Genomic DNA, 72,089 nt, shown 5'->3' with positions numbered 1-72,089 from the left:
TGTGAGCACCGGGTATGTGTACAGCTCGTGCAGTATCGGTGTAATAGCTGTTTTCTAGCGGTAGGTGTGGTGGTTGAGAGGTCGGGGGTATGTGTTCGTTCTGGCAGGATTTATCCAGATCGGATGTGGCTGCGTTAGGCCTGAGGAGAACGCCTCGCTGGGGGGTGCGTAACCAGCAGTGATTACTTAGAGTGATGTGGGGTGAGCGGCAAATGTTGATATTAGAACAGTTATACCGAATGGTGTCATAGTATCTCTGTGTTCTATTTGAGTGGTGATGTAAGGAGAGAGTAAGCGTGTTGGTGAGATATGATGGGTTACATGGGTACACTTCTATATTCAACTTTCCACGGGAGGCTCTTGGGCGTACTTCTTAATTCACAGAGAGGCTACAGGGCACACTTCTAAATTCAGCGGGTTGTTGGGCAAATTTCTAGAATCACAGAGAGGCTATTGGGCACACATCTAAATTCAACTTTCTAAATGTAGTTCTAAATTAAACTTTCCACAGACAGGCTATTGGGCACACTTTTAAATGCAATTCTATATTCAACTTATCACAGAGTGGGTACGCTTCTAAATTCACTTTCACAGAGAGGATATTCGGTATGCTTCTAAATTCACTTTCACAGAGAGGCTGTTGGGTACACTTCTAAATGCTGCTTCTAAATGCAATTCTAAATTAACTTTCACAGAGAGGCTGTTGGGTACACTTCTGATTCCCTTTTCACAGAGAGGCAATTGGGTACACTTCTAAATTCAACTTTTCACAGAGAGGCTGTTGGGTACACTTCTAAATTCACTTTCACAGAGAGGCTATTCGGTATGCTTCTAAATTCACTTTCACAGAGAGGCTGTTGGGTACACTTCTAAATGCTGCTTCTAAATGCACTTTCAATGCAACTTTCTAAATGTACTTCTAAATGCAACTTTCCACATAGAGGCTATTGGGCACACTTCTAAATGCAACTTCTAAATGTAATTCTAAATTAACTTTCACAGAGAGGCTGTTGGGTACACTTCTAATTCCCTTTTCACAGAGAGGCAATTGGGTATACTTCTAAATTTACTATTGACAGTTCTAACCAAGTGTGGGCATGCGAATATTCACAATTCAATCTAAGAGTGGACATGCTAACTTTCACAATTCCATCTAAGAGTGGACATGCTAACTTTCACAGTTCTAACCAAGTGTGGGCATGCGAATATTCACAATTCAATCTAAGAGTGGACATGCTAACTTTCAAAGTTTTAACTAAGTGTGGGCATGATAATATTCAGAATTCCATCTAAGAGTGGACATGCTAACTTTCACAATTCCATCTAAGAGTGGACATGCTAACTTTCACAGTTCTAACCAAGTGTGGGCATGCGAATATTCACAGTTCTAACCAAGTGTGGGCATGCGAATATTCACAATTCAATCTAAGAGTGGACATGCTAACTTTCACAATTCCATCTAAGAGTGGACATGCTAACTTTCACAGTTCTAACCAAGTGTGGGCATGCGAATATTCACAGTTCTAACCAAGTGTGGGCATGCGAATATTCACAATTCAATCTAAGAGTGGACATGCTAACTTTCACAATTCCATCTAAGAGTGGACATGCTAACTTTCACAGTTCTAACCAAGTGTGGGCATGCGAATATTCACAGTTCTAACCAAGTGTGGGCATGCGAATATTCACAATTCAATCTAAGAGTGGACATGCTAACTTTCAAAGTTTTAACTAAGTGTGGGCATGATAATATTCAGAATTTCATCTAAGAGTGGACATGCTAACTTTCACAATTCCATCTAAGAGTGGACATGCTAACTTTCACAGTTCTAACCAAGTGTGGGCATGCTAACTTTCACAGTTCTAACCAAGTGTGGGCATGCGAATATTCACAGTTCTAACCAAGTGTGGGCATGCGAATATTCACAATTCAATCTAAGAGTGGACATGCTAACTTTCACAATTCCATCTAAGAGTGGACATGCTAACTTTCACAGTTCTAACCAAGTGTGGGCATGCGAATATTCACAGTTCTAACCAAGTGTGGGCATGCGAATATTCACAATTCAATCTAAGAGTGGACATGCTAACTTTCAAAGTTTTAACTAAGTGTGGGCATGATAATATTCAGAATTCCATCTAAGAGTGGACATGCTAACTTTCACAATTCCATCTAAGAGTGGACATGCTAACTTTCACCATTCCATCTAAGAGTGGACATGCTAACTTTCACAGTTCTAACCAAGTGTGGGCATGCGAATATTCACAGTTCTAACCAAGTGTGGGCATGCGAATATTCACAGTTCTAACCAAGTGTGGGCATGCGAATATTCACAATTCAATCTAAGAGTGGACATGCTAACTTTCACAGTTCCATCCAAGAGTGGACATGCAAACATTATGGCAGTCTATGTTATTTGGATGTAAGATAGAGTGGCATGGGGTTTTAGGAGCGGAGTGATTGCTCCACTCCCCACCCACACCACACTCACGGTTTTTGGTGGTGTCTGTTAGTTGCTGGCTTCATTGGCTTCCCCTGCTGACACCTGCAGACACATCTTGGAGCCGCCTCTGTTGGAGCCGCCCTTGGCCTTGGGGCCCTTAGCCGCTGGGGCTGCCGGGCAGAGGGCTGCCCTGGGAGGACCTGTGATGAAGGGCTCACGGCCCAATGAGAGCGGGGGTGGGCGGGTTGGGGGGCGGGAGGGGAGCGGGAAACAGGAAGAGGGTGCGGGGTGGGAGAGGGACGCTCCAAGGGCCTGGGGGCCTAGTTGGCTCCATGAACGGAGGCATGCCCGGAGGGCTTCCTTACCTCGCGACGGCCGCCTGCACAGAAATGCAGGGGCCGCCGCGAGGAGGGTCCCTAGACCCTTCCAGCTCGGGCTCACGGCCCAATCAGAGCGGGGGTGGGCGGGTTGGGGGCGGGAGGGGAGCGGGAAACAGGAAGAGGGTGCGGGGTGGGAGAGGGATGCTCCAAGGGCCTGGGGGCCTAGTTGGCTCCATGAACGGAGGCATGCCCGGAGGGCTTCCTTACCTCGCGACGGCCGCCTGCACAGAAATGCAGGGGCCGCCGCGAGGAGGGTCCCTAGACCCTTCCAGCTCGGGCTCACGGCCCAATCAGAGCGGGGGTGGGCGGGTTGGGGGGCGGGAGGGGAGCGGGAAACAGGAAGAGGGTGCGGGGTGGGAGAGGGACGCTCCAAGGGCCTGGGGGCCTAGTTGGCTCCATGAACGGAGGCATGCCCGGAGGGCTTCCTTACCTCGCGCCGGCCGCCTGCACAGAAATGCAGGGGCCGCCGCGAGGAGGGTCGCTAGACCCTTCCAGCTCGGGCTCACGGCCCAATCAGAGCGGGGGTGGGCGGGTTGGGGGGCGGGAGGGGAGCGGGAAACAGGAAGAGGGTGCGGGGTGGGAGAGGGACGCTCCAAGGGCCTGGGGGCCTAGTTGGCTCCATGAACGGAGGCATGCCCGGAGGGCTTCCTTACCTCGCGACGGCCGCCTGCACAGAAATGCAGGGGCCGCCGCGAGGAGGGTCGCTAGACCCTTCCAGCTCGGGCTCACGGCCCAATCAGAGCGGGGGTGGGCGGGTTGGGGGGCGGGAGGGGAGCGGGAAACAGGAAGAGGGTGCGGGGTGGGAGAGGGACGCTCCCAGGGCCTGGGGGCCTAGTTGGCTCCATGAACGGAGGCATGCCCGGAGGGCTTCCTTACCTCGCGACGGCCGCCTGCACAGAAATGCAGGGGCCGCCGCGAGGAGGGTCGCTAGACCCTTCCAGCTCGGGCTCACGGCCCAATCAGAGCGGGGGTGGGCAGGTTGGGGGGCGGGAGGGGAGCAGGAAACAGGAAGAGGGTGCGGGGTGGGAGAGGGACGCTCCAAGGGCCTGGGGGCCTAGTTGGCTCCATGAACGGAGGCATGCCCGGAGGGCTTCCTTACCTCGCGACGGCCGCCTGCACAGAAATGCAGGGGCCGCCGCGAGGAGGGTCGCTAGACCCTTCCAGCTCGGACTCACGGCCCAATCAGAGCGGGGGTGGGCGGGTTGGGGTGCGGGAGGGGAGCGGGAAACAGGAAGAGGGTGCGGGGTGGGAGAGGGACGCTCCAAGGGCCTGGGGGCCTAGTTGGCTCCATGAACGGAGGCATGCCCGGAGGGCTTCCTTACCTCGCGACGGCCGCCTGCACAGAAATGCAGGGGCCGCCGCGAGGAGGGTCGCTAGACCCTTACAGCTCGGGCTCACGGCCCAATCAGAGTGGGGGTGGCCGGGTTGGGGGGCGGGAGGGGAGCGGGAAACAGGAAGAGGGTGCGGGGTGGGAGAGGGACGCTCCAAGGGCCTGGGGGCCTAGTTGGCTCCATGAACGGAGGCATGCCCGGAGGGCTTCCTTACCTCGCGACGGCCGCCTGCACAGAAATGCAGGGGCCGCCGCGAGGAGGGTCGCTAGACCCTTCCAGCTCGGGCTCACGGCCCAATCAGAGCGGGGGTGGGCGGGTTGGGGGGCGGGAGGGGAGCGGGAAACAGGAAGAGGGTGCGGGGTGGGAGAGGGACGCTCCAAGGGCCTGGGGGCCTAGTTGGCTCCATGAACGGAGGCATGCCCGGAGGGCTTCCTTACCTCGCGACGGCCGCCTGCACAGAAATGCAGGGGCCGCCGCGAGGAGGGTCGGTAGACCCTTCCAGCTCGGGCTCACGGCCCAATCAGAGCGGGGGTGGGCGGGTTGGGGGGCGGGAGGGGAGCGGGAAACAGGAAGAGGGTGCGGGGTGGGAGAGGGACGCTCCAAGGGCCTGGGGGCCTAGTTGGCTCCATGAACGGAGGCATGCCCGGAGGGCTTCCTTACCTCGCGACGGCAGCCTGCACAGAAATGCAGGGGCCGCCGCGAGGAGGGTCCCTAGACCCTTCCAGCTCGGGCTCACGGCCCAATCAGAGCGGGGGTGGGCGGGTTGGGGGGCGGGAGGGGAGCGGGAAACAGGAAGAGGGTGCCGGGTGGGAGAGGGACGCTCCAAGGGCCTGGGGGCCTAGTTGGCTCCATGAACGGAGGCATGCCCGGAGGGCTTCCTTACCTCGCGACGGCCGCCTGCACAGAAAGAATTAGGATGTTGATTGCCGTCCCTGTACCCTTTTGGAAACCAGTCTGGAAGATGTCTGTCGCAGGCGAACCTTTTGCCCATTTTTGAAAATGTGAGAGGAGCAAGGTCGCGAATATTTTTCCCAGGATGTCCAACAAGGCAATTGATCTGTAGTTGGACGGGCTTTCTCTGGACCCTTTCTTAAAAATTGGAACCAGTACCGCTTCTGTCCAAGATGCAGGGATCTGTTTTGCTTTGTGGCAGTGGTTAAAGATTTCACTTATCACTGCGGCCCATTCTTCCGAATGTTTTTTGATGTCTATGTTGGTCAGTCCATCGGGGCCTGGTGCTCGTGAAGATTTCAGTTTTGCTATTGTTCTTAAGATATCTCCCACACCTGTCAGAGGAATCCAGTGTTCACTAGACGGTTGAATTTTCCTATCTACTGATGTTGCAGGCGGCTGAAAAAGGGTGCTGAAGTACGACAGCCAGTTTTGTTCCGAAACCGCATTAGAGATGGGGGAGCTCTTTGCCCATTGGTCGATTTTAATAAGTTCCACCATTTTACACGTGGTTAATTTTCCTTTGCTGTCACTTTCAAAAGCGTTTTTTCCTGGTATCTTTATTCTGAGCATTTCCATGACCATAGTCCATTTCTACTACAAAGGAATCTGTTCAAAGCAAGGGTCCAATGAAACTGACATAAGCACAGAGAGATAGGGCTTCTTGTGGAGAGTTTAGCTGTGATATTTTGTTGCAACAGTCAAGCATTTTTCCGTACGGCTTGGTGTAAAGTTTCTTTATTATTTCACAGAGCTTGCCTGACACAGCCTGTCATTCAGTGATAAATGTCCCCTTTTGCTGGAGCACAACCTGAATATGGAAGGACATGGCTGGGTCTCACTGGAACAAACTGTGTACTGTTGAACGGTGGAAAAGAGTGTCATGGCGCAGTCATTCAAATACAAAATATTTCCTTTTTCAATGGGAAATTTTGAAGCTGGCAGCATAGCAGCGCTGCTTTTCAAATCTTTTCTTTGGTCCACACAAGGAAAACACTGGCAGCCATTCCTGGGGTGTTGCATGTTCTATCTTGCCCCATATGTGCTTGGCAAAGACAATGCAGCCATTATTTTGGTGACTGCAAAATGCAGTTTTTGTGCAATGACATGGTGCTCAACAAAGCCAGTGCGGCCATTCTATTGGTGCTGCTGAAAATGTAGTTTGGTGATGTAGGGGAGTTCTGCTGGGCGGATAAATGTACCCCCACAGTTTGTGGTCCATTCCCTGTCCTCTAGGCACTCCCTACCTCTAAGAGACTGGAAAGACCTCCCAGAATGATGGGGCCTGGACTCTTCTCTCCTGTGGCGCTGCAGGCTAAAAGGGTTATTTCCCTGGTACTCCCCTTTTCGCACCAGAGAGTCCTCATCCTCCTCTTCGCTCTTTCCAGGGATGGTGGGGATTATGGTTTTTAAGATGCTCGTATGAGGCCTAAACTCTGGTTCTTCTCTTTCTACAAAGCGGACCAAGTGGTCCCTTTGTAACTTCCTTTTCTGCATGTCCAACTCCCTGATCTTTTCATCATAGGAGCCCTCCTGGTCAGAAGTACACGCCAGTGTATTTTTGAATTCCAAGATCCCACTGATCTGGTCACCTTCCCTTCTGTTTGGTAACCCTGAACCCTCATCCATGTCAGATAAGGACCGGCCTTCTGGATCAGTTGGACTAGTCCTGGGCGATTCCACTGCATCATCTTTCGCTGTTCCTGAGAAGTGGTATGCATGAAGTCAGCTGCACTCTATATATATGAGGTGCTGATCTTGCTTGAGGTCCCTGGTAAAGAGGTCATCACTCTAATCAGACAATGCATTTCCATACCCTAACTGATCAAGGTACCTCAACGCCTGTTTATATTTGGCTATTTCACTTTCTACCCTCTCACATTTGTTTTTCTCAGTCTCTATCTCTTGCTGGTATGCAGAGGCCTGAGTTTTCAATACTGACAGCAGCTCTGGAGTGGCTTCTAGTAGTTTACTTTGTGCCCTTAATCAGTCTCTTTGTCCCTTGTTCTCTGCACCATATGACTCCCTTTCCTTCTGTGAGGCGTGCATCACCTGTGCATATTCAGAGCGTTCCTTTTTCTCAATTCTGGTCTGTGATGCGTGCACAATGTCAACCTCCGCTTGCCTCACATGTTCCTTTAATTTTGCATTTTCTAGCCTAATGTCACTCAGTTCCTGAGAACATGACTCACTTTTCTCTGCGTCCATCCTTATTTGATGCACTTCCTGAACCAACTTAGCGTGTTATTTCTTTCCCTCAACTGCTCTCAACTGCTCTCTCTGCTGTTTTAAGGTGTTCAGATCTAGGCTAATGTGATCAAACTCATCTTCAGAGTTAACCTCTTTGATAATTAACTGGCTGTTTTCAGCCTTCAGTTGCTTTACCTGGGATTGAAATGTGAAAATGCCCTATAAGCAAGCTTCATTATGAAATACCTGCTCATTTAATCTGGGTTGACTTGCGCTCAGATTTCCAACACATTCTTTAAACTCACCTTGCAGTGCAGAAAACGGAGTCTCGCGCTCTGCATTTGCCTGCTGTTGTGATGTTAACTCATCCATTAGCTGTTGAATAATATTTTCTATTTTTAACTCTGAATTTTTGCTCGCTTGCACTTTTGCTTCTAATTGTTTCCGCTCTTTCTGGGCTTCATTCAAAAGCCTGGCCTCGTTTTGCATAGTTGCCGCACCCTTCTGGTGTATATCTTCCATGATTCATCCGTGTTCCTCTAAAACCATCAAGGACCACATTGACACCCTTGCTCCGGCCCTTGCTGATTTTTGCAACCACTCCTTTGCCTCGGGATCCTTCCCCTCCCCTCTGAAGCACTCCTTTGTGCATCCTCTCCTCAAGAAACCCACAGCTGATCCTTCTTGTCCAGCTAACTATCGCCCAATTTCCATTACTCCCTTTCTGGGCAAACTCCTGGAAAAGTTGGCCATCTCCCAGCTTAACCTTCATTTCAATTCTGTTGGATGTTTCCATGACCACCAGTCTGGCTTCAAAGCTGCCAGAAGCAAAGAAACTGCTCTCTTGAACATCTGTGAAGATCTGCTCTCCAACCTTGACTCTAACATTCCCTCTGTCCTCGTCCTCCTCAATCTCTCTTTGGCCTTCGACACAGTCAACCATACCATCCTGCTCAACCGTCTCCATGAAAACCTGGGTAACCCAGGTCCAACATGGATCCTTCCTTTCATCTATCTTCCTCTCTACCTGTGGTGTTCCCCAGGGGTCTAACCTCTCGCCCTGGCTTTTCAACCAATACCTGGCAACTCTCGCCCACTGCATTGCCACTTTCTGCTCAAATTTCCAGTGCTACGTTGACACTCAACTCATTTTCAGGCTGCCCTCTGCCACCTCCTCTCCCTCTCTCATCTCTGATTGCCTAACTGCCATTCAAGATTGGTGTGCCGCCAATGATCTTTGTCTGAATGCCAGCAAGATGGAGATACTCCTCATTGGCACACCTTCACCAGCCTTTCTCCTCACTCTCTGGCCCGCCTCCCTTGGCCCTCCTCCTACCCCCACCTCCGAGGCTAAGAACCTCAGGGTCATCTTTGACTCCAACCTTTCCTTCTCCACCCACATCTCTGAGGTCTCTAAAAAGTCAAATTTCCTACTGCACCTCCTCAGAGGTACTCTGCCTTTCCTCTCCTTCCCCCAGAAGCTCAAGGTATCGCAAGCTCTGGTTCTCTCTAGCTTGGACTATTGTAACAGCCTCTTTCTAAATCTACTTGCCTCTACTCTCTGCCCTCTGCAACTAACCCAGAACAGGACTGCGAGACTTGTCCTTGGCCTCAAGCCCTGGGATCGTATCTCTCCAGCTCTGAAATATCTCCATTGGCTCCCAGTGGATGCAAGGATTACATTTAAAACCCTCTGCATTGTCCACAAGGCTTTCTGGAGCCTGGGTCCACAATACCTTCAGCTATCCCTCCGCAAATACCTCCCCTCTCAAGCTCTTTGCTCCTCTACCTCTAACTCCCTCAGGGTCTGAAGTTTTTCAAAGAAACGAGCTGGGGGAGCTCTATCTTCGGCTGGGGCCTCCCTCTGGAACAGCCTCCAAGCAACTCTAAAACTTGAGGAGAACCATCTACGGTTCCGGAAGCACCTCAAGACCTTCCTCTTTTCTTCTGCATTCGCTCCCCCTCTCCCCTGCTGATCTGTTCTCTCTTGGCACTGTGCACCTGGCCACCCTCTGTCCTCCGGGCCCAGGTACCTGCTCACCCTGTCACCCTCCCGCACTGCCTCCGGGCCACCCCTTGCACTGGGGTCTGTATCTGTACCCATACAGCCCCCCTTTTTCTTCCTGCACTTATCAGACCTACCCTGTCTGCTGTCTTAAACCTAGCACTTGCAAATTGCTGGCTGCACTACTGTTTGTTGCCATTATTATTTATTTATTTTAAAATGTGTTTATTGGCACTTATAGTTATGAACATTTTACAATATTACTGGTCAGGTACTTTTCTTATAGTATCCGACATATTTACTGCAATTATGCCTTGTTTTCAAAGTAAAATGACAACGTTCATGCAACAACTTAACAAATTAACATTAACTGTCTCCTTGCAAGTGGCGGGTGATGGTTGACAGGTTTTTGCCTTTATTATTTATGCATAGTTATTTATCTGTTTCTCCTCTGCTTCGCACTTTCCACTTCTCCCCCTTCCATGCACTTTTCCCCTCCCCCTCTCCCATGCACTTGCGTGTTCTCAATGTCACCGGGCCTAGTAAGATCGCTGTTTTGTTCTCCCCTGTTCCCCTCCCTTGCCTTGTCGCGCTCTGAAACACTTGTGTACGAGCGCGATAGAAATAAAATATCAATATCAATGATCAGCATATGGAAATACATGTATGCTGTGAGCTGAACCGTTTTCATTTGTCATCTTTGCTGCTTTGTGTCATGTAAAAGTCTGTCAGGGCTTGATGTAACAGCCCCCATCCTGCCACATGTCAACATATGCAGTCATTCTGGCTGGCCACATTTCATGTTCTTGTTCTAGCCATTTGCCTTTAATAAATAATTTGGATGTGAGATGTTTCCTGGCCAAATTCATTTCTATGGTGCTCATTTTGAAGTGTGTTCTACAACCTTCTCTATGCAAGGACAAAAATCTCAACCCTGTTCCTGCTTAGTTTCCACTCACAATGACAACTTAAGATCAACACTGTTTTATCTATATACCACCGTGCAACCCAGTGTACAAGTCTGAATGGCACCTTTGAAACACTTGTGTATAGGCGCGTTACAAATGCCATATCATATCATACCTTAACAATGCAACCACAACTTTCTATCCACTGCAATGCAATTTCACCCAAATCAATAGTCTTCGGCTTCTGCAAAGTGACAAGTGAAGACCCTCAAACAATGCCCGACTCAAGCCCCCAATTTGTCACGGTATATTGGAGAGTCACTCTCAACTCACGGAGTTCCCCCCCCCCAAGAAAGGTGGTGCACAGCAGAGCGCTTTGCAGATTCAACTTTAGTGAGGCCTCCAACCTGTCTCGTACCCCTGGCAAATACCCTCTTTACCACCAATGAGCTAGGAACCGGGCCAGTGTATAGTAAGTATATATATTTATTTAAGTTTTTAACAAAAATAACAGAACCGTCACAACAACATCAGCCACCAACGCTGTGGGACTACTCAATACCACAATTTCACCAATTAACTGACAGATATTTCTAATGGACCGTCAGTTCCTACAATACTCATGTAAACCTTTGAAGTTTGCAGTCACAATTTACATCAGATTTCTTGCATTGAATCCATAAAAGATGTAATACACACATGGTTTCTTAATTAGTCACAATACTCTTTTCCCCCAGCAACCCCCACCCTCCAGGCATCAAATAGATATGACCTTTTTGGTTTGAAGGCAAGGTACAGGGAGTGGAAATACAGTGGGAACATTGTTTTGGACTTATTACTAGAAAGACAATGTTAGGTAAAGGAACTCAAATGGGAAAATCATTGTGTTTCACATATGAAAATGAGATGCAGAGCTTTGGGATTCTGGTTTGAAATTAATAGGAAAATGCTTTTTACACTCTCTACATTCACTTGAAAGATGGCATTTTAGGGTTACTTCTTTTGGGATTCAGGACCCCCCCCCCTTCTGTACAGAAGTCAGGGGTTTTAGAAAAAACAGACAACCAAGTCTTTAGGGTCTATAACGGCTCTAACACACTGGGCATGAATTTTGTTAGTTTCAAACTCTAACAACACTCATCCCGTGATTTATCTATATCGGAATTAATTTATTTAACTTTAATTAAATGTGCTAAGGGTGTACACAGTTTCACCCCCCCCCCCAGCCCACAATTTAATGGAAATAATTGAGGCAGGCAGTTCCCAACACAGTTTAATTTAAATGGATAGGGTGGTTTTCTATGGGGAATTCATTTGAGTTATATTTAATAAAATGTGTGAAGGGCCTACCCAGTTTCACCCCTACACACTAATGGAAAGATATTAAGGCAGGTAGCTCTTCACACAATTGATAGCTTTGGGATCTCTACTTACATGGGAGATCTCTGCTCTTAGCTCAGGTAGGCAGCCAGATTTGTGTTGCCCTCTTTTGGTAGGCAGCTCATATCAGGCCTCTCTCACAGCAAGGTCCCTCAAAATAGGCCTCTCTCAGATAGGGCTCCCAGATTTCCAGGCAAGATTTACCCTGATGGTCTTGGTAGCTCTCCTTGCCTCTCTACGAGTTGTTCCTCGCTAGACTCCAGAATCAGATCAGACTCCAGAAGCAGAAATCGGAATCCAAGAACCATCCCTCTCAGACTGAAAACTGATATTATATTGGGCTGATGACGCTTACACATTATAATAATTCCCACGATATGGATTGGCTAGCTCTCTCTTCCCCTCCCACCATATGCCCACTGCATGCTGATAGGACAAGGATTTGGGAGGTGTGTATGATGTAGGCTGAGGGAAGGGAAAGATTTCTTATCCCAAAATGACAGGTGGGTTTACCTTTTCATTGTGCTGAAAAATCTCACAACATGGCAGATACCCTAATTTTTTAGATAAATGCATGAACATATATATATTTGAGTTCTATATATTTTTTTCCTAACCCCTAGATCCTAATTCTATTTCGGCAAGCTCTCCTGGGAAGGAGCTATTCTTTTTTGCGATTTGCTTCTGAGCCCAAAAAGCCATTAAGGGGACACTTCCCAATTCAAACATTAATTTCACGATCTATCAATTCCAGTCCCTCAGATCTTATGAGAAGGACAGAATAACAATGTTTCCCAACAGGCTTTTTATCCCCTTTAATATGAATCTGGGCTGAGCATACTGGGATGCACAATTCTCTTTTTATTAAAGAAAAGGTGGTCCAATGTTAAACAGATGGCAATGCATCACATGTGAGATAGCTCCATATCTAGCCCCCACCTTTTTTTTAGGTTTCTTTTCTCAATCGCCACCTGCTCAGCTCATGTTTATTCTACTCTCCCCTCCTTGGCTTCAAAAGACCCTGTTGGCAGCTAATGGACAGTTAATGGGGAGGTTTGACCTTAAGGGTCATTTCTGCTGGCCATGTTATCTGTATCACACAATTCAGATCTCTCTTCCATCATTACTTTGTATTGTTAACTGAACTCCAGGCCTGTTTCCTTGGTGGCCCAGCCCAAATTTCTGAGGGTCACAGTTCCAGATACACAGACATTTCAGTTCAGTGGGTAAAACAGCAGCCAGTTACATGCATAATTCTGCATTTTAAATTGACAAGATGTGTTTACACATGACATTTTGCATTGCATCTGGGCCTGCTGGCAAGAAATAAACTCTTTCTTTAATACCTTATTAGAACTGGTACTAATTTCACTTTTGGTATTATTCACAAAGATAGGCCGTAGTTACATAAGAAACCAGTGTTCAGATTTACACAAAATGAAATAGGCCTTTCCCTTTAAAGGTTGTCATTTTATGTGATGAAATTAAGTCTCTTTGTCCATGATAAACGCAATCTGTGACTCGGCTTTATTTCTGAAATGTAAGGCCCCATTCTTTCTTTTCATCTTCCAAATGCGCAGTATTTTAATGTATCTTTTCTTTCCATGTGCACTGCTGCAATTTTGAATCTACTGAAATGTGCCTTTTCCCAGATTACACAAAGTCAGTATCTGCAGTACCACATGTCTTTTTGGACTTTGGACTCCATTGGACACCGTTTGCAATATTACAGTTCTGCGCTACACTCTCCTTCAGCTCGGTGCCTGTCCATTTTGACAAAGTTGAGGGAGGCCCATTCTCCCTCATGCACTTAGCCTCATGTTGGCAAATAAGTGTTTTGTACTGACCTGCATCTTCCAATGGGTGTTACATAAGCCAGCTTCACTCTCATAGTAGGCCCTCACCTTTTTTTTAGGTTTCTTTTCTCAATTGCCACCTGACCAGGCATGTGCTCGGCTCATGTTTATTCTACTCTCCCCTCCTTGGCTTCAAAAGAACCTGTTCAAGGCTAATGGACAGTTAATGGGGAGGTTTGACCTCAAGGGTAATTTCTGGGACATGTTAGCTGTATCACACAATTCAGATCTCTCTTCCATCATTCATTTGTATTTGGCCTGTTTCCTTGGTGGGCCCAGCCCAAAGGTCTAGGGTCACAGTTTCAGATACACAGACCTTTCAGTTCAGTGGGGAAAACAGCAGCCAGTTACATGCATAATTCTGAACAAATTGCATTTCAATTGACGAGATATGTTTACACATGACATTTTGTATTGCATCTGGGCCTGCTGGCAAAAAATAAACTCCTTCTTTAATACCCTATTAGAACATGTACTAATTTCACTTTTGGTATTAATCACACAAATAGGCCGTAATTACCTAGAAAAACAGTGTTCAGGTTTACACAAAACTAAATAGGCCTTTCCTTTTAAAGGTTGTCATTTTATGTGATGTAATTAAGTCTCTTTATCCTTGATAAACGCAACCTGTCACTCAGCTTTATTTCTTAAACATAAGTCCCCATTCCATCTTTTCATCTTCCAAATGCGCAGTATTTCAATGCATCTTTTCTTTCCATGTGCACTGCTGCAGTTTTGGATCTGTTGAATTGTGCCTTTTCCCAGTTTACACGAAGTCAGCCACATGCAGCACCACATGTCTTTTTGGACTCTACTGGACACCGTTTGCAATATTACAGTTCTGCGTCACACTCTCCTTCAGCTCAGTGCCTGTCCATTTTGACAAAGTTGAGAGAGGCCCATTCTCGCTCATTCACTAGGCCTCATGTTGGAAAATAAGTGTTTTTTACCGGCCTGCATCTTCCAATGGGTGTTACATAAGCCTTCTTTGCTCTCAGAGTAGGGGCCCAGCATGGCCTCTCAATCTCAGTCACTCGGGGGCTGTATTTTCACCCCACAGTTAGAGCGTGTCAGAAGATAGTAAGGATAGTAGCAAGGAGTGCAGAAGTGGGGTGTGAGGAGAAGAGTTCAGGAGAGAAGTGGGGGGATGAGAATAGTAGTGTATTCAAAAGTTGAGAAGAGACTGAGTTGGAGTAATAAGAGGGGCATAGGGAGAGGTGAGAAGACAGGAGTAGTGTAGAGATGGGGGGAGTAATAAGAGGGGCATAGGGAGAGGTGAGAAGACAGGAGTAGTGTAGAGATGGGGAGTAATAAGAGGGGCACAGGGAGAGGTGAGAAGACAGGAGTAGTGTAGAGATAGGGGAGTAATAAGAGGGGCACAGGGAGAGGTGAGAAGACAGGAGTAGTGTAGAGATGGGGGAGTAATAAGAGGGGCACAAGGAGAGGTGAGAAGACAGGAGTAGTGGAGAGATGAGGGAGTAATAAGAGGGGCATAGGGAGAGGTGAGAAGACAGGAGTACTGGAGAGATGGGGGAGTAATAAAAGGGGCACAGGGAGAGGTGAGAAGACAGGAGGAGTGTAGAGATGGGGAGTAATAAGAAGGGCATAGGGAGAGGTGAGAAGACAGGAGTAGTGGAGAGATGGAGGAGTAATAGTAGTACAGAGACAATAATAGTAGTGTGGTGATGGGGATGAGCAGAAGTAGTGAGGAGAAGGGAAGTGGAAGAATAGTGCAGAAAGAGAAGTAGCAGTAGAGTGAAGACGGAATGTAATAGAAGTGTGGAGAGGGAAAGTAGTAGTAGAGTGGAGAGTAGTAATATACTGGAGAGTGGCAGAGTAGAGAGGGGAAGTATTAGTAGCGTGTAGAGGGAAAGTAGTAGTAGAGTGGAGAGCAGTAAAACCAATCATGAACGTTTCTTTTATTCTTAAGATCATGGACAAATTGGCATGCATGCAGCTACAGAGACACATTGAAGATCATCACATCTTGGGATCATGTCAATCTGGCTTCAGAGCTCAGCATGGGATGGAAACTACTATGCTGGACCTCAAATCCACCTTGGCCAGCATAGTAGATAGGGTCATCCTGCCCTGCTGATACTCCTATATCTCTCTACAGCTTTCGGTCTAGTGGACCACTCTCTCCTAGTGGCAAGGCTCAGGGATTTGGTACATTGCTCTGAGCAAGCGACACAATGGTTCTCTTCATTCCTTGGGCCTAGTCTGTTCGGGTAGCAGTGGGCGTAGCTAGCTCTTCCCCTGTTCTTCAAACATGTGGTGTCCCCCTAGGGATCATGTATTTCGCCTACCCTGTTCAACGTCTACATTAAGGCCCTGCTCAACTTACTGGACACTCTGGGTGTACAGTATACGAATTATGCTGAGGATACCCAGGTCATCCTCGAGCTGAGCGGAAATTATGGACAGGACTCCTGATTGTAGCATCCAGTCATTGCCTTAAAAAACAGAACCCTGCCTTTGACAACGTTTGTATTGCTGGCAATATCATCGTGTCCAAGAAAGTTAAAACACTAGGGGTAATAGTTGACACTGAACTGACCATGAGACCACATGTCTCTCATATTCGATACTCTTGTGGCTTAATCTCCAAGTTGCTTAACTGCATTCACCCATTTCTCTCAGTAAAGAAGTGCGCTCTGCTAACTACAGCATTAATTAATTCCAGATTGGACTACTGTAGCAGCCTGCTGGCTGGAACCGCACTCTCACTACAGGTTGCACAGAACAGCGCAATTCGTGCCATTCAAGGCATGTCCAAAGGCTCCCATGTGTTTGATGCACGTAGGACATCGCACTGGTTACCAGTAAAACACAGGATCACTCACAAGATGCTTACGCTGTCATTTAAATGCCAGTCCAGTGCTAGCACCAAATGTCTAAAGTACCGTTTCAAGGTTCTCACCTCAGGGAGACAACTTCGGTCGCCTGCCTACCTTACTCTTGCTCAACCCAGATACATACTGGCGCATTTCGGGAGGACATCTTTTGATACCCACGATCCCTTACTTTGGAACGCGCTTCCTGGGCCTATACGCTTGGTTAACAATCTTGCACTGTTTAAAATCCAAGCCAAACATCACCTGTTCAATCTTAACCCAGGATAAGTATGGGGCTTTCCAAATTGTATCTCCCGGCTACTGATTCCTTGTCTGTCTTTGTCTCGTCTTCTTCTTGTGCCCTGAGGCCCATGGGCATGTGGCGCGTTATAAACATTCAAATGAATAAATAAATAGACTGGAGAAGGGAGAGTGGAGAGGGGAACTAGTAGTAGAGGGGAGAGTAGGTGGCGGGAAAAGGGCTCAGCTGTTTCAAGCCAGCGGCTGTCTCACCAGCCTGGAGCACATGACGCCTTGGGGTGTACCGCCCATGTACTTACGCTCCCCTGATCACCCTTGGCGGATGGAAGGGATTGGCTGTTCGGCATTTTGGACAAGTCAGTCAGGCCCTGCTGACCGTTGCCATTGTGTCCTCTGCTGCTCCGTTGTACTTTTAGTTTCTGCTGGTGACAAGTAAGGAAAGGAACAAGTTACTTACCTGTAACTGTTGTTCTCCAGCATGGGTCTGGCATGGATTCACATGCTCATGAATATTCCCCGTCGTCAGGCTGGGAATCGTCGGTAAAGAAAAAATCAGTATCAGTTTCGTTTCTGAACTGTCTTTCTTAGTAGTAACCAATCACTGGTCTCTGGGTCATACTGCCCCCAGCCAATGACTGCCCTCTCCCTAAGCCCCTCCCCTGGCAGCCATCCTCAGATTTGGTAATACGTAAAGTGGCAGTTTGACCAAGTGAAGAGCCGCATGTGAATCCATGCCAGACCCATGCTGGAGAACAACAGTTACAGGTAAGTAACTTGTTCCTTCTCCAGCATGGGGTCTGGCATGGATTCACATGCTCATGAATATAAGAATACATAGCAGTACACACATGCGCAACCACGGGAGGTGGCAAAAGGCTCAATATTACATAAACTCAACATTAAGCAACTCTTACCTCCTCACCAGGCCCACCTTCAGGTGAACAGGTTGCGCAGCACTGCTTGGCCGACTCTGCACGCAGTAGAATCTCGTGAAGGTGTGCGTCGACCTCCACGTAGCAGCCCTGCAGATGCAGGGGCACACCAGACAAGAACGCCGTAGTAGCAGCGATCGCTCTGGTCGAATGGGCTCTCGGACGGCCGGGCAATGGTCAGTTGGCCAACCGATGACAGTGCATGATGCAGCCGGAGAGCCATCTGGAAATGGAAGCCTTCGAGAGAGCCTTCCTTTGGTTCACAGGTCCAAAGTTCCCAAACAGCTGTGACATCTTCCGAAAACTCTTCGTTCGGTCCACGTAGAACTTAAGCGCTCTAGCTACATCGAGCGAGTGCAAAGTCCTCTCGGCCGGCGAAGAAGGCGACGGAAAGAAAACTGGCAAAACCAAGGGCTCGTTAAGATGGAAGTCCGACGGCACCTTGGGCATGAAAGAGGGGTGCGTCCTCAGCACCACCCTCATATCGTGAAAAGTCAAGTATGGAGGCTTGCAGGATAGGGCCTGAATCTCTCCCACACGTCGTGCAGAGGTGATGGCCACAAGGAACGCTGTCTTCCATGACAGGAACTTCAACGGAGCTGAATGCAAAGGCTCGATGGTGGCCCCATGAGCCTGGTCAGCACCACGTTGAGCTCCCACGCTGGGGCTGGAGCCTTCACCGGCGGGAAAATTCAGAACAGTCCCTTCATAAATTCCTTCACCAGTCGATGAAACCACAAGGACGGCCGTCCTGCAGTTCTGGTGTATCGGGAGATCGCTGCCAGATGTATCTTGATGGAAGCGTGAGCTAGTCCAGCTTTGGCAAGGGACAGTAGGTATGGTAGCACTTGAGGTGCCGTAATCCGTAGAGGGATGATCGTCTGTGCACGGCACCAGACAGAGAACCTCTTCCACTTATGTCCGTAGCACCTGAGAGTTGAGGACACCCTGGCCTTTGCAAGAACCTCTCTGCAGTCAGCCGGGATATCATACCCTTCAAACTCTAGTGCTGCAGGAGCCAGGCCTGCAAGTTCAGCAACTCCGGGTCATGATGAAGAATGGCGCCTCCCTCTCTGGAGAGAAGATCTGCGTCTGTCGACAGCTTGACTGGTGGGGACGCTGAGAGGTCCAGAAGGTCCGGGAACCAGATCTGTCTTGGCCACGCCGGTGCGACGAGGATCATCCTGCACTGGGACCTCTTGAGCTGGCTGATGAGTCGAAGCAGCAGCGGCAACGGAGGAAACCCATACAGGAACAGGCCATCCCAGGGGAATGAGAAAGCATCGCCCATGCTCCTCGGCTGGGGGAACCTGCTGGCGAACCTCTGGCACTTGGAGTTCGTCGCTGTCGCGAACAGGTCGATCTGGGGTTCGCCCCATCGTTGGAAGAGCCGATCCACTTGATCTTGGCGTAGTTCCCACTCGTGGCACGAGCGCAGCTCCCTGCTGTGTGAGTCGGCGATGGTGTTTTTTATTCCTGCCAGATGGAAGGGAACCAGAAAAATCCCCTGGGCGACAGCCCAGTGCCACAGATCCTGGGCCTCCTTGGATAGGGCTGGGGATCTGGTGCCTCCCTGCTTCCGGATGTAGAACATCGTGGTGGTGTTGTCGTTGAAGATCCTCACGACCTTGCCCTTGAGGGACGGGAGGAACGACTTGAGCGTCAAGAACACGGCGCAGAGCTCCAAGATATTGATGTGGAGAGACCTCTCCTCCGGGAGCCAAAGGCCTCTTGCGTGGAGATCTCTGGTGTGTGCACCCCATCCCTCCAGGGAGGCGTCCGTCATCACCGTCTCCTGATGTGCTGGGGTCTGGAAGTCCGTGCCCGCCGTGAGGTGTGCACGGGTGCCCCACCACTGGATCGCCCGACGGAAAACCTCATTGAGCGGGATCCTGTCTTCGAAGCTGCCCACCGCTTGCATCCAGCGGGCGTCGAGGAACTCCTGTAGAGGACGCATCCGTAGCCTGCACAGGTGCACTAGATAGATGCATGAGGACATCATACCGAGGAGAGACTTGATGGATCTCACCCTGGCCACGTCCGTGGCTAGCAGGCGCTGCATCTTGCCTAAGATGGCCTTTGTCCTTTCCTCCGATGGAGACGCCAATCGTTTCACTGTATCGAGCTTCGCTCCCAGAAACAGTGCCACCTGCGATGGAACCAAATGGGATTTCGGGTAGTTGATGGAGAACCCCAGCTCCGTGAGTAAGCGGACGGTCTCTGCCGTGTGCTCGACGGCGAGTTCTCTTATCCTTGCATGGAGGAGCCAGTCGTCCAGGTAGGGGTAGACGTGGATCCCCTGCAGGCGCAGCCGCGCCGCTACTGGTGCTAGGCACTTGGTGAACACCCTGGGTGCCGACTTCAATCCGAATGGCAGGGCTCTGAATTAGTAGTGGCTTCCTTTGACTACGAATCTGAGGAACTTTCGGTGTCCTTTTAGAATGGGGATGTGGAAGTAAGCATCCTCCAAGTCCAACGACGATAGGAGGTCGCCCTCCTCCAGCTGTCCCAGCATATGCTGGAGAGTGACCATCCTGAACTTCTGTGCCTTGATGTATTTGTTCAACCGACGTAGGTCCAGGATGGGGCGCCAACCGCCTGTCTTCTTTCTGACGAGGATGTATCTTGAGTATACTCCAGAGCCGCGGAGCCTCTTGGGGACGGGCTCGATGGCACCTTTCTTGAGCATCGCCTTTACCTCCAACAGCAGTTGAGGGACGTGATTTTCCTTCGTGGTCACGGGAGGAGTGCAGGGACACTTCTTTTGGAATTCGAGAGTGTGCCCGTGGGCCAGGGCATCCAGCACCCAACGGTCGGTGGAGATGGACTCCCACACGCTGATGAACTTCGCCAGCCGGCCTCCCACTGGGGTGCTTCAGTGGCGGCCCGACGCTACGGCCGGTTCAATCTTGCTTGGAGGCGGCCTTGCCTCCTTGGCGACGACGCCGAGATCCTCCTTGCTTGCCGTGACCCCTGTAAGCCTCCTGGGACGAGGATCAGGCCGCCTGGCGGTCCATAGAGGAGCCTCCGCCTGATCCCTTGGAGGCCCCCTGTCTGCCTCCGACGCTCCGAAAGGGCCGTCGTTGCTGAAGGACTCCCAGGGCTTGGGCCGTCTCTGTGTCGGCCTTGATGGCCTGCAGCGACTCCTCCACCGTTTTCCCACACAGGTTGTTGCCGTCGAACGGCATGTCCAAAACCCTGATCTGCACGTCCTGATGGAAATCTGTCGCCTTGAGCCAGCCACGTCGTCGAAGGCAAACACCGTTGCCTAAATGGCGAAAACCGGTGTCGGCAATGTCCGTTGCCACCGTTATGGCGTGGTCCAATGACACCTCACCTTCCTGCAGAATATCCAGGGCCTCTGCCCTCTTGTCCTCTGGTAGGAAGTCCAGTAGGGGAGCTATCTCGTACCACAGCTCCCTGTCATAAGGGGCCACAATCGCTAAGGCGTTGGCCGCCTTAATTGTCGTCACCGCCGATGAGATGACCCGTCGCCCCATGGCGCACAATTTCTAACCCTCGCAGTCAGGTGGGGAAGTAGAGGTTGAGGCTGTTGCCCCCGCCGCCTTCTTTTTGGCCGCCGCTGAGAAGACTGAATCCGGCGTAGGTTGAGCCCTGAGGCACAAATGGGCGGCGTTGGGGACCTGGTACTTCTTCTCGTACCTGTCCCTCTTGGCAGGCGTTGTGGACGGGTTCTTCAGGATCGCAAGTCGCTCGTCCCAGATATCGTCGAGGTAACGGTACCGCGAGGACCGTCTTTCTCTTGGCCTCTCGCCGTTGATAGAGGAAACCCTCCTTCTTCTGTTCCTCGGGGCAGAGCTGGAAGAGTTTGGATGCCCTGGCGATCATGGCGTGAAAGGAGCCAATTTCGTCGGGCGGGGAAGGCCGAGGGAGTGGTGATGGAAGGTCCATCCCATCGTCACCACAGTCGCCATCCGTCCCCGTCGTCGTATCCGTCGCCGTGTCATCCTTGGGGTCCAGTGAGGGGGATGAGGGCTCCACGGGTCATGGGGGCATGAAGGGCAGGGAGGGATGAACTCTCCTCCGCTTGTTCGGCGGGCTTCCCGACGGGCCCGGTTCTGGATCGTCCGCCGGGGTTCGTGGTAATCTCGTCCTTATCTCCGTGCATAAGGTTTGGATTGCCATCAAAATGGCCGCCGAGTTGTCCTGAGGCTCGGGCAATGGCTGCGACGAGAGGGAAGGCTGCTCCTCCACTGGGGCCTCGTCGGCGCCACTGTCGCTTTCTTCGACCACCTCTTCGGGATCCCTCCCGTGGGATCGTACCTTCTCGAACCTCTCGTTGAGGTTCTTCACGGTTTCCACCAGCTCCTCCTCAGAGGCTGAATCCATGTCCGTAATGGCCACCGGCCCCCCCCCATCTTTTTCCACCGGGATCTTCACGGGGGTCTTGTCGATGGGCTGGAAAGAAGATTCCCTCCGCGCTGGCCGGGAAACTCTGGCCCCGAGGTCACCTCCACTGGTGCAGCCTCCACAGGCTTCGCCAGGGTCACTGCGACTCCCTCGATAGAGGCCTTAGCCGGGTGAATCAAGGCCTTCACCACCTTGGGCGCGCTTGAGGCCTTCACCTTGGGGGGAGGGTCACTGCCTCGCTCCCCCTTGGCTGAATCCTTCGAGATCGACCAGGGCCTCTCCAGAAGCTTACCCGGGTTTTCGGATTTCCTCTTCCCTGAACCAGAGCGTTGGCTCGTGGTTGATGGTGCCCGGGGAAGGCGCGCCCTGCCTGGCAGCCGAAGAGCTCGACCGTTCAGCGTTCCTGGTGCCCGCGGACTCGCGGTGCTTAGCCTTCTGTTGGGCCACCGTCACCGGGGCACCCTCACAGGACTTAGAAGACCGCTCAGACCTTTTCTTCTTCTCACCTGCTGGTCCCTTCTCCAGCCAACTGGTGAGGCGGGTACGACGATCCCTCATGGTCCGCTCCGATAGGTTCTTGCAGAACGCACAGTCATTCTCCACGTGCGTCTTGTCCTCATGAAGGCAGTAGAGACATCTTGAATGCTCGTCCTCCTTGAAAACATTCTGTAACCCGCATCCAGGGCAGTTCCTGAACAGCTTGGATCCGGGCGTCGAGCTTCCCTTGTCCTGGGCCATGTCCATGGTAGGCTTCAGATCTGCTGTAATACTCCAAGAACCGTAAATCGACGAAAACTTCACCCTTGAGGGGTGTAGAAAATTCCAAAACGGGTCCCCGTTGATCGGAAGTAGGACGGTGGAGCTTGAGGCTCGATTTAACCGAAAAATGAGAAAATCTCTTTGAAAAAAGCGCGAAAACGCAGTAAAAGCTCGAGAGCTATAGCACGAGGACTCCCAACACTTGAACGTGCGGTAAAAATCTGAGGATGGCTGCCAGGGGAGGGGCTTAGGGAGAGGGCAGTCATTGGCTGGGGGCAGTATGACCCAGAGACCAGTGATTGGTTAATACTAAGAAAAACAGTTCAGAAACAAAACGGATACTGATTTTTTCTTTACCGAGGATTCCCAGCCTGACGATGGGAAATATTCATAAGCATGTGAATCCATGCCAGACCCCATGCTGGAGAACATAAGGATTGCTGGCTAATTGAAACTTTTTGTGTTGCTTTACATGTGTTTCTTCTCGTGAGCAGTTTATTGGATAAAACTGTAAATCCTGCATGGTAACATTGCAGGTGTCACACGGGAGGCGACATACCACACGCGTGCTGACTTGGCACAGCATGCTTAGCTTTGTACAAATGTAGCATAGTGCAGATCAGGGCCACAAGGACTGTGTGTCCTGCGAATGAGGCAGCGTCTGATGAGTGGCTCAACAGTGACTTTGTGTCGGTGAGGAACCCGGCACTGGTGTACTGTATGTTTATATAATGGCCGTTGGGCAACTCGTTTGTCATTCGTTTTTCTGAAGGTACCAGCTGCACATTGGGGTTTCTGCTGCTGACAGTAGCTGTGTTGTGCCAGGACTGTGCTAGGTCCGCCTGGCAGCGAGGAGAGGGTGACTGACTGTGGGTGCCCTAAGCAGACCGTGGTGCCTCGCTCTATGGCCCTCATTCCGAGTTTGGAGGCAGCCATGGCGCTATTAGCGCCATGGCTGCCTCCAAAATCGGTCCGACTCCAGTCTGGTAAAGGGAGTAATTACTGGTCCAGTCCGACGTCGGCGGGACCGGTAATTCCCCATTCACCAGAGCCATTCCCCATTCCAATTTGAGCCCCCATAGGGCTCAATGGGAAGGCGTCAATAACGGTACCGCAAATTGCGGTACCGTTATTGACCCCGGTATCCCTTTACGGGTCCCATTCATAACGCCTGGTAAAACCAGACGTTAAGGGAGGGGCCCACAAAGGGACCTCGGAATAGGGCGCAAAGGGATTACCGGCACCGGTGTCATTACCGGTGCCCGGTATCCCTTTGCGCCCACCTTGTAATGAGGGCCTTTGTGTGTGTCTAGGAGTAGCCATTCTTTTGTTTTGTTTAACGGTATTGTTTGCTTTTAGATTTTGGAGTTTTTGGAAACTTATATCAGTCTTAATGTTCTTTCCTGGCAGATTTTAAAGTGAAATGTGTTTTAGAATGTCTTAACTGTGCATTTTAAATGTAATATTCGTTTCACTACTGTCTACTACTATTATCCAATCTCATTTTAAACCTTTTTTTTAATATAAGTTGCTGAGTAAGATCAACAAGAAGGGGTAACAAGGTAGAGTGTAATTAAAGAAGGCAGTCTATATATATTGTGTATATTACAATACCCCCAGTGCCAAAATAGTGTTTAACCCCTTTATTAATAAGGCTCATTATGCGAAAAAGGAAGGCAGCTCACTCCCCTCAGGGGTGTAGGGTTCCCTTGTCAGAAATAGCGGGGCAGATGCTTATGGGCTATGAGGTCCTCAAAGCACCTGCACAGCTGGAGGGGAAGACTTATAATATCCCTGTGGAGATCACTAGGCAAGTAGCACTTGACTCATTCCAAGCATACCCGCTTACATCTCTGCATCCATGATGCACCCAAACACCTCCAGCAGAGCCTGCAGGGCTACAATGCCACCAAGCCTAAATCACATAGGACACAATGCAAGCACAACTCCTTACATCTCTGCACCCATGATGCAGCCAGACACCTCTAGCCAAGCCTGCAGGGCTATGATGCCACCCAGCCTGAATCACATAGGACACAATGCAAGCACACACCCTTACATCTCTGTACCCATGATGCACCCAAACACCTCCAGCCGAGCCCTGCCCCAAGACCCTAGATTTCCAAGGTACCAGCCAACCCCAGACGACCAACCATAAAACTGTTAAGACCCCCAATCGATCAGAAAAGATCAGAAAGCAGAGCCAAACTGCCTCACCATTAGGTCATGTGATTTGTGCTGCGGGGTCTGGGAGGGTCGAAACAACACATCTAAAACGAGATTGGGGAGACTTGGAGGGGCACCGACACGTCTGGGAGCGAGCTGGAGTTTGTAGATTGTGGTGACCTCGAGAGTATCCTCCAAGTCCACTTCTGCAGTACTAGGCGCACTGCAGGTTAGAGATACAGAATATATTGTTTTTTATCCCTAAATTGGCAATTATTTTTTTTTATTTGTATATGGTTTATACAAAAACCGTTAAAAACATTGATTATAACCATGATGTTGTTAAATACAATTGAATGAATGACTTCTGACATTTGGTATCCTAAAAACACACGTTAAAAAATATAGGTCACAGTCGCTTCCAGTACTGTGTGCAAAATAGCAAATGTGCAAAAATGTGATGATAATACATAAAAGTGTACTTTCAAACATTGAGACCTGTGTGTTAAATAGTTTAAGCAACTAAACTTTATAACACAAAGTGGCGCACCCGTGTAAAGCCCCGTTAAGTCCCGCTTTGCCGCGGACGCTTCTCCAGTACTACTGCGACTGACAAAGGATTTGCTGCTATATTCACTACAAGATCCAGCAGGCTTTGCTGCATCAAGGGCTGGGTGGAGCTATATAAGCTCAGGATCGCGCGCACCGCGCGCGCGCACCCGTGTAAAGCCCCGTTAAGTCCCGCTTTGCCGCGGACGCTTCTCCAGTACTACTGCGACTGACAAAGGATTTGCTGCTATATTCACTACAAGATCCAGCAGGTGAATGGAAGAGTGAACTGTGCACTACTTGGAGATAATATAGCCTTAAAACAGACTATATAACATACTTTCTCTCATTTAGGCTTTGCTGCATCAAGGGCTGGGTGGAGCTATATAAGCTCAGGATCGCGCGCACCGCGCGCGCGCACCCGTGTAAAGCCCCGTTAAGTCCCGCTTTGCCGCGGACGCTTCTCCAGTACTACTGCGACTGACAAAGGATTTGCTGCTATATTCACTACAAGATCCAGCAGGTGAATGGAAGAGTGAACTGTGCACTACTTGGAGATAATATAGCCTTAAAACAGACTATATAACATACTTTCTCTCATTTAGGCTTTGCTGCATCAAGGGCTGGGTGGAGCTATATAAGCTCAGGATCGCGCGCACCGCGCGCGCGCACCCGTGTAAAGCCCCGTTAAGTCCCGCTTTGCCGCTTCGCCGCGGCAACGCGGCTAGTGCTGGTTATTTTAGCGGGTGTTTTGTTTACAGTTGGACGCTAGGGAAGCACACTGTAGTTAGGTGCTATAAAAACTCTGTGGAGTCCGGAAAAAGGCATCCTAGTGTCAAGATGTTTACACTCCGTACTGGCATGCCTTGCACTGAACGAGTTCATGCCTTGATGGAGTCTACTTCAAGAGACAGCCCAGCGTTGTCTACAAACACGGTACGACCTTCTGCCAAAAGTGCATCGTGGGACAAGCGAATAAAGAAGAGAAGCTCACGACTGGATTTCGCCATGGGCGACTTAAGGAACTTTGGGTTCAACAGTTGTCGGACATTACGCTCTGTAGCCAGAATGCCTGAACTTAACAATTTAAGTGTATCGAATATAGAAGCACAGCCCCTTTGTAATGACGTGGGGGCGTGCTCTGCTCAGCAATCTGTGGTGAACTCACAAGTGACACAGGTCACAGTTGATGACAAGGAAGTGGAAAAACAGCCATGTAATATTTCATTGTCTGATTCAATGATACTCCAAAATGCTCGTTCAGGGGTTGTTAGCTCAGCTCCCCTTCCGATAGGAAGCCAGGATGTTGGTGCTGCTAAAGATGTTGTAATTATTGAGCTGGAATCAGCGGACTCTTGCTTTGTGGCTAAGGACGACACCTTCGATCTTTCCAAATCGCCAGCATTGTTTAATACTGGAGACATTACAGATTCCGAAAGTTCGATCTCATTTATCCCGCCAACTCCCAGGAGACCGAATGGAAATAGTTCGATTATAAGTCCGGCTCTCGTATTAAAAAAAGCTGACCCTCTAACACTTGAAAAAATGAACATGGCTTTGATGGCTCTAGCTAGACTGTTTGAAACTTTAGACTCCAAAATCAATGTAATACAAGATAATGTTGGCGATTTCCAGAGATCTCAAAAGGTATTCAGTTTGTCCTTGGCCCGAAAGCAAGAGGCTGATGCTGACCAGGCAGCCCTTTTTTCTAAACAGTTGGATATGATGTTATTATCCTGCCAAAACATTGATAACCAGCTGAATGGCAAACTGAATCCAGTCACAGTTGGGGGAAATATACAAAGTGTTAACACTGTTGTGCCCTTTGTTGAGGGCATTATAAGAGAGGTGACAGATAGGGAGACAATGAATATACCAACGAGGCCACCATCTGACCCAAGAATTGAAATAATTAAATCTGTTCACGGTGGGAAGGAAGGAAAGTCTGTGAAGTCCGTAGAGATGACATTGGTGAATCCCATACCCGATCAGTTGATACTGAGGGAAAAGGAGGCAGGGGTTCCCATGGTTGATGAGTCAAAAGTCAGAGAAACACAGCAGTTAAAAGGGGCGTACACGATATTTGCAAAAAAATCCAAGGGCCCCTCCAATCAATCAATGTTAAACCCAAAGAAGTCAAAAAATCAGAAGTCCAAAACAACGGCTGGGAGTGGGTCCACGAAACAATTTTTTAAATCCCTATCTAAACCAGATAGAAGCTCAATGTTAGCTTCTAGTGCTATCACAAAAAAATACCAAAATCTATCCCAGGAAAGACAAAGAATGTTGAACAAGGGTAAGGATCCCAACATCAGGACTCTCCCTTATGCTCCCTTAGATGAGTTGGTGCATGTTGCGCAAGAGTTGGGGGGCGGATCTACTAATGTTACGGCCCCAACCCGAGCGCCACCTGTACCGAAAAATAACCGAGTGAAAGCTAATTCAATGCCCAATGTCACAGTCAATACGCAGGACCTTAGGAAAGCTGTGGATGAGTATATGAATCAATTCCATCCTAAACCACATGTGACTCACCCTCTGTCTCAGACTTTTAATCCATCACTGGAGAAACCTGAATTAGAGGATGATGAAAACACTAATGGTGAGAGGACCCTCCCAACTCAGGAAGTAAAGTCCTCTAAGAATGATCTACCAATAAATAAAACAATTTTAGATGCGCAAGACACCCTACAAAATAATATTCTATGTACAATCAAAGACTGTCTAGTTGCCCTGACCACGGAACAAAAAAGCTTTAAATCTTCCTTGAAGACAATGGGGAGTGGCCACTCTGGTGTGGGAAATCCATCTCATGAAGAATGCATCTCTAAGAATGTAACGTTTAAATCCCCATTGGAGGAGACCCAATGCTATAAGACTAGAGATTCACTTAGTAAACAGAATTATTTTGATGTTAAGCTACCACACAAGAGTAAAAAGCCTACCCAATTATTTTCCCTGTTCCTTAGTTGTCGGGGGGGTTCCTTTCCAACATACATAATGAACAGAGGAAGCATCATGCAAATATTTGCAGATATTCCAAATTTGGAAGATATTTCCTCTGGTGATCTAGTACAAGTGGAGTTCCCCGATGATAATGATCCAACGGTGTCTTGTATGTGGTTAAGTTCTCGCATCATTTACAATATCATTTGGTCCGCTAGATCTGAATTCTTTGATTTGGGTTTTGACCTAATTCCTACTACTAAGGAATCCCAGCCGGTGGAAGCTATCACTAAACCAACTAGTCAGGCAATTAGTGGTGAGCATACCTCAAGCAGGGGATGCAGCTGTGGGAAAGCATAACTAGGAATTGATGACCCTGATGCTCGGGGTCAGAAATTGGTAGTCACGAGCTGGAATACGAGGGGATACAAACATCTGTTAAATAATGCTAAGTGTGATCTCAAAGATTGTGATCTAGCCCTTTTGCAAGAAACCTGGTTGACTGCCCCCCTATCGTGGAACAATCATTATGTCCATTTAGTTCCAGCAATTAAGGGACAGAAAGGTAGACCAATGTCTGGGTTGGTGACTATCTCCAATATGTCCACGATAACCAATATCTCTGAGGGGCCCAACCCAAACTCCTATTTGCAATGTTCAGTAATTATGTTCCAAAAGCTGAAATTTTTAGTTATAAACATATATTGGAACCCAATTGCAATTTCATCCTCTACTCTCCTTAATGATTTGAATACATTAATGGAAAACCATATAACTATCCCGGACATGGCGCATGTAATATTAGCCGGGGATTTGAATATGCATTTGTTGACATCATCTAAGAAAAGGAGTTTGGATCGGGTTTCGCCGTGGAGAACCTTTATTAACACGTGGGATCTAATTATGTTGAATGGGGCAGTGGAAACTGATAATCCTCCATCATACACGTGGTCGTGTGGCGCACAAAATGCTACAATTGACTATATGTATGTTGATAGAAGGCTATTTGAGAAAATCTCCGAGTTTAGGGTAGTTCCCACCATAGCGAGTGACCATTGGATCTTGAGAGCCGAGTTTGTGATCCAAACCAAGGATGAACTTCGCTCCAGTCCAAATCAATTGAGTGGTCTCATTATTAACGCCCAACGAAACAGACTTTACTGGTCAAGCGATGCACTACAAACATTTGCACGCAGTCTAACGAGTGACCAACAGCAATTGGTAAGGGGTATGGATGTTGCTGATTATCATGATAAAATGCATCTCTTTGCCCCTACTTCAACCACAGAAACTAATAAGAGCAGGCAGCAGCATATCCATATGTTCGATTTGGCCATTAGAGATCGAAAGAGGCAATATCGTAAACAGAAAAGACAGATTTCTAACTTACCGGTACAGTATCGTGAATTGTCTTTACGCAAATTAAAGACCAAATATAGAAATTGGATTCGAGGTCACAAAGCTAATATGTTCCAACATGATGGGGAAAAATGGTTACAGATGGTCCGAACCAAAAATACATCACAAATTTGGAAAATGATAAATAACGGAGCAGGAGCTCCGCAGCTAACGGCACAACTTAATGGCGTGTCGGAAAAAAGTTGGATCGCCTACTTCACTAGCATTTACGCTCTTCCGGCGAATAGTACCTCAAAGTTGAATCTAGAAATATTGAATTCAGCCTTTCAGATTAATTTTGACCGTGAAGATGTTCTGTTCTATATCAACAAAGCTAGCTCTTCTCGAGCTCCTGGTCCTGACGGTTTATCAAATAATGTCCTAAAACAGAATCCGGAGCTATGGGCATCTATTCTCTATACCATCTTCCAGGTCCTGCAAATAAAACAGGCAGTCCCTCTGTCGTGGTGCAAGGCCATCACAGTGCCAATTTATAAGAAAGGCGACCGAACAAACCCGGCCAGTTACCGTCCGATTTCTCTTCTTGACGCTCCTGGCAAGATCTTCAGCAGAATTGTTTTAAGAGATCTTGACAATTGGGCCTCAAAAGAGAATCGACGAGATCCATTTCAAACTGGTTTTGTGCGAGGTCTTGGCACAAGCATCAATATAACGACCCTCAATGCAATTAAAGAGTTATACGCCACAAGGAATCAACCAATATATCTTGCGTATGTTGACTTTCGAGTGGCCTTTGACTCGGTAGATCGGAACCTATTGTTGGAGAAGCTGCTGAAATTTGGCTGTCCACTCTCACTTGTGCATTTGATACATTTGCTTCACTCGAACACTTCAATGAAAGTTAAATTGAATTTAGAAGGGCTGCTATCAGATGAAATACCAACTAAACGCGGCCTAAAACAAGGCTGTATCTTAGCCTCTACATTGTTTAATTTGTTTATATTTGATCTTGGCAATGAATTCAACAATGTTGTGAAGGACGCCCCGAAACTTGGCAACCAGGTAATTGCTTGGCTCCTGTATGCAGATGATCTAGTTCTTATCTCCAAAACACCGAGAGGCCTGCAAAATATGCTTGATAAACTTGACCAGTACGTTGCCAAAAACAACCTGATCTTAAATTTGGAGAAAACACAGGTGATGGAACTGGGGAGACTTGGACTTAGATCAAAGAAACAGTATTGTTGGCTTTTGAACAAACAGAGGTTAAAAATAGTCAATGAATACAAATACTTGGGAGTCATATTTAGTAACTCCACCACTAATATACCCCAAAGAGTTGGCTTAGAGAGTAAATTGTCAACTCTGATCTCGCAAGCGAGAGTCTTACAATATAAGTATGGTAAGTTCTCTTGCAAACATATTCTTACCTTTTATCAACAAAAAGTAATCCCCATTGTTACCTATGGTTCAGAAGCCTGGTCACCTCCACAGGCTGGTTACTGGAACAAAATTGAGGCTAGGCTTTGGAAGAAAGTTCTGAATCTTCCAAACTCTTGCCCAAACGCACTCCTTCGTTTTGAGTTGGGAATTCTCTCCGTGAACATACAAGTGTCCTGGAAGAGATGCTGCCTATTCCGGAAATGTGTGATGGGCTTATCCAGCAATAGTGTGCTAAGAATCCTGGCAGACTATTTATTGCAGTCAGAACATTTATTCCCAGTAAATTGGAGAGCTGCTGTTTTGTCGGATCTAACAGAAGCTAATATCACATTAGATCTACTACTATCCAATCCTACTAAAGCTAAAACCAAATTGTATCATTTAGATTGGCACATAACGCAACAGAACTGTATGAAGCTAAAAGATTTTGATAGAGCTATGTTTGGGCATAAAAAACTCCAGGGAACTGCCGATTACCTATTAAAATGTCCTTCCCATAAATTGAGAAATCAAATATTGCGATTTCGTTTGAATCTATGGCCAACGAAACAAGTCTTGCTAAGAAGGGGTATCATCAAGAGAGACTGTCTTTTTTGTCGATTCTGCAATGATGCAAAAGTCGAAGAAACATTGAAACATCTATTGATAGAATGTGCTGCATTACATTCACAGAGAAAGGATTTGGTTGACAAACTAACAAGGCATCATTGCATAAGACGATCTAATGATGAGCTATGGTGTGAGCTGTTCGCAACCTCGAAGATAACAATAAGAATAGCCACTATCCATTTCCTAAACAAAATATTATGTCCCATACTCAAGTAAGTAACTAATCTGCCCATTGGAAGAAATGGAAGAAATGCGATAGTATTTGGCTCTTTATTATATCTTGATTGTGGCATAGTTGTATCTGATTTTAACATGTAATTTTTAACATGTGATGTTTTTTTTTTCTCTTTCTTTTAACAATGTATGTATCTTGTTTTAAAACCTCGTTTTGAAAGGTTGATTTATTCAGCCATCCAAAATAAAAAAAAAAAAAAAAAAATAAAAAATAACACAAAGTCCTACAATTCTAATTACGAACATTCTAATATTACACATTCTAGGACATGTTAATAACATATCTATGGTCACACTACCGCAGTGCTTTACTAATGTAAACAACTTTGTGTGCAGGTCATTTAAACATACTGCTAAGCGTTCTCCAGTAGCAAAAGTTAATTATTTATTATGTACAAGAGACGTGTAAGTGATAGGACCAAAGAAACATTTTCTCCCCACTTACATCGAAGCCAAAGAGAATTCCTTGAGAGACTGGTTTCGCCATTGATGTATTTTCCAAGGGCAAGCACTCTTGCCAATTTAAAATGGGGACATGCAATGAAAAGATGTTTTCAAGTTTCACATTGATTCCTGCAGATACAAAATCTACAGGTAAAATCTGATTTTACAACATTTTCCGATCTCCAATGTTTAGTTCTTTGATTAGTGTGAAATTGGTTCTGTTTGAATCTGATGTACAAGGCGCAAGCCTTTTCACAAGGAAACCAAAGAAGATAAGAGCATCGCGGACTTCTCATTTTAATAAAACAAGTGTATTCCTTGTACAAACTATAATTATTGAGAACTTCAATAGTGCACGCCCAATCAAAACCATAGTTTCTTTGTAACAAAGCTCGGACGGGTAATGAGATCTTGCTTATCCACATCTAAATTGGTAAAAAAAAGATTACATTTTTTCACAAAACAATCATAGAGTCTGGACGACAATCAGCGAGCATCTCCGGTAAATCGACATAAGAGTTTGATGGTGGATTAATAATCTTTGACTAATTGTTCATCATTCTGCATTGATATTTCGAAGAAAGTGAACTGAGACCAAGTTCATGTCTCAAAATGGGGTTGGGAAGTGAATTGGCCAATCCCAGAGTTTTCTTCCAGATGCAGCCCTGAAGTAGACCTAAGAATTTGCTTAAGTCTACCAGACACATGTCAAGACCATACAAAAGGATTGGCTCCACCTTTAGAGTATAGTTTATTTATTTGGGAATTGTATCGCGCACATAACCCAGAGGCATCTAGGCGCTAAATCTTAAGAAAATGGTTACATGAGAGAAGCTTAGGATTTGCAGTTACAGTTGGACATGTTGCAGACTTACAGAGAGCAGCTTAGGATTTACAGTTACCGTTGGACATGATGCAGACTTACAGATTGTAGATATACAGATATTTAGAACAGAGTGCAAGTACAGATATTCAAAAGCAGGCAAGGCAAGTATGACTGAATTTATGCCCACAGTGATAGGTGTGTGGATGAGCGTACTATTTTCAGAGTGAAGAAGGGTGGTGGTTAGGAGAGAACAGTAACTTGTTCCGAGAACAGTCAGATCTAGGTCTCCAGAATCAATGTTGGGAATCTAGGTTGAAGAGTCTAGTTTTCAAGCATTTTCGGAAGGACCAGAGGGATGGGTCATTTCTCAGTTGCGGTGGCAAGGTGTTCCAGTTTGACGAGAAACCTTCTGTCTTTTATATCTAGGTGTGGCAATGAGGTTAGCATATGAAGTTCGGGTAGTTCTGTTAGACTGAATTTTGACTATTTGATTATTTAGGTAGGCTGGTGCATTGCTGGCGAGACTTTTGTGGGTGATGGTGAGGATTTTAAATTTTATCCTGTCTTGGACAAGTAGCCAGCGAATATGTCGTCTGGTAGACGAGATATGCTCATTCTTGGGTATATTCATTGCAGCCCTAATAGCGTTATTTTATACTATTTGGAGTTTTTTTTATGGTTCTGGTGATAATACCTGCAAATAGGGAGTTGCAGTAATCTATCCTTTAGAGGATTATTGCCCTTGCTAATGTGATGCCATTGTCCGACAATAGGAAAGGTCTGCTAAGTCTGATAAGTTTAGAGGTGTAGGCTGCTGACGAAACAATGGCGTTAATCTGCCTAGTAAGTGTGAGAGACGAGTCTATGTAGACCCCCCCAAAGTTTTTATTTCATTGGTGGCATTGATAGTATTGCCATCAATAATGAAGGAATTGTAATGTTTGGGGAAATTATTTACCTTGGTTTTGTTTCCTATTACAATCAACTCTGTCTTGTCATCATTGAGGCATAATCCATTCTGCGCCATCCAGGCCTGAATGGCAAGATAGATTTTGTTGATGTTCTCCGAGTCTGTGTCATAGCAGCCTGTGATAGGTGTGAGTATTTGCATATCGTCCGCATAATTGGTATATGTAATGCACATTTTTTAGTTTGTCGAATAATAATTTTGTAAAGGCATTATACAATGTTGGTGAAACGCAAGAGCCTTGCGGTATGTCACATGTTACTGGGGCTGCTGTGGCTGCTGATGAGGTGGAGAAAACTCATTGTACGTTTGGACAAAAAGGGTTCAATCCATTTGACGGCTTCAGGTGAGAAGTGTACAGCAGTTTTGAGATGGTTGCATACAATTTTATGATTGACCAGATCAAAAGCTGCAGAGAGCTCTAGTAGGAGAGGGATACAAAGATCTCCTCTATCCTTAAATTGGTCCATTTGTATCTTTAGATCCAATAGGGCCGTCTCTGTTCCGTGTCCAGGTCTAAACCCAGATTGTCTCAGTCCTAGAAGTTTGTTTGTAATCTATTGCAGGCATAACAGAAAATGTACGATATTTTCTGAAAATGATTTTCACCTTTGAGATTAGTGGTCTTAGTTTTTGATTGAGAGAATTCCTCCATTTGGTTATTGATGAGATGTATATATCTAAAGAAGGTAGATACATTTGCAGAATGGTCTTGGCCCCATTACTCACGGTGCAGCCGTTGGGCTAGGTCTTGTAGAAGTGTGGTCCCAAAGGGAAATCTGAGAAAAATACAAAATTAATCAGAATTAATCAAAAGGAGAGTGTACACATGCAAGAAGGAGCACAGCTTTATTGTTCAAATCATCCGGGCTACGCTATTTATGCGACAAACTCTCTCATTAGCATAATCTACATTAGTTACATTTTTGGGGCGGTTCTAATACATGATTGAATGGTAGTCACTGATACCCTAAGAATCCTGTACATTGTGCATTCTGAGGTGGATAGAAACCATAACACCCCTTCATGACACTAAACATCCCACCCCTCAATGACATCAGCATGTGCTGAATGGCAGAACACTCTGAATTAGGATTTTCTGGCACAGTTCACTATACAGGTGGATAAGCTGGTGAAAGCTAATTGAACCCTTGTGCCTGGAGACAGCGAGAGCGTTCCACCAACCCGGACCAATGATGTGCTGTGCAGACATTATCAAGGCTACAAACATTGTTGCACCCATGGAACATGAATCCTGTCCTTGCTCCCTCTTCTCTCGCCTCTCTGCACTTGCCTTGTCCTCACCTCCCTTCTCACGCCTGGTGCCCTTTTGCCTATAAAAAACTTGCAAGACACCGTCGCTGGTCAGTAATTCCTGCTATATTATTAATTCTACCATAGAAACTTTGCCTGGGTCTGCATGCGCACAGCACCTTGGCCTTCGAATTATCTTCTGGGGGCGCTCCAGCTGGATTGCGTTACCATGAGAAAAATCCTCCCTTTCAACATGAATTAAATCTGCTTGGCATCCTCTGCCATCCTGACCTTCACTAATGTGGATTTCTGCTCATCTGCGGAAATAAAATACAGGTAAAATGGAGCCTGCAGCCATTAAATGCTGGCTGAAAATGTATCTTCTACCATGGCCTAACACAAAGATGGTCACCCTATTGCTCACATATTGCTCATAAAAAGACCTACAGCTTTACCTAGCAAAGCCCAATCTATATAATAACAAAAGGCCCCATCTCTCTGCCCTCCTACCTACCCCTACATGGGTGCTACAACACTTGTCTTGTGACAACAATTCTCTCGCGCTTATGTTTTTCTGTGCAGCACCATTACATTACATTTGTTAAGCGCACTATTGACCATTAGGCATAAAGGCGCTGACAAACAAAAAGACATAACACAAAAGAGGGCAGGCTTAGAGATGAAAGATCATAAGACTCCTCAGCAGGTTATTCCACTAGCCCCTATTTGGAAACATCCTTATGTTCCCAAGATCAGACAAATAAATATGTCTTCAGTTCCTTCTTGAACGATGCAAGAGAGGAGTGACTCCTCAAACTTGAAGGAAGGTTGTTCCAGAGCGAGGGGGCCCTCACCTCAAATGCTCCCTTTTCCGCCTTTGTTGTTTTACATCTTGGCTGTATAATTTGATTAGAGAAATCAGATCTCAGAGAACGTACATTACTCTTAGAAATTATATACTGCTGTAAATACTCAGGCATTACTTGAAGCCGGCATTTGAAAACAATAACCAGTACTCTAAAATGAATCCTGGCTTCAATAGGTAGCCAGTGTAGAGAGCGTCTGGCCACCGTTACATGGCTATGCCTTGGAAGTCTAAGAACCACTCTAACCGCCCAATTCTGGGCTACCTGCAGTCTATGCAGCTCTCTTTGATTAATGCCCAGCAGGAGGCTGCAACAATAGTCCAATTTGGCACCTATAATTTCCCTGGCTATGGTCTCCGCACATTCCTGCGAAATCATGGGCCTCAGATGAGCCAAAAGTCTGATATAATAGACTACCCCTGCCACCACTGATGAAACATGGGCTTTCATGCTTAATGTCGAGTCCAAGATCACTCCTAAAATGTTTGTCTTAGATAAAGGAGTAATAATGTCCTCCCCCACCAGCTCCCTGAAGTGGTACACAACTCTGTGTGTTCTGCCAAAGCTGTGATGTCACCAACCGCAGGCCCCCCGCGTCACAGCACTACATTTGTAATTGAGCATTACCCTCAGAGTTAGTACATGCGCCAGCTCCCCCAACCCCTTCGGGGACGTTCGATCTGCAGCTCTTCAGTCTATAAAGCTTAATTATTGGACAGATAAGCAGACATGAACCATCGGGAAGGGTGGGTCAGCCATTAATGGATAAAAGGTGTTCAGGTCGTCAGAAGATTCATATACCAGAGAGAAAACAGCCACACTTTCTGTTCTTTTCTGAACTTAAATGTCATCCTTGAGCTTCCGGATCTGTAAGGGTAGTAAATCCCAGCGTTTGGCGGTCTGTATTGAGAAAGAATCACCACAGTGCTGCGCATTTGACAATTGTGGCATTTCCATCTCTAGTAGGGTTTTGAGAGAAGGCGTGTAGTTATCTAGGAATGGAGTTGCAAAATGGACCTAAAATCTGCACTGGTAATATCAAGAGTGAACATAGATGAGTGTCACATATGGCCTCAATAATGCGCCAACTGCCAAAGACAGTTCAAGGGCTTAAATTGATTTTCTTGAAAGCGGCTCTAAGGGACGTGGCCCTCTCTCTCATCTAGAGATAGCAAGGCCCTCCCTAACTCAGGCATCCCTATTCCTCATGTTGGTATCTACTGATTGGTAACCTCTACTATCTAGGTTCTAACTGCCTGATCGTGAGGGCTAAAGGCAAATCCCTCAACTATTTAACTCCCTCAGGGATTCCAAGGTCTGACCTACTCTACTTCTGGGTTAGTTCTAAGGGTTGTGGAGGTGCCTTCCAGACACTCTGTCTTCTTCCTTTTGTGCCCCAAAATTCCTCTCCCTGTATCTGTCGCTTTCCCTTCCTCCACCTACTCTACTCTCCTCTCTCCAACTCCACCCACCTTCTTTCTCCTCTCTCCCTATGACTTCCCCCCATGTCCCTCCAATGTCTCTTTCTCTACCTCTACAATCTACTTCCACCCTCCAATATTACTCTATCCTATGCTGAGATCCCCGTCGGCGGCGGGGCTGTCAGCGCAGCGCTCCTGTGATGAGAGAGAGCGCTGCACTGATAGCTCTGCCACTGGCAATAATCTCAGAACGGCACTTCCTCTCATCTCTCATCTCTGAGAGACCCGCATCCCGCCCTGCACCGTTAAGTCTGTCTGGGACATGCCTGACAGCTACAGCCAAGGCATGGTAAATCCCCTGCCATCCACCCCTCCTCCTTACCTTATAAAGGTTGGGGGCGAACACAGCACTATTACTCTTGCCTCATCACTCCATTCTACTACTACTCTCCCCTCTGCTACTACTCTCCCCTCTCCACTAGTAATCCACCTCACCTCCTACTCATTCACACTCCTTTCATTCCCTCAGTCACTTTCCACTGCCTTTCCATTCCTTACTCTTTCACCACTGCTTTCACTGGACCAGCTCTCACACACGCACAACAGAGTACCACCCTCTCTTTCACAACCCAATACCTCACCTTTTCTGAAAATCACCTCCCCACACTTGCCCACTCTCCTTCTTCCTTCTGGGCTCTTTGTCTTCCACTTCCTCCTCTGACCTAACCCGAACAACCCACACATTCCTGGTTCCTGTCCCTGGCTTTAACCGCCCATCTACTTCTCCCAATGGTTCTCTCCCACTGGTCCCTTGGGTCAATCTTGCCTGCTCTTCCCCATCCAGCAGTTATTACAGATAGGAGAACAGATGACAGGGCCTAAACCACGTACCTTTAGGCCTGATGGGTCCACTGAGCTGGGGCCAATGGTGCCCCCCCCCCCGTTCAGTAATGTTCCAGTTCGTGTTAAGCAGCTGCGTCATGGCTTCTCTTTTTTTTTAAACTAATTTATTTAAATTTCAAATAATAACAATAATAATAACAATTTCTACAAGTAAAGTAAAACCAAAACATAATTTTTTTTAAATTTTGTTTTTGGTTGTAAAACTAATTACACCTTTACAAATTGGTAACAAAACATATGATACTGCAAAGAATAAGAACACTACATTACACATTGCAGTTTTACAACTGCCTAAGAATAAAAACAGTTTTCATACCACGATATGTTACTACAATAAAACAGCTTTCCCCTATTCACTTTGGGGTTACATTACTCACAAATATAACAAATATCAGTATTAAACATTTTCATTCATAGTCATGAGACAAAATTCATTTCAAATGAAAATAATAAATAAAAACCAAAAGTACACAATCCATCAGGTAAAACAAACCATTACCTAAGACTGGGTCTTTACACCTTTATGTCAGTTAACCCATAGAAGGGCTACCAGAAGTCAAGACAGAGTTATGAAAGAGTTACCAAAAAGAAAAACAGACTTCCCATAATACAACCCACATCAACACATACCCTGGCGTTATCCTCTAGTGAAAGCAAGCATCTTAGATTAACACTTCTAGTTATTTTTCACATGAATATACGTCCATCTGCTCCAATTATAGAATTTAATACACCAGACATACTAGCATAGATATAGGGCACACAGAGAAATTGCACCTAAGCCATAGTGTCTATGAACTCAAAGTTGCTTTCCTTTAAAGCAGCCTCAATAAACCCCACAAGTCGCACCGTGGCAAATATTATCGAATTGCTATTACCCCACATGCAACGTGTCCAAACCAGGTACCGTGCAAGGTTCGAGGCAGATCCTATATCCGTGCCTAAACTACCACCAAAACATTCTTAAATTCTTATATTGAAAAGACCCAAACTCCCTCTCCCCCTTTCCAAACATCAAACTAGAATTTAAAGTCCAAACCTAAAAGCTTGAGGAAAAGGTTTGAGAGGAAGAGAGAAAACAATAAAAGGATATTATACATATAAACTGCATATCAACCTTCGAGATCACAATAATAAATATATATACATTTCAACAAGTAAATAGAAGAACAAGTTACTCTCTTACCTGGTTACGTTCTTTCGATGGGATGGTCCGACGACATATTCCATATCTATGACAGTAATCACCACAGCTGTGCTGCTTCGGAAAATCTTTCGGCGTCTGTGTCCTGCGTCGATGCCGTCGATGCGCCGTCCTCGAGGGCCTCCGTCGAGCCGACTTCACCGGATGTTATAAGTAGGACGCACGACGCCCGTAGCCTCAGTTGTAGTTTTTTCCCAGAACGTGTGGCACCAATCTACTGCCAATATGACCAGAGAAAGCCTTGCGGAAACGTAAGCTGCAATCGCATAAGAAATTCTGTAGCGGGGAAGGCAGGGAGGGAGCAATATGGAATACGTCGTCGGACCATCCCATCGAAGAACGTTTCCAGGTAAGAGAGTAACTTGTTCTTCGAGGGGATTGGGTCCTCCGACGTATTCCATATCTATGACAGACTCCCAAAGCAGTACCAACGTAAGGAGGTGGGAAAAGAATTTAGAATATACACATTTAGAATGCCCAATCAAATTGCAGAGTAAAGGACCGCCTTGCCAAAGGCCAGATCCTGCCCATGGATAGAATCAAGGGAGTAGTGACGTACAAAAGTATGGACCGAAGCCCAAGTGGCTGCATCACAGATGTTACGAATAGGAACACCCCTCTGCAGGGCAGTAGAGGCAGCCATACCCCTAGTCGAATGGGCACGTAAGCCTACAGGAGGATCCTTACCCACCAGGCGGTAACATTCAGAAATTGCCAAGAAAATCCATCTAGACAAACTCTGCTTAGTCACAGCTTGTCCCAAACGCCTTCCAGCCTAACCAATAAAGAGCTGATCGTCCACTCTGACCCAGGACATGCGTGAAATGTAGAAACTTAAACCTCTCCTAGGATCTAACCTAAGGAGCCTCTCCTCGTCCTTACCAGGATGCGGAGGAGGATAAAATGCCGGAAGAACAACCTTCTGGCTCAAATGAAATTCCGACACCACCTTCGGAAGAAAGGAAGGACGAACTTGAAGGACAACCCTGTCCTTATGAAACACAGTGAAGGGTGGCTTAACTGAAAGTGCCTGTAACTAACTCACTCTGCGAGCGGAAGTGACCGCAAAAAAAAATACAGTTTTAAGGGTTAACAGTATCAAAGGACAAGAATGCAAAGGCTCAAATGGAGCACCCATTAGAAACTTAAGAACAAGGTTTAAATCCCAACCGGGCACCTGGAAAGGTGACAGAGGGAACACATTAGTGAGCCCTTTCAGAAACTGAGAAATTAAAGGAATTTTAAAATAAGAACACTCCTCAGACGAGCGCTTAAATATGGACAGCACCGCCAGGTAACCTTTAATGGTACCCACTTGCAAGCCCCTGTGGGCTAAAGAAAGCAAAAAAGACAGAACTACAGGAATGTCACATGAAAAAGGATCCACATTCTTAACCCTGCACCAGTCGCAGAACACTCTCCAATGGCAATGGTACAGGGACTTTGTTGCCGGCCATCTGGCCAAAAGCAACACCTCCATCACGTCTTCAGGGAGGTCCCAATCCTTATACCTCAACCTTTCAGAAGCCAAGCGTGAAGGTGGAGGGATCCGACCTCTGGATTGAGAACCTGACCCCCCTCCCATGAGAGCAGATCGTCTCGGTGGGGAAGACGACGTGGAGGGCAGATGGACAAGTCGAGAAGGTCCGGGTACCACACCCTCCTGGCCCAAGCCAGAGCAATGATGATCATCCGGGAACCGAACCTCCGTAACATCCGCAGCAGCTGTGGGAAGACGGGGACTGGAGGAAATGCATACAGCAGTGGGAAGGACCACTCCACCACAAACGCGTCTCCTAAGGCTCCTCTTGGAGGAAATTCCCACAAGCAGAACCTTAAGCACTTCCGGTTGACACTCGAGGCGAAGAGATCCACTTGAGGGGTCCCCCAAAGGGCGAAGATCTCTAGGAGAATCTCATGAGCCAACTCCCACTCGTGAGAGATGGCACTCTGCCTGCTCAGAGCATCCGCCGTCGCGTTTTCATCTCCGGCCAGATGAACTGCCGAGATCAAAATTCCCTGCTGGATGGCCCAGAACCAGAGCTGCATCGCCTCCTTGCACAGAGGAAGTGACCCTGCCCCCCCCCTTTTTGTTGAGGTAGTGCATGGCCACTGTGTTGTCCGTCAGGATCAGGACATTCTTTCCTCACACAGTCGGCAGAAAAGCTTTCAGGGCAAGCCTAACGGCCCTCAGCTCCAACAGATTGATATGGAGTCTGGACTCCGACGGAGACCAACGACCGCTGACTGTCAGCTCGTTGACATGAGCACCCCATCCCGTGAGGGATGCGTCCGTCACGATCGTCACCTCTGGCCAGGGCAGCCAAAATGGAGCCCCCCTCATCAGATTGCCTTCGTCGCCCCACCACAGAAGGTCCTGAGCGACCGAGGGCGGCACCTGAACGGGGTCCGACATCCTGCCGGAGGACTGTGACCACTGCATCTTGAGAGCCCACTGCAAAAATCTCATCCGCAGCCGGGCCTCTGGCAACCAGAAGAATGCAGGATGCCATGAGGCCGAGCAGCCTCAAGAACTCGAACGCCGGGAGACTCTGGGCACGTCGAAACTTGTGTACCATCTGCTGAATGTGAAGAGCCCTCACCTGGGGCGGAAAACACTGCCGCAGGGGATTGTCGAGCAGTGCTCCGATGTACTGGAGCGGCTGAGTTGGCGTCAAGTGAGACTTCTTTAAGTTGAGGGAGAAGCCCAGCTTGTGAAGGGAGTGGCAGGTGACAGACAGAGGATCCAGGACTTGCTCGGGAGAGCGTGCCCTGATCAACCAATCGTCCAGGTAGGGGTAGATGTGAATCCCCCTTTCCTGAGATGAGCTGCCACCACCACCATGAGCTTGGTGAAGACCCTCGAGGCGGAGGTTAATCCGAACGGCAGGACCCGAAACTGAAAGTGCGAGTCGCCAACCGCAAACCTCAGGTACTTCTTGTGCTTGGGATGGATCGGCACATGAAAAGAAGCGTCCTTGAGGTCGAGAGACACCAACCAGTCCTGAAGTTGAAGGGCCTGGAGGACTTGAGAAAGAGTAACCATCTTGAACTTGTCCTTCGTGAGGAGTTTGTTCAAACCGCGCAAGTCCATGATGGGCCGCAATCCTCCGTCTTTTTCCCGAAATCAAAAAATAAGGGGAATACCATCCCTTGTTCCTCTCCGCTACAGACACCAGTTCTATGGCGCCTTTCTCCAGCAGGGATTGAACTTCCTGCGCAAGGAGCGGATCCGGACTCTTCAAAGAGAGGTTCCCTGGTGGTTTGTCTGTTAGGCGGAAACCTGTGCAGTTCCCTCTGGGACCACTGCAAAAGATTTAGGACTACAGGTGTTGCGATGAACCCACTTGGTAGCAGTCTGTACCACACAGATTCAATTGGTAGCTGTGGCTGAGCAGTCAGACTTCTCTCAAGAAAAGTTGGTCAGTATAGGGAGTATACAAGATAGGGCAATTCTTCACAGCAAAACAAGTAAGCACGCAACAAGGCTTAGTATAGAGATAGTAAGTTATTTATTTATAACAGAACGTCTACGAAAAATACTAAGGCAAAATCACGGCAAACAAATCAAAATGCAATTACTCTGCGGAATGGAATAAAGCTCGATCTCCTGACACACAATATCGACAACTCTAGGTTTTTACGGCACCACTTATTTGCAGACAGAGGTGTATACCCCAACCTAGATGACACTCGAATATACTCGTATGAAAGGGAGAAAAGAGATAAGCAGATAATGAAGTCAACACGATTCGTTCTGAAGCGGGAAAAATGCAAGGCAGGAATGCAATAATCACAAATAGATCGTAAAAGTTCAGCGGCCAGGCCCACTCGGTGAGAGGCAAGGCACGATGTCCTGGAAAGTCTCTAGTGAAGACACGCTGAAGTCTTTATAGCACAATGTTAGCGACAGGTGGAACCAGTTCAGAATAAAGAGCGAATATAGCTTGGAGGCAACCCAACGGGACGGAGAGGAATCAGATACCTCACTCGAACCGATCGGAAAGGGAAGCCAGGCGGGTACGGTACCTTGTTTGTGGAGGGCAGCTCCGGCGGGGGCAGTTGTTCCTGGCGGTGGATGCACGATGGTCTTGGCCAAGAGTGGAGATGATCTCGTCGTCGAAGAAAAGATGTCCGGTGCACCACCAGGGAAGAAACCAGCCGCGGAGTGCTCCGTCACAAGGCACCACCTTTCGGTCGCGGTACAGGGGTAGTGGCTATCCGGTTGCCGGGTGCTCTGCACGGGCAATTCGACCACTGCGTCCTGGGCGAACAAAAAGCACAAAGAGGAAGACGACTGGTTGTTCCCACCAGCCAGGGGAAGAGACTCTCCGGCAGGGAGATCTCCTCTGTCGTCGGGAGATTGTGAGAAGATTCTGCAGGGCTCCACCGGAGGTGTCGGCGTGCAGGTCGGCTCAGCGTTACCCTCGTCGGATTCTTTAGGTCCTGTGGCGACTTCTGAAGATCTAGTCCCAAAAGCCCTGCTTTTATGCAGACGCCCCCCATTCATTCAGCCTAGCTGTCAATCAACACATGCTAAGTGGTGAGCGGGAAGGCTCACCACCTGGGCCAATCACTCCAGAGTGCGACCTGAGTTGGCAAGGCAACTCGGTCCAGGGTGTCTAAACCCCCTCCCACACCCCTGAGGTAACCCAGACAGAATGGCACCACTTTGGAGGGTCTCTGTCCAGAGGCCCGCCAAAAGTGGAACAAAGGCTCAACCTTTGGTTTAGGAGTCACAGAGACGAACACAGACGCCATTTTACAAACCGAGTTCTGGCAGAAAATACCACGCGATAAACTTATTTAAGATAGGTAGATCGGTGGTACGTTGGAGATTAACAAGAAAAGTATCAATCTTCAACAATGGGATAAATCCCATAGGGTTATGCTCGGGGTCGAACATAACGAGTAGTTTCCACTGCCACCAGCCAAAACTCGACGAGGGGGGACGGGACAGTGCCCCCTCGAGTAACAGATCCAGGAGTAATCGAATTACTCCTACCAGTACGTCCACAATAAGATGGTTGGTACTAGTTCTGTTAGCAAATTTAGGTCTAGTAAAGCCAATGGTGACTTTACATGCCCGGGGAGACAGTAGTCAGTCCCCGGGTATGGAGTCTATGGTGGGGGAACCTGCTAGGGCGCCCCCGTGTCACGACACGTAGGGTGCAGTGTGACACACATAGAAAAACATATGAGACCCTATGGAGTAAAAGACCCCATAGCCCATCGAACACATTGACATTCAAAGGAATTACACACATACATGTCCAAGAGTGAGAGAAAAGGGTCACACTCTTGGCAGGATGGAAAAAACAAACTCCAGAAATCCAGCAAAGCTGCTGGGGGACTCACTAGGTTAGGAAATTCAGCCTAAACAGAGAATTCTCCCTAACACTCGCCCCCCCCCCCCAGACTAAGGGACAGGAGGATTTAATCCACTCCTGGATGAATCTCATACCTCTAGTCGATGACATACATCCTAGAGAGACCATCAGCATTTTGGTGGTGACATCCTGACCTGTGCTCAATGGTGAAATCAAACCCTTGTAGGCAGATCGACCATCTCAGTAGTTTTGGGTTTTCCCCTTTCATTTGCATTAACCATCTCAAGGGTTGGTGGTCAGTCTGAATAACAAAAGTAGAACCATACAAGTATGGCCTAAACTTCTTCAGAGCCCACACGATAGCAAAGCACTCTCTTTCGATCGTTGCCCACCTTGTTTCAGGATCCTTCAGCTTGCGGCTGATGTAGCAAACGGGGTGCTCCCTACCTTTCCCATCCAGTTGACTGAGTACGGCACCTATCCCTACATTGGAAGCGTCTGTCTGCACAATGAAGTGTTGGCGGTAATCAGGAGCTCTGAGTACTGGGGCTTGGCAAAGAGCCTTTTTCAGGTTTTCAAAAGCCTGATTGCACTCCTCGTTCCATTTAACCTTTTTAGGGAATTTGGGCGAGGAGATGACATTCAGTGGAGAAGCTATGGTCCCATAGTTCTCTATGAAATTCCTGTAATACCCGGTGAGGCCTAGGAAGGCTCTCACCTGAGTTTGAGTAGTCGGTGTTGTCCAATTTTGCACAGCTTCAATCTTACTGAGCAAAGGCCTAATCTCTGCACCGCCTACCTCATGCCCAAGGTAGACTACCTTACTCTGTCCAATTTGGCATTTACTCGCCTTTATGGTCAGATTGGCTTGTCCTAGAGCCTGCAAAACATCTCTCAGGTGGGTTACATGTTCTTCCCAGGAATTGCTGAACACTGCGATGTCATCCAAGTATGCCATGCAGAAGTCCTCCATCCCATTCAGAACCTGGTTTACCATCCGTTGAAACGTAGCAGGTGCATTTTTTAGTCCGAAAGGCATTACCGTAAACTGGTATAAACCAACGGGGGTAGAAAATGCAGTTTTCTCCTTGGCATGGTTGGTCAGGGCTATTTGCCAATAGCCTGACGTCAAGTCAAATGTGCTGAGGAACTTGGCGGCGCCAAGCTTATCCACCAACTCATCTGTCCTTGGCAAAGGGTGGGCATCAGTCGTGGTGACTGCGTTAAGAGCTCGGTAATCCACTCAGAATCTAAGTTCTTTAGACCCGGCCTTTGGTACTAACACAACTGGGCTAGACCATGGACTAGTAGAGGGCTCTATTACCCCGAGATCAAGCATCTTGCTGACCTCACCTTTGATGTGGGTTCTTACGTTTTCTGACATGCGGTATCCTCTGCTTTTGACAGGCAGACAGTCACCAGTGAGTATCTCGTGCTGGCCCCACGGGGTCAAGCCTGGTGAGAGCGAGAACAGAGAGGCAAACTGATTCAACATAGACTTGCACTCTTCTTGTTGCTCAGGTGTCAGATTGGAGGAGAGATTTACTCCTTCAATTTTCTCATCCAAAGGTAAGCCTCTGAGGAGATCCGGAAGAGCTTCACTCTCTTCTTCTTCCTCGGATGATGCGAGAAGCAACGCTCCTACATCAGGTCGTGAGACATACGCTTTGAGTCGGTTGGTGTGAAAGACTGTCGGAGCCTCCTTGGGGTTGCCCAAGTCCACCAGATAGTTAACCTCACCGAGCTTACCCACTACTCGGTAGGGTCCCATCCATTTATCTTGCAAGGCCCTCTGCCTTGTGGGGATCATAACAAGAACGAGCTGGTCTGGAGCGAACTCCACCATGTTAGCTTTTTGATCGTGCCAGTGCTTGACCAATGCTTGTCCAGCTTTCAAGTTATCGCTTGCTTCTGTCATCAGGTGCGACATTCTCCTCCGGAGACCTATCACGTAGTCAGTCACTCTGACTGGCTTGGGGGAAGGAGCACTCTCCAACCCCTCCTTAATCAGGGCCAATGGGCCTCTGACGGGATGACCATAGAGCAGTTCGAAGGGAGAGTAACCAACTCCCTCCTGAGGGACTTCTCTATAAGCAAAAAGAAGGCATGGCAATAGAAGGTCCCACTTACGCTTAAGGGGTTCTTCTAGAGCACCTATCATGCTCTTCATGGTTCGGTTGAACCGTTCTACCAACCCATTGGTTTGTGGGTGGTAAGCCGTTGAGAACTTGTAAGTTACTCCGCAGGTTTTCCACATGGCTTTCATGTAGTGGGACATAAACTTTGACCCCCTGCCAGAGATTACTTCCTTAGGAAATCCGACCCTAGTAAAAATACCAAGGAGGGCCTTAGCCACAGCCGGAGCTGTAACAGTCCTCATAGGAATTGCCTCAGGATACCTAGTAGCATGGTCTACTACAACAAGTATAAACCTGTTGCCTGAGGAGGTTGGAGGATCAAGGGGACCAACAATATCAATCCCTACTCTCTCAAATGGGACTCCCACAACGGGAAGAGGCACTAACGGTGCCACATTCTTGGACCCAACCTTACCAGAGATCTGGCAGGTATGGCAGCTTCTGCAGTGTTTTTCTACTTCGGCCCCCATCTTTGGCCAATAGAAGTAGAGTGAGAGCCTTTCCTTAGTCTTCTTGAAACTCAAGTGACCAGCCAAAGGAATCTCGTGGGCTAACTGCAAGAACTGTGGTCTGTTTGCTTGGGGTACTACAAGGCGTTTGTAGTCTCCAGGTGCAGACTCGGTCGGTTCACTATAGAAGAGGCCATCTTCCCAGTGTAACCTATGTTTCCCAGGCTCTTGCCCTTCAGCCTGAGCTTCTGCCTGATGGCGAAGACCTTCCAGAGTTGGACATTCTCTCTGTCCCTTACTGAAGTCTGCCCTGCTGGGTCCACCTTCTGCCAGTAACGACTGCAGCTCAGGATGGTCAACAGGATCCAGATCTCCAATGAGTTCTTGGCCTTCTATTAGCTCTTCCTCAGAGTCTAATTCCACCACACAGGGTTGTACCTCCCTCTCAGCCTCAGCTGGAGGTGGAGTTACGGGTGTGACGTTGGACAACCGCGGGGAAGTCCGTGTCGGCTGCATTGGAATGCGGGCTGCTGGTTTCGGTTTAGAAGTCTTAGGTTTCCCCTTTGCTTCTGTGTTCTTAGAGACAGCGGCCGCCATTTCCAATGGAGCAGGAGTGATCTCTTTCTTCATCATCTCCTCGAGAGTTCCGCGCATGGTTCTCTCTCTTGCAGGTCTGGTTAGCTCCTGTAACCTTTTACTAGGAGGTCTGGGAGTATGCGATACAACTCCGAGAGTCTTCAAATCGTTACCCAACAGTACGCGTCCTGGTACCTCACTCTGTATGCTGACAGGTATCTTTACAGTCATGTCGTTACACTGGATGAGAACTGGTAATTGGGGAAGCATCTGCACAGGCCCTCCAGCTAACTTGGTGAGGCGTTTGGGTGCCTTAGCAACATCCTCAGCCTGAAAAAACGATTTATCCACCACAGTTATGCTGGCCCCAGTGTCCCTAATGGCAGGCGTCTCCTGACCATTCACCTGGACACTGTCCTTATAATACTCTTTAGTATTATCGGGGATAGAATTATAGACATCTAAATTCTGTTGTTCCCACAACCCCAGAGATACTAAAGAAACGCTGGCTGAGACTCCAATGGGTTCGTCAGCTAGCAGTAGAAAGTTTCCACTTGCCATTTGGACTTCCTCCTCTGGAGCGAAGGCTAAGGAGACAAGTTGGACCCCTGAAGGTTTACCCTTACATCTGGGATCTCCTTTCACGTGATCAGTCGAGCCACAAACAAAGCATTTACCGAACGCTTTCTGGAATGGTGGCTTGTTCTGACCTCCTTCCGGTTTGGCACCAGAAGACACACTATTCTGCTGTGGTTTTCCCGGTGGCTTACCCTTCTGGTTTTGTTTGGGGCCCTCTTTGGAATGTGAGTTATTCGAATTCTCCTTTGAGTCTTTTTTAGGCTGTTTTCCCTCGTCCTTCTTCTGAGTTGCCCCAGAATCCTTGTGAGTAGCCCTGTTGGCAACCCACAAGTCAGCAGCCTTAGCTAGAGCCCTGGAATCTAATTCCTTCGAATCAGCCAAGTGCTGTCTGAGCTCAGGAGAACAGGCATCATAAATCGACTCCAACATAAAAAGATTTCGCATACCCTCGTAAGTGTTAACTTTGTAACCCTTAATCCATCCCTCTAAGTTTTTCAACCCTTCACTCACCCAGGTAGCCCAAGGGGTACCATCATGCTTTTTGAGGGTTCTAAACCTCTTAAGATACTGGGAAGGGGTCTTCCCGAACCTAGCTATCAAAGCTAGTTTCACACTTTCGTAATCCGTCTTATCCACCTCCCCCAACTCCATTACCACATCAGTCGCAACAGGAGGAAGCCTAGAGAACAACCAGGGAAGCAGCGCGTTCCCGGTGATGTCCTGGAGCCCATGATTGTATTCAAACAGTTTCAACCAATCCAACACATCCAATCTCGGTTCGTACATACCCACTAATTCCTTCGGCATCCGGGGTCTTTTGGGACTGGAGCTCCTAGAGGAACCAGAGGAGAGAGAAGCAGTTTCCATAGACAACTTTTTCATTTCTAACTCATGATTAAGCTCTATTTCTCTGAGTCTCAACTCAGCCTGTTTGAACTCGAGCTCTTGGTTTCGTTCGGATTGAGCCAAAAACCGTTTATATTCTAATTCGAGCTTCATTTTTTCAAGTTCAAAATAAGCAGGGTTACTTGTGGGACCTGGTATGGGCCCCGTAGGCACAGTTGGTAAGGCAGATAGAGGAGCGGAGGAGACATTTTCGTTAGCCTCGCCATCCTCGTCAGCCTCTTCATCGCTATCATCAGAATTACGATTTAGATCAACACCATCACTGTTATCTACAGTTGCTGGAGAGTTTGGTTCCTCTGAACCAGTACCCAGACTTTGGTTCGCCAGCAATCTCTCTATCAATTCTAACTTCTTGCCTTTTACAGGAAGATTCTCTTGTCTACAGAGAGCTCGCAGACTCTCAGCATTTTTATCCGACAAAGACTCTTGGCTGTAAATTTCCATCGTAGACATGTTTTTTGAAAGTTGCTTTCGTAAAGTTTTGTGGTTAGTTGTCCTACAGCGTCGAAAAGCACTCTAAACTGTATACTCGATACTAATCCCACCGCTGCCACCAGTGTTAGGCGGAAACCTGTGCAGTTCCCTCTGGGACCACTGCAAAAGATTTAGGACTACAGGTGTTGCGATGAACCCACTTGGTAGCAGTCTGTACCACACAGATTCAATTGGTAGCTGTGGCTGAGCAGTCAGACTTCTCTCAAGAAAAGTTGGTCAGTATAGGGAGTATACAAGATAGGGCAATTCTTCACAGCAAAACAAGTAAGCACGCAACAAGGCTTAGTATAGAGATAGTAAGTTATTTATTTATAACAGAACGTCTACGAAAAATACTAAGGCAAAATCACGGCAAACAAATCAAAATGCAATTACTCTGCGGAATGGAATAAAGCTCGATCTCCTGACACACAATATCGACAACTCTAGGTTTTTACGGCACCACTTATTTGCAGACAGAGGTGTATACCCCAACCTAGATGACACTCGAATATACTCGTATGAAAGGGAGAAAAGAGATAAGCAGATAATGAAGTCAACACGATTCGTTCTGAAGCGGGAAAAATGCAAGGCAGGAATGCAATAATCACAAATAGATCGTAAAAGTTCAGCGGCCAGGCCCACTCGGTGAGAGGCAAGGCACGATGTCCTGGAAAGTCTCTAGTGAAGACACGCTGAAGTCTTTATAGCACAATGTTAGCGACAGGTGGAACCAGTTCAGAATAAAGAGCGAATATAGCTTGGAGGCAACCCAACGGGACGGAGAGGAATCAGATACCTCACTCGAACCGATCGGAAAGGGAAGCCAGGCGGGTACGGTACCTTGTTTGTGGAGGGCAGCTCCGGCGGGGGCAGTTGTTCCTGGCGGTGGATGTACGATGGTCTTGGCCAAGAGTGGAGATGATCTCGTCGTCGAAGAAAAGATGTCTGGTGCACCACCAGGGAAGAAACCAGCCGCGGAGTGCTCCGTCACAAGGCACCACCTTTCGGTCGCGGTACAGGGGTAGTGGCTATCCGGTTGCCGGGTGCTCTGCACGGGCAATTCGACCACTGCGTCCTGGGCGAACAAAAAGCACAAAGAGGAAGACGACTGGTTGTTCCCACCAGCCAGGGGAAGAGACTCTCCGGCAGGGAGATCTCCTCTGTCGTCGGGAGATTGTGAGAAGATTCTGCTGGGCTCCACCGGAGGTGTCGGCGTGCAGGTCGGCTCAGCGTTACCCTCGTCGGATTCTTTAGGTCCTGTGGCGACTTCTGAAGATCCAGTCCCAAAAGCCCTGCTTTTATGCAGACGCCCCCCATTCATTCAGCCTAGCTGTCAATCAACACATGCTAAGTGGTGAGCGGGAAGGCTCACCACCTGGGCCAATCACTCCAGAGTGCGACCTGAGTTGGCAAGGCAACTCGGTCCAGGGTGTCTAAACCCCCTCCCACACCCCTGAGGTAACCCAGACAGAATGGCACCACTTTGGAGGGTCTCTGTCCAGAGGCCCGCCAAAAGTGGAACAAAGGCTCAACCTTTGGTTTAGGAGTCACAGAGACGAACACAGACGCCATTTTACAAACCGAGTTCTGGCAGAAAATACCACGCGATAAACTTATTTAAGATAGGTAGATCGGTGGTACGTTGGAGATTAACAAGAAAAGTATCAATCTTCAACAATGGGATAAATCCCATAGGGTTATGCTCGGGGTCGAACATAACGAGTAGTTTCCACTGCCACCAGCCAAAACTCGACGAGGGGGGACGGGACAGTGCCCCCTCGAGTAACAGATCCAGGAGTAATCGAATTACTCCTACCAGTACGTCCACAATAAGATGGTTGGTACTAGTTCTGTTAGCAAATTTAGGTCTAGTAAAGCCAATGGTGACTTTACATGCCCGGGGAGACAGTAGTCAGTCCCCGGGTATGGAGTCTATGGTGGGGGAACCTGCTAGGGTGCCCCCGTGTCACGACACGTAGGGTGCAGTGTGACACACATAGAAAAACATATGAGACCCTATGGAGTAAAAGACCCCATAGCCCATCGAACACATTGACATTCAAAGGAATTACACACATACATGTCCAAGAGTGAGAGAAAAGGGTCACACTCTTGGCAGGATGGAAAAAACAAACTCCAGAAATCCAGCAAAGCTGCTGGGGGACTCACTAGGTTAGGAAATTCAGCCTAAACAGAGAATTCTCCCTAACATTGTCGTGAGGCCTCTGCCGGAAAGGAAGACAGTAGCCGTGGCCTATGATCTCCAGAACCCACACATCTGAAGTAATGGCACGCCATTCTACGAGATGGTGCGGCAACCTTCTCCCAACCGGAGAAGCATGGGCCTCATGACTGAGCTGAAGCAGCTGCGGTAGTGCCTGAGGGCAAAGAGGCAACTGCTCGCGCGGCCTTGGCACCTCAAGTACCTTGTTTTCCACCTCTGGCACTCCTACGGTTGCCCCTTTGACTTGCAGCTCCTCTCGATTTACTAAAGGGCAAGTAATATCAAATGGAACCTCCCCTCCATTGCTGTCCCCTAGGACGAAAAGGCAGAGGTTGGCGAACTGCAGCGCTCAACGACTATGCTGCAGCTTTGGAGGTCTGCAACCTCTTAAGACTCTCGTCAGCCTTGCTGCCAAAAAGATGGTCACCATCAAAGGGCATGTTGAGGAGCCGGGCTTGCACATCCGGAGCAAACCCCGACTTCCGCAACCACGCAAACCTGCGTATTACGGTGCTCGCCGCCATGGACCGGCTGACGCAATCAACCATGGCCAGACCAGACTGAACGGATTCACACATGGCATCCTTGCCATCCTGCACGATAGCAAGGAAACCATCCCGTTCCTCCCCTTCGGGAATATGATCAGCCGCTAGGGAAATACAGTTCCACAGAGTGTGCGTGAAACGAGACAAGGCACAAACGGAGTTGGCAGCCTGAATTGCCAAACCCCCAGAAGAAAATACCTTCTTTACCCAGCCGTCAAAACGTTTGTCGTCCCTATCAGGAGGGATGGTAGGGTACGACGCCTGCTTTGCGGGGGTTGTAGCCGCCTGTACCACCAAACTCTCCGGAGTATGGCGCGTGGTCAAGTAGCAGGGGTCGCCACTACCTGGGCGATATTTCCTCGGCAAGGACTTGCTCACTGCCGGGAGACTCTCCGGAGCAGTCCAAGCCGCAGCTGCCCTTCTCTGCAAGGCCATATGGAATGGCAGCACCGGGTCATTTGGAGGACCTTGGTCCAGGATATCAGTCCGGTCATCCTGCTGAAAATCCCCAGGGGGGGGCAGACCAACCCAGGTATTCATTGACCCTCGACATGAGGCGCCAATATGAAGATTCGGCATGCGTGCCAGGCTCCGGCCTACCAAACTCCACCTCCGGAGAGGTGTCAAGACCACTGGCGTCGTGCAGCGACGAACGCAGGTCCTCAAGTTGACTGTGACCGGAAACAATGTCATCAGGAACCAATGCAGGAACCTCACCTTCCTCAGACCCCTCATCCACCTCAGAAATATAATGTAGAGGCTGGAAAGAGGGTACAGAAAAAGGCACAGACAGATTTCGTGCAACTAACATTTCTTGAAAAAGAGTAAGGAGAATGGCATATATTTTTGAAAAAAAGAGAAGCAGAGGCAGAAGAATTGTTCTTGCGACATAGACAGACACCAGGAGATGCACGAGCAACTCAGACATCAACATCATTGAGAAATCTATTTGAAAGACTGGAAGCAGTTTCTAAAAAAGAATTCGCAAAGTGGTGGGAGATGAAAACTTTAAGAATATATATGGATATGGGAAGAATCCCACGAGGCTTAAGGATATGTATCTTCCCATCTTTCGAAGATGAAGACACAGAAGATTTGGAAAATTGGGAGGCACTCCTCACTAAAACTTCAAAAGAAATGATGGTTAGAATTATAAATCATTCGGCATTAGCACATGAGAAAGCATTAGAAGAAATAAAAATATTAAAAGAAACAATTGAAAAATTAAATCTTCCTGAAATAACCTTTAAAAATTATCAGATATTGGATGATTACTTGAATAAATTTACTGAAGAATTGAAATTCAAAAAACAAAAAGTGTTTCTAAGGGACGAAATTGACTATAAGATTGGAAGAGTATACACATATCAGAGAAAATATGATATAATATATCGATGATATTCTAATGATATGGAATGGAGATACGAGGCAACTACATGAATACATTGGTTATTTAAACACAAATGATTATAATATCAAATTCACAGACAAAATATGCCCAGAAAGTATAGAATTCTTGGATCTGCAAATTTATACGGATGGAGAGAAAATCCTGAATGATCTATACATAAAACCAACATCAGTAAACAAAGTGTTACATGCAGAAAGTAACCATGTGAAGCATATAATCAAAAATATACCGTATGGTGAAATTCTAAGAACAAAACGGATTTGTAGCTCACAAGAAAAATATGAAAATCATGTCCTACTTCTCAAAGAAAAATTTATACAGAGAGGCTATAAACCTCAAGAAGTAGAAAAAGCGATAAGAAGAGCTGAAAAAATACCCAGAACTGAACTACTGAAAGATAAACCAAAGTTGAAGAATAAAGAAACAAAGGTAGATTTTATCACCACTTACAACAGCGAAGCATATATTCTAAAGACATTTTTGACTAAACATTGGAATATTCTACAAAGTGATGATACGATCAAACAGAATATATAAGTCAAACCAAGGATAATCTACCGAAGAGCTCCAACATTAAAGCAAAAAATTAGTCCAAGTCATCTCAAAGAAGATAAACCTGAGGTTCTCAGTCAATTCCTAAAAGTGCTGGCACCAATAGGAACCCACAGCTGTGGGAATTGTGGTATTTGTGATCAAATGGAGAATGGAATCAAAGAAATAAGACTACCAAATGGAAGATGCCAAAAGATAAAACAATTTATTAATTGCAATACAAAATATGTGATTTACGTAATAACATGCATATGCAAAAAAAGATATGTGGGAAGCACAATCAGAACACTAAAGGTTAGATTACAAGAACATATAAGAGCAATCAAAAATAAGGACATGAGACACCCAATGGCAGTACACTTCAATCAAGAACATAAAATAACTGACATCAAAGAAATTAAGTTTCTAGGTATTGAAAGAGTTGACACAATGGAAAGAGGAGGTAATAGAGAATTACAATTAAGGAAAAGAGAAGCTAAATGGATATGTACTTTGGACACCTGCTATTCTGGTTTGAACTCAGAAAGCGAGATGGCTTATTGGTTATAATGCATTATTACATTCAAATTCTGGAAAGAAAAGTATAAGTTTAAAGCATATTCACTCAATTTTTGTTTTTGTTTTTTTGTTAGGTCTAGACATGTATTGTTTTATGGTTAAATTATGGAATGTATGAAGAAGTAGCATAGACTGTACAAGTTGTTTGCTAAAGTTAAGTATTGTTTCAGGGTTAAAATATGGAATGTATCAAGGAGTAGCAAAGAAAAGTCAAGCTGTTTGCTAAGAGGTGATTCTCTATTCTTTAAGGATTTCGTTCGTTTTCTGTAGTCTTTCGTTTATTCTTATTCTTTATATATACTCGGAGGTTGGGTACCATTAAAATATAGGTCTCATAAGTAAGACTAATTAAAATTAGGAAAGCTTAAAAATTATCAAGGTCTCACGGTAAAATTATGGAATTAAAATGGCCGCCAGACGTCTCTGTGTGGCGTGTGATGCCACCACGCGGCGTGACGTGTGATGTCATCGCGCAGCGTAACGCGATGACATACAGGTCACGAGATCGCGGTTTGTATAAAAGAAAGTGAAAATTGTGTAGTTAAGCAGTGCGGATCGAGGCAGACCGGAGGCAATCGTACCAAGGGCAAAAAAAGGTAACTTTCTTATGAGAGGAATATAATCTGGGCTTTAATGGAACATGTTAGGGACTATACAGCTTTAGGCCATGGAGGAATAGGAAAGCTTGGGTTTAACTCATGATACCCTTTCTTACTATTTTACAGAAACCTGCCTATATCTTACTTTAATAAAGAAAGATTTTCATAAATGAGAGAGATAATTATGAACAAAGGAAAAATATATCAGAAATAATATCACAAAACACAGAATTTTGGTGAGTATAACTGAAAGGCAATACTATTATAGTTGCTTATAACATTTATCACCACTATTGTTTGTTTTATAAAAAAAAGAGTTAATCTTGTCTTACTTTTTGTATAATTTTCTTCTCTTAAATAGAATCTCTCCTGATGAACCACGTGTATTTCACGTGGGGAAACACGTATTGAGAGGAAAGAATTATAAGGATGTGTACTGAGAGGAAATGAGAGGAAAGAATTATTAGGATGTGCACTGAGAGGAAATAATTATAAGGATGTGTATCAATGTATAAAGAAGGAAACCGCATGATCTCAATGCAAAAAATATATACTACTGAAAAAGTTATTTTGTTGGTGTGATAATACTGTTCGTGCCAGAAGCGCACTCCATATAAGTGTTTTCAAAAAGAACAAAGACATGTTTAGCCTTAGCCATCGCCTTTCTTGGGCGTGCCACCGTGCCACGGGGTACCTCCGACAAGGCTGCCTCGAAAGGCGTTGAGGGCGTCGATGGAATGGGCGTCGACATCGAGCGTGGCGCCGACAGCTTTGACGGCGTCGACACAGGCCTCGAGGGCGGAGCCCCGAGCGTGTCTCTCGACAGCCTAGGCGTCGATGGCGTCGACGACTTCCTCAGAGGCGGGGCCTGGAGAGAGTCCGTCGACAACCTCAGCGCTGCCGGTGTCGATGTCTTCTTCGAAGACTTCACAGAGTCTCGCGGTCTTGATGGCGTCGAGGACCGGGACCTGGAACGGGCATGCCTAGAGCGACCATCCTTGTCCGACCGGGAGCCCAAATGCACCCGGTGGTCGCAACGACTGCTCGAGCCTGAAGGCATACAAGCGGTGTCTCTAGTGTGGCCTCGACGGGCGTCCTCAGACGGCGCGGCCGGACTGGAGCCCTGCGATTGAAAAATCACCAACATCTCCTTTCAGAATGAATCCCATTCTTCCGGAGTGGAATGCTAGTTGGGACAAGCTACCCGCCTACGGGCGGAGTCCTCGGAAGAGGACGGGGAAGGCGACCTGTGACGGCGCTTCCTGGAGTGCCTCGAAGAGGCAGAGGAATGGCAGGACCGACTCCCAGACCGAGAACCCCCGGACTCACGACAACGATGCAGAGAGTCGCCCCTCGAATTGTCCATCGAAAGACCAGTGGAACGCGACTTCCGGGGCTCGGCCACCTTACCGACCGACAGCTTCTTCTTACGCTCCCGTAAGGCCTTCGGAGTGAGCGATGGGCAGTCGACACAGTCATCCGTATCATGGTCCTCCCCGAGGCACCAGAGGCAAGCATCGTGCGTATCCATCAGGGACATCTTGGACCCGTACACCCGACACTTCTTAAACCCAGACCACGGGGTGGAGGAAGCTGAAGACATCATATTTGTATAGCAATGAAGAAACAGGTTTGAAGAACCGAAAGAACAGGATTCAGTAGAATCGAGGCACGCCGAGATCTCCGAAGCGAACACGTTCGCAAAAAAAACGGAACTGAGGCTATGGGCGTCGTGCGTCTTACTTATAACATCCGGTGACGTCGGCTCGACGGAGGCCCTCGAGGACGGCGTATCGACATCATCGACGCAGGACGCAGAAAGATTTTCCGAAGCAGCACAGCTGTGGTGATTACTGTCATAGATATGGAATACGTCGGAGGACCCAATCCCCTCGAATAAAAGAAATGTACTTATCTTATTTGTCACCTTCATCTTGTGGCAAAATTTCAGTCCATATGCAAGCTCAAGAAGCCCCCCCCCAAATTTTCTGAAACAGGGTGTAAAGAAGTACGGATCGGTAACTCCAAGGTAAGTGTAATGAAGCTGTATTGTCCAAGACCTGCACCACTTCACGAACACATCAGGTAAGGGGAAAATGCAGTTGACACGACACATAGGAGAAACACTGGGCTTGCCCCATACCCCGCACAAAACTGTCCAACTGATCAAGCCCAACTGTCACCCACAGAACACCACCAGCCTCACATTCCACATTCAGTCATGACATTACCACATTCTAGGCCATGACACCCCACGCTCTCAGACTGGAGCCTAAACTCACATTATAACCGCATAAACCCAACACATAATAATCACACCATCTGGTGAACCACAAACCGTTGGCAGAAAATGCAGGCCTGCCCGGCCACCCACGCATTTACACAGCTACCAACCCGATGCAAATAAATTGACACCAACGCGGCCATCAAGAAAATTAACTCTGAACCCTGACCACTAATCGACACATTGCACACACACCACTCTAAGCACACATGCCCCTCACGTGGCGCTGCACTCTCGTCAAATATCCTATGAAACGCACAAACACTGAAACACAGAAAATACTGCGTCAACAGCGAGTGCAACATGAACGCAGCAGACTATGGATCAGCTGTATCTTGAAGGTTCCATAAAACCCACCACCCTCAAGTCCAACACAAAGCAACCCCAGGTCCCATTAAAACAGCACACGTCGCAACAATGACGAGACGTAACTCTCGGTTCCTTCTAGATTTGAAGAACTTGATGAACACCACCCCTCCCACATGTCCGAATGAGGAAGGGAAAACTGTCAAATTCATAACATTCAATACCTAGCAACAAGAAACTTGGCAGACACCAACCCTCCCACATGTCCAATGAGGAAATACCATCAATGCCCTCCTATTATGCCTCAACATCGCCAGGGCCACCATAGGCGCCAAACTGGATTACTGCAACGTCCTCCTACTAGGCACTTCTGTCAAAAACATCAATAGACTTCAAATCACACAGAACAACGCCTTGAGAGCAGCTCTCAACATTCCTAGGAGGGAACACATCTCCATAGCAAGACAAAATGCACACTGGCTCCCAGTCAAAGAGCGCATCCAGTTCAAAACTCTCACCATTACCCACAGGTGCATATCCCAATCTGCCCCTAGCTACCTGACAGAACGTATACAACCAGTGCAGACACTCAGACCCAAAATGAACCGGTACGCTAACCAACTCTCAGTTCCCAACTTCAACAGAGCCAAAGCTGGCGGTTCGAGCTTCGAAGTCCTAGCGCCAAAAGCCTGGAACTCCTTACCGCCCAAACAGAGCTGAAACATCCCTCATGGCCTTCAGAAAGGCACTGAAAACCACTTTATTTAAGTAAATCCTATGTAAATTACTACTGCAATGTGACCAAATTCTGTAACATACAACTGTACCCATGATCACTGTTCCCATCTAACCTCGGAACTTTATCTATGTTTGTAACTATGTCTCCATTGTTTGCATGATATTCACCCTTGCCAAGTAAACCTTCTTGTAACAGCGCCATGATGCCCGAGGGCCGCTGTGCGCTTTAAAAATGGAAATAAATAAAATAAATAAATTGGCTACCTACCCAGTAACCCAGAAAATACTTTACATTAGAAGATAAACACCCATGGACCTCAACGGAACGAAGGCAAAAGCAAAACACCTCACAAAAACAGACAACGGCCTCTAACATACATCACCCCCTACAACACCCGCGGACAATAAATAACCTACACCCCTAAACGTGGGCCACAACATAAAGACAACACACACACAGGGCCCAAAACACTAAACTGATAAGTCACTCTGTACCCAGGCTCCAGTCCAACAGGGTCTCAAATACCCCAACGCCTCGCTCAAGAACTCATAAGGACTGGCGACACAGTTGACAGGCATAATAAATGTGGGCCCCACTGTCCTCTGCTGATGACCCCCGTAAGGACCAGGACAGCCCACACCCTCCAAGACGCTCTCAGGAAACTCTGGCGCTTGCTCCACACTGACGCTCTCCTCTCTGATGTCCCTGCATAGCACACGATCATTAGTGCTATCGACCCAACGCACACTTCTCACTATGTTTGGATTCACTTCCACAATGCTCTGGGTGGGACATGTCCCATAGCAACACCAACGACCAGGAACCCGATTGGCATGTGACGCGCCAACATCCTGAAATGTCATCATTTCTCATCGGGAAGCTGTCTCCACCACTTCGGTCTGAACTCCCTGCAAACCCTTTTCGGAAAGGCCTCGCTGAAGCCACTTGCGTGTAGCACTGAGCCCCACACGGCCCTGTGCTAAGGACCCAGGCACGCCCACTCACCAGCAGGTTGATGCGCAACAGGCCTCGGGCCGCAGTTCCATGGCCAGACCTGCATCCCTCCGATGCACAACTCCTCGGCTCTCTGCGCTCCGACGCCATAAAGCCAGCCTGTGCCCACACTGAACACAGCAACCTCTACAGGGTACAGACACCTCAACTTGAGGCTGGCTTGGCTCCTACTAGAGCGTGGACACCTCTACACTGGCACAGCACTTGTTGGAGCCCCCAACGTGGGGTCTCGGCTCAGGAACGACACCAGCCGCAACTCCGTCGGGCCAACCAAACTCACGGCATGTTGGGGTGTGGGACAAACTGTCGGGCGCAGTGTTCTCCGGTCTTCCAGGTGCTGCACCCCCCCCAGCACCATATGTGTCCAGGACTGCGGCGACTCCCCTTATCCCATCCTCGTCGCCAGTGTAAAGAAGTACGGATCGGGAACTCCAAGGTAAGTGTAATGAAGCTTTATTGTCCAAGACCTGTACCACTTCACGAACACATCAGGTAAGAGAAAAACGCAGTTGACACGACACATAGGAGAAACACTGGGCTTGCTCCACACCCCGCACAAAACTCTCCAACTGACCAAGCCTAACGGTCACCCACAGAACACCACCAGCCTCACATTCCACATTCAGTCATGACATCACCATATTCTAGGCCATGACACCCCACGCTCTCAGACTGGAGCCTAAACTCACATTATAACACAGGGCTTCTTTTTTCTGCATCGTTAAGACCACCTTGCCAATATTGCAAATCGAATACATTTCCTCCACCCAAGAGTTCCATATTAAAAAACCTGTCGACTTCCAATACCTCAAGATTCGTTTTTTGGCCGCTGAAGCTCCTTTTAATATCCAGGTCACTTGATGACTTAAATCTTTCAATATCCTTTCTTCTCCTAGAGTTAATGTCTCGAAGTCATAATCCACCTCTTCCTTCACCACTCTGTTCATTAAGCTGGTAATCCCTCTCCAAAAGTCTCTAGCTTTGTAAAATTCCCAGAACATATGTTCCAATGTACCACGGGCAAGCCCACAACCTCAACATGTGTCAGTCATGATCAATCCTTGCTTATACATCCGAGCTGGAGTCCAAAACACACTGTTCAGGATCTTTACTTGCCGTGCCCTTTTCAACTACGTTTAAAGACATCCTCTTGATGTTCCCGCACAAAGCTTCCCATCTCCCTAGCGTCATCTCCTCTTTTAAGCAAGCCGACCATGAGCCCAAGATCTTCTTCTTCCCTTCTGAATTCCTGCTTAGCAAATCGTAGTCATTAAATCTCAATCGAACAAAGTTGGAATTTTGACAGCTCTTTTTAAAATCCTATATTCTCCATTAGTGGAATCATATAAGTCATACTGCACCTTTAACTCTTGATATGTCTTCCAATGTTCACCTTCACATAGATCCTCAATTTTTTGGGGATTCCTGCCGCAAACCAATTTATAAAAAATAGGTTTGGTTCTTTATCTTTATAGCCGGAGGTTTTAATTAGACCCGGCCTCCTCTTTGATGCCCGTCACTGATATTCTCTCGCTGTGCGGATTTGTGTCTGCTGGCAGCACATAGTGGTCCTCGCTCCTGTGCCATGCTGCATAAAGGTTTTCCTTCTCCCCGGTCGTGGTTTATTGCAGGAGATGTTTGGCGGGAGGCTCTGGAGGGCTGCCATGTTGCGGGCAATCCACCGAGGATGCTGGTAGATGCAGTTGCCAGAAATGAGACAAGACGCTGCCCAGTAGGGCAGAGGTATGGCGTGATTAAAAGTGGTACTGCCCAGGCACATATAGGCTCTTAGGGAGCAAATAGGATCTTGGGCCAAAGCCACCTTCCCAGCTGGGGTAGGAATGGCTCTGGCCTCCATCCTGGTAGGCGCCCCAACTCAGGCTGAGAGGGGCCTCAATCCCTTCTTGACAGAGTCAGCTCACCAACCTTGTCACATGAGCAAAACATTATTAATCTCCCCTGCAAAATTATATCAGCTACCAAATAACAGGACTATCTAGTCTTGATATAAAAGTTGCCCTTTTAGATCTCTTTTGACACAATTGCTCTTTAAACTATCACCCTGAGAATGATTGGCCAATTGGTCTGGGGACAAAGAGTTGGGATGGAATGAGCAGGCTGATTTTGCCTATATTATGCAAAAGATTTGGGAACAATGATCCATTTTGTCCTTTTATATGCATTATATAATTATTTAGCAACCTGGGGCTCCCCAGATGTTTTGTACTATAGCTCCCATGATCCCTCACCATTGACTAGTCTAGTTAGTGCTGATAGGGTTTTAGTGCAAAGCATCTGGAGAGCCAAGGTTTGCAGACTCATGCACTGATATCTAAAGAAGAGCTGTCCCGTGCAGACCAGCACTGTCTTGTGTATTGTTTTTTACTGGATCCCTTGTTATTTGAAACCTGAATAAGTAATTTATTCTGGCTTCAAGGTGGTGAAGTGACAATCTCTGATTAGTTTCATTTATGTATTCATTTGTTAATTGCTTTTCCATTTTAACTGGACTTTTCAATCAGTTTTATTATGTACTGTATTTTAGTTTTATGGAAGCCTCGTAAATTAACCTATTACAACAACCGTGGGTTATGAAGTTTGAGGTCGTTTGTTCTGCTGTAAGCATAGTTTTATCATGGAAGGCTAAGGGATTCAATAAGGTGAGGTGGAGGGTTTAGGTGGAAGTTGCACAGAAGCGCAGAGGGTGTATGGCCCAAGAGACCCGTCAGGTGGTAGTTTTCAGATGGAGAGAAGTTGAAGGAGCAAGATGACATTATGCACACTCCGAGAAGAAAGAGGAGATCCATGCCAGCCAACTCCTGATCTTAAAACCTACTCTGGACACGCCCAATGTAAATGATGGTTCGATACTTTGAAGGAAAGGTTTGAATCAGCTCACAAGTCGAATTGAACTGAGTTGGTAAATGTCTGATTGAGCTCGAATTGTTTCAACCTAATTAGAGCAATAGGTCCTTCTGGCTCAAATTGGGATAAAAACGTTTAAAATCTATGTGAAAAGGATGGAGCAGATTCTCAAAACCTTTTGGGGTGCAAGCGATAAGTGCTTTCCAAATGTCCCTGTCCATGTAGGTACAATACCATGCTTAGTCCTCTGCACAAACCACAAGGTGCACATGACACAAAATTCATTGTCATCCAACAAGGTGTGTGTACATCAGAGGTCACAGGTTGAAATGGCTGGATAGACATTCCACTGCACGTGAACCCACCTTTGGCCAGCATCCTCCAAAGAGATGAGGTTCTTGATGTGACACATCTCTGTCGTCATGATGAGGGACCGCATCCCATTTATCTCACAACAGATTCAAAGGCCACCCAGGCAGAGAAACATGTTCCCAGTTCATCCTAGTCAACACAGTCTGCCACTGATACAAGTAATTGCACTGCACCCACCAGCCTGACTGCCTCCACCTCATCAGTTGTGGCTACAGACAACACCACCACTGACACTACTCCTAATGCAGCAGCTCCACATGCCATCAGTACCACCCCCTGGAGACAAATGACTCACTGTGATGCTGGAAATGCATCGGAGGGACAGGGCCTCCGAATCCTCGTCCTTTATTGCTTATCATGTATGTTGTGACTTGTTTTCCGTGCAGGAGTTCATGTGGGACTCCTGGCGGTGCGACTCTTCCTGTATTTGGTTTGGTGAACAGACCCTTGGGATACCCTTATGCACCCATGGGTGGGAGTACAACCCTGTACTCCTAGTGTATGTTTTTGGGCACCTGTGTGTGGCCCACAGAGCAGGGTATGGCTGGTGGCAGCTCTGTGCTGAATTGACAGGTGCCCTGAGTGTCCTCCATTTTGGGATTCTCAGGCCCTGTCATTGGAATCAGTGGATTCCTGATGGAGACAAGCAGGCCCCCGAGGCCTCTTGCTTTCCATCGCCTGTTACCTTGTTTCCCAAAGTCCAGGGAAGCCCTGTCTCTGTCCCTTCCCCCTGAATGGCTGTTGGGTGGAAGTTCCATATATGGTAGTGTGGGGAAGTTCAGTCCAGACCGGCTGGAGCCTTCCCAATGCCTATGTTGTGGGTACGTCCATGGGGTTGGACCTGGGTGAATGGAGTGTTTGACGAATATGCATTTGTGTTATGGGTGTCTAGTATCCGGAAGGCCAATTACAGAAAATCCCACTGATCAGCTTCCTTCCCTTGCCGTGCAGAATGAGTCAACTTAGATGTATGTGTACTTAAATTTTTGCATTCTTGAACCCAAACAAAGGGCACTTCACCATTTAGTTATCGAAAAATACACATATTTTAATATTTATCACACCATATTGACAATTCCAATATACAAAGTTAAAAATATTCCAAACACATATTCAACAATAAATCTTTGTGTGTACATCTTTCTTCATTACGACTAAAAGCATAGAAATATATGCTTAGAAAAACCTGTTCTATGCCTTACTGGGGTGTATTCTCTTTTATGAAAAGACCCCGCTCTTATTTAAGCCCTTCCCAATTTCTCTGGGCAAAACGGACTGTGCCAACACTTTTATAGAAATGTGTTTCTAGGACCAGCATGGAAATATATCTTTAAGAATAGGCAAGGCAAGTAATCCCTATTGCGAATCCTGCTGGTGTTGTCTTCAGGGCACTTAGGCTTAGTTCATATTCTGGTTTTCACACACTTAATGGTTTGCCGTAATTTGCAATCTTTCTAAAAGACAAATAAAACATTTACACTTTAAAACATGGTAAAATAAAACATTGTTATGCAAAAAAATACATCAAATACATCTATTACAACTTCATCTCTATTGCCAATATAGACAGCAGGGATGCTGTCTCTACACTTTCTCTCATATTCAGCATGATTTGTTCTCTTCATTTAATGTGTTTGCAAAAGTGCATTTACCCTTTGGAGTTTAATTTCCTTGGGTTGACCGTCTCTTTCCAGCAAAGACTTGTTAAAAGACTTTTTCTAAAATAAGGGGGGAGGGGGGATATATTTTAATTCATCTATCAAATATCCCTCTATGTTAACTTATCACCCAATTCTCAATTAAGCAAGCTGAACGCTCACCTTTCACTGGATCTTCAATCTTTTTCCCGGTCGGGCTGATTCCTACAAGCACCATGCGGGCACTGTTACTGCCCAATAGAGTTCTCTATGTCAGGGGCAAGGGTCGTCTCCCTACTAGTTTGTAGCTTTACTCTGTAACAGACGGAATAAGCCACTATTACTTATCAAAGCAATGTCAGTGGTCACCTCCACATTCTCTTGTTTGAAAATGAAGCTTACCGGAGTAATAAAGTCTACTGCCTTAGAATTTCCTTCATTTCTATAGGGGGAACTTCATCTTTCATCACCGTTCATGTGACCGCCCAAGGCGTGTTCTAGTTAAAACAAAATGAAGATCCGAGGGAACAACATTAAATTCCCTTTTAATGGATACCGCATTATTCAATGTATACATTGTCCCTCTATCTCACCTCGTGGGTATATATGCCGAATGTTATCCCGTGCACGGTATATCTGCATACGGGCGTGCCGCTCGCGGTGAACATCTGCTGCTCGATAGTACTGCGGGCCTACTGTCGCATTTGGTTCATTTAAGTAGCAAGTGTGGTCATGTCACATGATATGCGCGTGTGTCTACGTGATGTCACGTGATCAGCAACCCTTCTCTTAAAGGTATATCTTTTCTGTTTGAGTGTCGCTGCTATTCAAATAAAGCATGGATGTATAATTTCCAAGTGTTACACATTAGGTAATTTCCACAAAATCGTTATTTCATGGTCAAGAGATGCGTAACATGATCGCGTATCAAATGCGCACTGTCATATTACAGTTGGCATATCCCTCGCCGTTTTATGCTAATCGCTTATTCCCACAAATTCCCTTGTCGGATGTTACGTATTTCACAGGGTGCATGTTATAAAAGAACTTACAACCCATGTATCTTGTTCACATTTTGTGATGTATGAAAAGGGACCACTCAATGGAAATATTTAATCCGTTTCTTACAGTGTCTAGGGAGTATATCCATTTCTGTTCTGTTTGTCTTAGCTTTAGATCTCTATTGCCTCCTCTCGGTTGCGCAATTATTACTTCTATAATGAACCAGTGGATGTCGTGTACTCCATGGTGGGCGCTTCTAAAATGGGCCACTAAAGGTTTATCGGGTACCTGGTTCTTCACACAGGATCTGTGTTCACAGATTCTCTGACGAATGGGTCTCTTAGTTTTGCCAATATATAACAGGAAGCCACAACTATCGTGTCTAGTATCTTGATCATTTGGGTTGTGTCTTGGACATATGAGCGCATCGTTTTCACAAATGGCCTCAAGAAGAAGTCAGAATATATCGACAAGGGTTCGAGAATGGATCCAATGGCTGCCACTATGGGCCGCCCCGGAGGAACCTTATGATGTTTATGAATCTTCGGTAGACAGTAGAAGGCTGGTGTGATAGGGAGCTTGTAGCAAAAAGGCTTTCTCATCAATGTCAATCCACCCTTCACTTTCTGCGTGATCCATAAGACTAGATATTTCATCTCGAATTCTTGGTGTGGGATCGCATGGTAAGGGTTTGTAAAAAATGATTCTTTCAAGTTGTTTCTTAACTTCGGCCCGGTACAACTCTATACCCCATAGGACCACTCCTCCGCCCTTATCTGCAGTTTTAATCACAAACAATTTGTTTTGAGCTAGATTTTTTAAAGCTATCCCTTCCACTTTGGACAAATTGTCCCTGTGCTTATTTTTAGTTTGAACAAGATTTTTCATCTTACTTATGATTTTGTTCTCAAAACTGATGATTTCTGGTGAAACCATCGAGGTGAGAGGAGTGAAGGTAGATGGTGGTTTCAAACCCGAAGTGCTTTTGTCTCTGGGTCTTTGATCATCATGATCTTTAAAGAAATATTTTAATCGAATCGTACGGAAAAAGTTCTGCATTTCTATTTCTGTGGTAAACTGATCGGCTTTACTCACTGGAACAAAAGACAACCCTTTGCTCAGAACACGAATTTCCGCTTCTGTGAGGATGTGTTGACTTAAATTAAAGATGGGGATCACCAATTCGGCGGACCCGGCTGCCACTGTCGTGTGCGCATCCCGTAGTTGCCTGGTTGGCGGTTCCTCCCCCGTCTGCCCCGGTTCTGAAAAGGGCCTCTTTGTGGATTGCCTACGTTGGCCCCCTCAGAGCTTGAACCACCATCGCTACTGTTGGATGAGTTTGAAAAGGTTACAAACTTTCTGAAGGGACGTTTTTTATTCCCACCTTGGCTTTGGCCTGGGTTCATATTCATCTGTGTGAAAAAACCTGGCACCAAGTACGGATAGGTCACCTCTTCCTTATAGTACTGGACGTCTTTTTTAAATTTCCACAATTTCTTGTCCATGGTGAAAGTTTTAAACTTCCCCATGTCCTCTTCTATTTTTTCCAATAGAGCTTTGGCATTAGGTATTATTGAATCCTCTTTGATTTTCTTTTCTAATTCCGCTAGATCCAATTTTTGTTTTTTTGCTTCCTCATTTGCCGTCGATATAACTAGGACAATCCAATCTCGGGAACACTTATTCCCTACACCACTGAAATTTGCCATGAATTTGGGGTTGTCCAGAAATACCCGGGGTATATTTTTAACTTGGAGGCCCTCCGGGATGATCCCTGCTTTTAGGTATTCGACCATTAACTGGCCATGGGATTCAGTACGCATTAGTTTCTTCACTTTCTGAGTTAGTAAATCTAGATCATTGGTGTTAGATGGAGTGGGACTGGCTGTTGCCGGGCTGGACTGTCCCAGAATCGACGGCAGTTCAAAGAACTCTTTGAACTGATCCTCCGAAAAGGAAACTATATTTACATTTTCCATTTTGTCAAGCTAATTAGCTCTACCAACCAACGGGTTGTCCTATAACATCGAGTTTTACGTGAGCTGTACCTATCCTCTTTTTAGGGGCTGAGTGGGTGAGGATAATGAAACACCAATCACAGAAAATCCCACTGATCAGCTTCCTTCCCAGCCTGACTGCCTCCACCTCATCAGTTGTGGCTACAGACAACACCACCACTGACACTACTCCTAATGCAGCAGCTCCACATGCCATCAGTACCACCCCCTGGAGACAAATGACTCACTGTGATGCTGGACATGCATCGGAGGGACATGGCCTCCGAATCCTCGTCCTTTATTGCTTATCATGTATGTTGTGACTTGTTTTCCATGCAGGAGTTCATGTGGGACTCCTGGCGGTGCGACTCTTCCTGTATTTGGTTTGGTGAACAAACCCTTGGGATACCCTTATGCACCCATGGGTGGGAGTACAACCCTGTACTCCTAGTGTATGTTTTTGGGCACCTGTGTGTGGCCCACAGAGCAGGGTATGGCTGGTGGCAGCTCTGTGCTGAATTGACAGGTGCCCTGAGCGTCCTCCATTTTGGGATGCTCAGGCCCTGTCATTGGAATCAGTGGATTCCTGATGGAGACAAGCAGGCCCCCGAGGCCTCTTGCTTTCCATCGCCTGTTACCTTGTTTCCCAAAGTCCAGGGAAGCCCTGTCTCTGTTCCTTCCCCCTGAATGGCTGTTGGGTGGAAGTTCCATATATGGTAGTGTGGGGAAGTTCAGGCCAGACCGGCTGGAGCCTTCCCAATGCCTATGTTGTGGGTACGTCCATGGGGTGGGACCTGGGTGAATGGAGTGTTGATTGGCTGCCTGACTGCCTGAATGCCCTTCTGAATTGGTTGCCTGAGTGTGACCCAGCAGAGTGAATGGGAGATCAACAGTATATCTGGGGGCCTCTCACTGATGGAAATTGTGCAGAAGCTGAAGTTGAAACGGACATCGAAACTGAAGCCGTTCAGAAGCTGAAGTTGAAACTGGAATCAAAACTAATGCTTAACCTTGAAGCCCTGCTGGAGAGTGCTGTTGCTCTCCTTTGTCGATCTGAAAGCTGTTGTGTCTTCAAGAACTGATCCAATAGAGGACCTGGTAAGGAGACCTCTTGCCGAGCTATGAGGGACCATCGTGAACCAGCTGATCTTTGCCAAAGCTCCCTGGTAGACAGACCTACGAAAGGCTGCCGACCGGAGAAGGGGACCGCCAAGGAGACCAAAAAGAAGCACCGGACAGCCGTCCACCATCGCCGACCGCCGTCGCCAACCGAAGCCACAGTACTCCCGTTGCCTAAGAACATTTGATCCAAGGACTCCCTTGTTCATCATCGGCGACCGTTTTCATCCTGCGGGAGAAAGTCAAGGCCGCCGACGACCGAGGAGAATCCGCCGGGGGGTTTCCCGCCACCTGAAGACCTCAGAGATGCTGACGAAGCTACTGAAGCCAGCCGTGGTCCCGTCCCATTCACTGATGCTAGACGCCGATGACCTGATGCCCTTGCTGGGCCAAAGTTCTTCATTGACTCCTTACGACAATGAACACTCGTCGTCGAGGTGCAACGCACGCCTCACCTTGCAGGACGTTTTCGACTGATCGTCAACGAGCACCATAAGAACCGAAGCTGCTGCCATCATGACCGTGTTCACCTCTTTCTTCACCGAATCTCAACGACCCGCGGCTCCTGCCTTAAAAGGGAGTGTGCTCAAAGTGGGCCTTTCGACGACTCACCGAAGAACTCTACGAAACCAGGTACTTTGGGACAGTAGAACTTTTATAGAAGGAGGTAAGACTCAAATAGACAATATATGGACTGGGCGTGTAGTACATCTTTATTTACAGGTTGCCCAGGTGGGGGATCCTCATACAGAACTGTGGGTAGGCGACAGGGCCAGTTTTCTGCCAATTGTCTAACCAACTTGTTTTCCTCTGAAATCTATGGAATCAAGAGTAATCGTGGTACCACCTAGAACTGTATATATTTACCATTTTAGAATTGTCGGAGCACAAAGTGTGTTATTGTGATTGTGTATATAACGTGAACCTTATTTATATAAAGAGCTGTGTTTTCACTAACATAGTGTGCGGACATTCCTTTGTGGGTGCTTGGGGACTACACTGTACGTAAGAACCAGCCCGCATCACCTCCTGAGAGCTTGTGCCTCTCCTCTGCCATATAGAGAGCAGGAGTACAGACACCCCCCTCCGGTGCTTTACACTCACACCATACCAGCTTCACTGATTCAGTGGCAGCAACATCAGGACTCTGACACAGGAACTGATGATGCTAATGGGTGGGAATCCATGTACCTGTGCAACAGCCTAGCCCGCCCCCACCACTGGCAGTGTGCGCTAGTAAAGGGAACAGCAACCTGTGTCTCTTCAGGTGTTTTGGACTATTGCTTCCATGATCCTTCACCCTCGACTATGCTGGCTAGGGCTGATGGGAGTTGTAGTCCAAAACCTCTGGAAGCCAAAGGTTGTAGACTTCTGCCCTAGTACAACCTTGAAGGGAACTGGAGCAGACTGAGCAACAGGGAGCAGCACCAGGATAACACTGAAAACAGGCAGTGCAGCAGCTAAAATACCCAATGGCAATTAGGGAAGCTATGCAAGGCTCATCCCCACTGATGGCCAGGGCAATGGAGAGGCAGTGCTGCCATCTCACACTAGTGCGCCGCCACCTCATAGTTGTATGTGATGAAGGTTTAACAGACAGTAGATTGAAATACAATTTTAAGTGATTTCAAAAGAAAGAAAAATGCACTGATTTAAGAGAACTAGGCCTTATATTCACTGCGCTAGCCTGGTATAACTAGAGAGACTTCATTTTGAATTGCATATAGGATGGTTTTCAGAATGGAGATTCACAATTTGGCTCACAGAAGCAGTGTTTTCTTTGCACATTGGTTTACTACTACTTCGGCACACACGTCTGTAATCTTGCACCTACTATTCAGGTAGTAGTCGTCCTCACTTCAAACGAAGTGTCAATAAGACAGTGTGAGTCCGAATTGGATAATGAACACACATCCAAATTGGTATTTCTTAAAGGTGGCAGGAGTAGCCTTGCAAGACCAGGGCTCATCTGTCTCCAAATAGGGATCCATTGTATTTTTAGAGTAAAATCCTCCCAAATGGAGTTATGAAATCTTCAACTGGTTACATTAGATCAAATGTGTTGGCCAGTCTATATACATTATAGCGGGTGGCAGAGGGTAACACAGTAACAAAGTTTAGATTTGTTTGGAGATTTGTGTTCATCCTTGTTAAGACGGATTTCTGAACTCTGTCCTGGTGGCGCAGAAGTTCAGAAGGCCAACCTAATTACTTGGAACAGGGTAACCTCTGGACGAGCCAGACCAATCAAGGTAGCGATCGCGGCGGTCAAGACTAGGTCTCAAGAGGGGTGAGGGTGACTGAAAGCCCGCAATGAGCACACAAAGCCAGAACACTTACAAACTACTCCAAACAGTTGTTATATTAAAAATATATACACATTTATTTCAAGGCCTTTAAAACAATGACCGTAGCGAGAAAATCACAATATCACGATAGTAAACCAACACATACCATATCAACACAATATATATACAAATACGACAGTCTCAAGCGTTATATGCACGAAATGGGTAGTCCACCTAAAAGGGAAGGAAGACAGGCAGTGCGTAAATAATGCTTAGACCCAGTTCGCCTTCAGAGGCACCTAACTAGATGGAAGTCTGAGCCCTGC

This window comes from Ambystoma mexicanum, chromosome 4p (genome assembly GCF_040938575.1).
Source record: "Ambystoma mexicanum isolate Mex_15411 chromosome 4p, UKY_AmexF1_1, whole genome shotgun sequence".
In the NCBI taxonomy this organism is placed as follows: Eukaryota; Metazoa; Chordata; class Amphibia; order Caudata; family Ambystomatidae; genus Ambystoma; species Ambystoma mexicanum.
The sequence above is the reverse complement of the archived record's forward strand: the minus strand, read 5'-3'. Positions refer to the sequence as shown.